Below are 72089 nucleotides of genomic sequence, written 5' to 3'. Positions count from 1 at the left end.
TGGCTCTGAAAGGTCACTTTTTTTTTTGACTGCACCTCTTAGCTTGTGGGATCTTAGTTCCCCGACCAGGGATCAAACCAGGGTCCATGGCTGTGAAAGCCGCGAGGTCTAATCACTGGACCGCCAGGCAATTCCCTGAAAGGTCACTTTTTTTAATTTTATTTTATTTATTTTTTTATACAGCATGTTCTTATTAGTTATCCATTTTATACATACTAGTGTATATATGTCAATCCCAATCCCCCAAAACATCCCACCACCACCACTTTCCCCCCTTGGTGTCCATACATTTGTTCTCTACATCTGTGTCTCTATTTCTGCCCTGCAAACCGGTTCATCTGTACCATTTTTCTAGGTTCCACATATATGGTTAATATATGACATTTATTTTTCTCTGAAAGGTCACTCTTAACCTCAGACTCTTGGTTTATTATCAGTTCCTCTTTGTTAAACAGGTGGGTTTAGATGAAAGCTTTGAGTATAACTTTTTTTTCTTTACCAAGCAGAATTGATCACTGTTGAATCTTTTCCACCCGTAGTGAGTCAAAAATTACTGCATGTGTATGATGTGCAAAATACCATGCTAAATACAGTGGAAAGAGGGAAGAGTGGTCAGCAGAGTGAAAAAATAGAATATAATCCCTCTCCTTAAGAAGATTATTAATTTGTTTTGTTCTTTTTGCTTGAATTCAGCCAGGCCTAAAATGTGCTTGGCATTGGAGATAAAGAGAAAAGAAAGGTATTAAATCAAGTTCTCTGGCTTTCAAGGATTCACACCTAACTCAACATCTGTCTATTGATCTGATTGGAATAGAATCTAAGCATATTAACATTGAAGGGCCCATAGATAGGCAGGATAACATAGTGGTTAAAATCTTTGGACCAAATGGAGTCAGGGTTCAATCCCAGACCTAAACACTCTTTACTCTAGTTTGCTCATTTATAAGATAGGCAATATCACATATATCACAAAAGGCTGTTGTGCCAATTAAATGAGAAAACCTATTTCAAAACATTTCAAAGTATGGTTCCTATCATATGACAGAAGATTTTTAAAAGTTAGTGATTACTATTCCTAAATAATAATAATAATAAAGCATCTAGTCTAAATCTCTCACTTATTAGATGAAAATGCTGAAACTCCAAAAGAATGTCTAAGGCAAGTGAGCAGACATGTCTAAAGGTAAAGCTAGTGATCAGACAAGTTAGGACTAAAATCTGGAATGATTTAACAGAGGGGACCAACCAGTCTTCACTCTGAGAACTAAGCATTTCCAGAAAGCCCGCTAAGGCTTATTTTATAATGGCCTAAGCATTCAAAAATTTTAATCAGACAATACTACTTTTACTAAACAATATGCCACAATTTTCTTTACTGCCTTTTCAAGACATGCACAAATATCAATTGCTTGCTTCAGTGCCAACAACTAACATAATCCTTTCCTATATTTTCACTAGAATATAGTTTTTTTTAAAGCTAAACTTAAAGGGAAATACAACTTTTTCAGTATACTTACAGTTGCCTTTGAGTTTACTTTCTCTTTTGCTCTTTTTTTCTCCTCTGCTATTCTTCACTACAATACAGGGACACAGTCTTTTGCCCTGCTTTTGAAGAATGTACTGCACTAACTTACGTTCACTCTTCTCCTTGGCTCTTCTCTATTTTTGGTATTGGTAGAACTGTAACTGAACTACAGGCCAGTCCGTGACTTTCAGAGTACCCAAAGGACACAGATGAGCTAGAGAGATTACTTGGGGGCCTGGGTCAAGCAGTGGAAGAGACATCTGAAGGGGCAGCCAAGAAGTCAAGATGCTTAGGCCTCACTGGAGTGATCAGTCTACTGGACTCTATCGTATTACAGCCTGTAAATCTTAACTATGCTGCTTTTCCATCCCTTCATTGCTGAAATCTGAAACAGTGGGTACTGTGGAAAGAGCTTAAGTTTTGGAGTCAGTTGAACTAAGTTCAAATCTGGGTTCTACCATTTATTAGCTTTGTGTCTTTGATTAAGCTACTTAGCTTTCCTAAACCTTAATATACTTGTCTATAAAATGGACCTTATACTTCTTTACCAGGATTATGGTAAAGGAAACTGAACTAATGAACGTAAAACACCTAACTTGTAGCAAGCTCTTAGCAAGGCTCATCCTGTGATCCTGATTTTGACTTGACAGTCTGATGCTGATCTCCTGTATTCTTTGTTTTTTGTAACTCATTTAAAGATAGGCTTTTAATTTACGATGAAGGTATAGACAAGTGGCTTTCTATTTAGAAAAGAAATGATTTTAGATCCTATCACACAATATAAAATAAAATGTCATTTTGAAAAATACTGTAGTATGTACAATGGTTTACAGAGGTACTAGTATCTAGTGTTAAGCAAGCACTTTGCTTTGGGTTAGCTTCAGGAATGTTTTCACTGCAAGTTTGTGTGCTGATTTTTTTTGTTTCTAGTAAAGTTACTTACAGTGAAATAATTGTAAAATTAGACAGGTTGTGACAAATGTATAAATTCATGTAACCAACAACCAGTTAAGATATCACCCCAGAAAGTTCTATAGAGCAACTTTCCAGGCAAGTGCCACTCCCCATAGACACCATAGATTAGTTTTGCTCAGTTTTTAGTTTCACATAAATGAGAGCAAGCAATATGTATCCATTTGTGTCTGGCTTCTTTTGATCAATATGTTTCTGATATTCACTCATCTTGCTATGTGAATCAGTAGTTCATTTTTTTTTGAATTATATTTTTTAAATTTTGTATACAGCAGGTTCTTATTAGTCGTCCATTTTATACACATCAGTGTATACATGTCAATCTCAATCTCCCAATTCATCACACCACCACCACCATCCGCCGCTGCTTTCCCCACCTTGGTGTCCATATGTTTGTTCTCTACATCTGTGTCTCAATTTCTGCCTGCAAACCGGTTCATCTGTACCATTTTTCTAGGTTCCATATATATGCGTTAATATGCAATATTTGTTTTTCTCTTTCTGACTTACTTCACTTTGTATGACAGTCTGTAGATTCATCCACGTCTCTACAAATGACCCACTTTCGTTCCTTTTTATGGCTGAGTAATATGCCATTATATATATGTACTACATCTTCTTTATCCATTTCTCTGTAGACGGGCATTTAAGTTGCTTCCATGGCCTGGCTATTGTAAATAGTGTTGCAATGAACATTGGGGTGCATGTTTCTTTTTGAATTATGGTTTTCTCTGGGTATATGCCCAGTAGTGGGATTGCTGGGTCACATGGTAATTCTAACTTTAGTTTTTTAAGGAACTTCCATGCAGCTCTCCATAGTGGCTGTATCAATTTACATTCCCAACAACAGTGCAAGAGGGTTCCCTTTTTTCCACACCCTCTCCAGCATTTATTGTTTGTAGATTTTGTGATGATGACTATTCTGACCGTTGTGAGGTGACACCTCATTGTAGTTTTGACTTCCATTTCTCTAATAATTAGTGATGTTGAGCAGTTTTTCATGTGCTTCTTGGCCATCTATATGTCTTCTTTGGAGAAATGTCTATTTAGGTCTTCTGCCCATTTTTTGATTGGGCTGTTTGCTTTTTTAATATTGAGCTGCATGAGCTGTTTATATAATTGGAGATTAATCCTTTGTCTGTTGATACGTTTGCAAATATTTTTTCCCATTCTAAAGGTTGTCTTTTCTTGTTGTTTCTAGTTTCCTTTGCTTTGCAGAAGCTTTTAAGTTTCATTAGGTCCCATTTGTTTATTTTTGTTTTTATTTCTATTACTCTAGGATGTGGATCAAAAAAGATCTTTCTGTGACTTATATCATAGAGTGTTCTTCCAATGTTTTTCTCTAAGAGTTTTACAGTGTCCGGTCTTACATTTAGGTCTCTAATCCACTTTGAGTTTATTTTTGTGTATGGTGTTAGGGAGTGTTCTAATTTCATTCTTTTACATGTAGATGTCCAGTTTTCCAACACCACTTATGGAAGAGATTGTCTTTTCTCTGTTGTATATCCTTGCCTCCTGTGTCATAGATTAGTTGACCATATGTGTGTGTGTTTATCTCTGGGCTTTCTATCCTGTTCCATTGATCTATATTTCTGTTTTTGTGCCAGTACCATATTGTCTTGATTACTGTAGCTTTGTAGTATAGTCTGAAGTCAGGGAGTCTGCTTCCTCCAGCTCTGTTTTTTTCCCTCAAGACTACTTTGGCTATTCGGGGTCTTTTGTATCTCCATTCAAATTTTAAGATTTTTTGTTCTAGTTCTGTAAAAAATGCCATTGGTAATTTGATAGGGATTGCATTGACTCTGTATATTGCTTTGGGTAGTTTAGTCATTTTCACAATATTGATTCTTCCAATCCAAGAACATGGTATATCTCTCCATCTGTTGGTATCATCTTTAATTTCTTTCAACAGTGTATTATACTTTTCTGCATACAGGTCTTTTGTCTTCCTAGGTAGGTTTATTCCTAGGTATTTTATTCTTTTTCTTGCAGTGGTAAATGGGAGTGTTTCCTTAATTTCTCTTTCAGATTTTTCATCATTAGTGTATAAGAATGCAAGAGATTTCTGTGCATTAATTTTGTATCCTGCAACTTTAGCAAATTCATTGATTAGCTCTAGTAGTTTTCTGGTGGCATCTTTAGGATTCTCTATGTATAGTATCATGTCATCTGCAAACAGTGACAGTTTTACCTCTTCTTTTCCAATCTGTATTCCTTTTATTTCTATTGCCGTGGCTAGGACTTCCAAAACTATGTTGAATAATAGTGGCTTGAGTGGGTATCCTTGTCTTGTTTCTGATCGTAGAGGAAATGCTTTCAGTTTTTCACCATTGAGAATGATGTTTGCTGTGGGTTTGTCATATATGGCCTTTATTATGTTGAGGTAGGTTCCCTTTATGCCCACTTTCTGGAAAGTTTTTATCATAACTGGTGTTGAATTTTGTCAAAAGCTTTTTCTGCGTCTATTGAGATGATCATATGTTTTTTATTCTTCAGTTTGTTACTATGGTGTATCACAATGATTGAGTTGCATATATTGAAGAATCCTTGAATCCCTGGGATAAATCCTACTTGATCATGGTGTATGATTCTTTTAATGTGTTGTTGGATTCTGTTTGCTAGTATTTTGTTGAGGATTTTTGCATCTATATCCATCGGTGATATTGGTCTGTAATTTTCTTTTTTTGTAGTATCTTTGTCTGGTTTTGGTATCAAGGTGATGGTGGCCTCATAGAATGAGTTTGGGAGTTTTCCTTCCTCCACAAGTTTTTGGAAGAGTTTGAGAAGGATGGGTGTTAGCTCTTCTCTAAATGTTTGATAGAATTCACCTGTGAAGCCATCTGGTCCTGGACTTTTGTTTGTTGGGAGATTTTTAATCACAGTTTCCATTTCATTACTTGTGATTGGTCTGTTCATATTTTCTATTTCTTCCTGGTTCAGTCTTGGGAGGCTATACCTTTCTAAGAATTTGTCCATTTTTTCCACATTGTCCATTTTATTGGCGTAGAGTTGCTTGTAGTAGTCTGTTAAGATGCTTTGTATTTCTGTGGTATCTGTTGTAACTTCTCCTTTTTCATTACTCATTTTATTGATTTGAGTCCTCCCCCTCTTTTTCTTGATGAGTCTGGCTAATGGTTTATCAATTTTGTTTATCTTCTCAAAGAACCAGCTTTTAGCTTTATTGATCTTTGCTATTGTTTTCTTTGTTTCTGTTTCATTTATTTCTGCTCTGATCTTTATGATGTCTTTCCTTCTACTAACTTTGGGCTTTGTCTCTTCTTCTTTCTCTAGTTCCTTTAGGTGTAAGGTTAGAGTGTTTATTTGAGATTTTTCTTGTTTCTTGAGGTGGGCTTGTATAGCTATAAACTTCCCTCTTAGAACTGCTTTTGCTGCATCCCATAGGTTTTGGATCATTGTGTTTTCATTTTCATTTGTCTCTAGGTATTTTTTGATTTCCTCTTTGATTTCTTCAGTGATCTCTTGGTTATTTAGTAACGTATTGTTTAGCCTCCATGTGTTTGTGTTTTTTACGTTTTTTTCCCTGTAATTCATTTCTAATCTCATAGTGTTGTGGTCAGAAAAGGTGCTTGATATGATTTCAGTTTTCTTAAATTTACTGAGGCTTGATTTGTGACCCAAGGTGTGATCTATCCTGGAGAATGTTCTGTGAGCACTTGAGAAGGAAGTGTAATCTGCTGGTTTTGGATGGAATGTCCTATATATATCAATTAAATCTATCTGGTCTATTGTGTCAATTAAAGCTTCTATATCCTTATTAATTTTATGTTTGGATGATCTGTCCATTGGTGTAAGTGAGGTTTTAATGTCCCCCACTATTATTTTGTTACTGTTGATTTCCTCTTTTATAGCTGTTAGCAGTTGCCTTATGTATTGAGATGCTCCTATGTTGGGTGCATATATATTTATAATTGTTATATCTTCTTCTTGGATTGATCCCTTGATCATTATGTAGGTCCTTCATTGTGTCTTATAACATTCTTTATTTTAAAGTCTATTTTATCTGATATGAGTATTGCTACTCCAGCTTTCTTTTGATTTCCATTCGCATGGAATATCTTTTTTCATCCCCTCACTTTCAGTCTGAATGTTTCCCTAGGTCTGAAGTGGGTCTCTTGCAGACAGCATATATATGGGTCTTGTTTCTGTATCCATTCAGCAAGCCTGTGTCTTTTGGTTGGAGCATTTAATCCATTCACGTTTAAGGTAATTATAGATATGTATGTTCCTATTACCGTTTTCTTAATTGTTTTGGGTTTGTTTTTGTAGGTCCTTTTCTTCTCTTGTTTTTCCCACTTAGAGGGGTTCCTTTAGCATTTGTTGTAGAGCTAGTTTGGTCGTGCTGAATTCTCTTAGCTTTTGCTTGTCTGTAAAGGTTTTAATTTCTCAATCGAATCTGAATGAGATCCTTGCTGGGTAGAGTAATCTTGATTGTAGGTTCTTCCCTTTCATCACTTTAAGTATGTCATGCCACTCCCTTCTGGCTTGTAGAGTTTCTGCTGAGAAATCAGCTGTTAACCTTATGGGAGTTCCCTTGTATGTTATTTGTCATTTTTACCTTGCTGCTTTCAATAATTTTTCCTTTTGTTTAATTTTTGCCAATTTGATTACTATGTGTCTCAGCATGTTTCTCCTTGGGTTTATCCTGTATGGGACTCTCTGCCCTTCCTGGACTTGGGTGGCTATTTCCTTTCCCATGTTAGGGAAGTTTTCGACTCTAATCTCTTCAAATATTTTCTCGGGTCCTTTCTCTCTGTCTTCTCCTTCTGGGACCCCTATTATGCAAATGTTGTTGCATTTAATGTTGTCTCAGAGGTCTCTTAGGCTGTCTTCATTTCTTTTCATTCTTCTTTCTTTATTCTGTTCTGCAGCAGTGAATTCCACCATTCTGTCTTCCAGGTCACTTATCCGTTCTTCTGCCTCAGTTATTCTGCTATTGATTCTTTCTAGTGTAGTTTTCATTTCAGTTATTGTATTGTTCATCTCTGTTTGTTCTTTAATTCTTCTAGATCTTTGTTAAACATTTCTTGCATCTTCTGGATCTTTGCCTCCATTCTTTTTCCAAGGTGCTGGATCACCTTCACTATCATTATTCTGAATTCTTTTTCTGGAAGTTTGCCTATCTCCACTTCATTTAGTTGTTATTCTGGGATTTTATCTTGTTCCTTCATCTGGCACATAGTCCTCTGCCTTTTCATCTTCTCTGTCTTTCTGTGAATGTGTTTTTTTCCCCACAGGCTGCAGGACTGTAGTTCTTCTTGCTTCTGCTCAGTAGTTCATTTTTAATTTGCTTATGGTATTGTATTCCAGTGTATGACTATCTCAATTTTTAAAAATCCACTTGCCTTTTTATGGACATTTGGGTTGTTTCCAATTTGTAGCTATTATGAATAAAATTGCTACAAAAACTCTTGTACAAGTCTTTTTGTGGGCATATGTAACCATTTCTCTTGGATAAATACTGGAAGTCAAGTGGGTTATGTCATAGAGTAGGTGCTTGTTTAACTGCCAAATAGGTGTCCAAAGTTCTTTTACCATTTTACATGCTACTAGCAATGTATGAGAATTCAGGTGCTCCACATCCTTGCCAACATTTGGTAGTGTTAGTTTTTAATGTTTTAGCCATTCTAATGGGTGTAAAGTTATATCTCATTGTTAATATTAATTTGTGTTTCTCTAATAACTAATTATTCTGAGTACTTTTTCCTGTGCTTACTAGCCATCAATAAATATTCTCTGGTGAAGTATTATTCAAGTCATTTTTTAAAATTAGATTGTCTTGTTTTTGAATGGTAGCATGAAATAATAAAATACATGTTATATACATATAATGTATATTTTGATCTCTGCCCCTAGTTCCTGACACAGAGCTCTTAAAACCCTTGTAAATAGGGGTACTAGAAGAATCTTTTTTTCTAATATTTAATCTCTGACCAGAGTTCCTGACAAAGAGATACTACGAAGTTGGTAATTTCCTGAGTGATAGGAGTATCTTGTTCTAATAAGGACCCTTGGTGGGCTTCTGGATGGGGACTGGTCACCAAAGATCAAGTCATAATCTTGGAACCATCAGCCCCACCCCACTCCCTTCTCTTGAATGTAATCATCAACCATGCCTATGTAATAGAGCCTCCATAAAGATCCGAAGGGAGGAGATTTGGAGAGGGTCTGGAAATGGAGTTAACAATCAATCATGCCTATGTGTTGAGTCTCCAAAGAAACCCCAATGGTATGAGCTTTGGAGAGCTTCTGAGTAGGTCAACACAGCTATGTGCCAGGAGGGTGGTACACACCAATTCCACAGGGATAGAAGCTCCTGTGCTTAGGACACTTCCAGACTATGCCCTATGTATCTCTTCATATGGCTGTTCATATGTATCCTTTAACGTATCTCTTATTATACAATAAGCTGGTAAACATAAGTGTTTCCCTGAGTCCTGTGAGTTGTTCTAGCAAATGATCAAATCCAAGAAGGGGGTCATGTGAACATTTGATTTGCAGCTAAGCCAGACAGACATTGTGGATAATGCTGTGATACTGTGCTTTACAATAAGAAATACATAATTGATCTTTGTCCATTGTTCCTGGCACATTGCTTGTAAAACCTTGCAATTCCCTGTATAAGATCTGTAGGGGCATCTTTTGCTATAATATTTGGCCTTTTGTCATCGGTTCCTGAAATAGCTCCAGAGCCATAAAGGTGAAAGGAGTGTCTTGTTATTCACAAGCCCCTTTCAACTTCATCTGAATTTGTGTTAATTAGGTGACTTTTGGAAATCCCCTAAGGATGGGGACTAGTTGTGAGGGGAACTAACCATGATTAGGCAGTTGGAAGTTTCAATCCTACTGCCTGAGCTCTGGAGAGGGCAGAGGGGCTGGAGGTTGGATCAATCACCAATGGCCAGTGATATAATCAATTGTGCCTGTTTAATGGAGCCTCTCAGAAACTCCGCAAGCCAAGAGCATGGAAGCTCAGTACCCTTCCCGCATACCTTGCCCTATGCCTCTCTTCTTTCTGGCTGTTCCTGGGCTATATCCTTTTGTAATAAACCAGTAATCTAGTAAGTTCTATGAGCTACTCTAGCAAATTAATCAAGCTCAAAGACAAGGTGGTGATACTCTCCAACCTACAGCCACTTGGTCAGCAGCACAGGTAACAACCTGGACTTATGATTGGCATCTGAAGTGGGGGCAGTCTTGTGGGACTGAGCCCTTAACCTGGGTTCTGACACTATCTCCAGGTAGATAATGTCAGAACTGAGTTAAATTTGTGGGACACCTGGTAAGTATCTGCTGAGAAATGGAGAATTGTTTGGTGTTGGAAAAAACACACCAAACAGTAACCTGGAGACCTACTACTTGTGATTGGCATCTGAAGTTGGGGGCAGTCTCATGAGACTGAGCCCTTAACCTGTGGAGTCTGTGCTAACTCTGGTTAGTTTCAGAATTGAATTGAATTGTACAACACTGAGCTGGTGTTGGAGAATTTGTTGCTGTGGGAAAACTCCACACGTCTAGTGACAGAAGTAGTGTGGTCGTATTGTAAGAGCAAAGTAGAAACAGGGAGTTTCACCTCTTCGCAGGATTTAATTTATTTATCCCGATGTATGTATTTTGAATGTCTTCTCTCAATCTGTGACATCACTTTTCATTTTCTTAATGATGTCTTTGGATGAGCAGAAGATTTTAATTTTGAAGTTTACATTTATTAATTGCTTTTAGGTTAGGGTTAGTGCTTTTGGGGACTTTTATAAGAAATTATTTTCCTGATTTGTTCTTTAGTTTAAAAAATTAACAGTTAATAAATGAGAATATATTTCAATTTTAAAGATATTAAAATTCAGTAAGATATTATTTCTCATAGTTTGCACAGTTTCATTAAGTTTCAAATATAAACCAAAGTGGTCACAGAAAATGGCAGAGCTGAAGTAATTTAAGTTCTATTTCTTTGCCTTCAAATCACTATTTCTTTTAATTCTGTTATTTAAAGGACTATGCAGTATCACATGGGTTATGAGTTGCACCTGAAGAAAGCTTGAATGATTTCTAATCATAAATCCTAAACCAAGGGTTGACAGACAAGCTTTTTCTGTAAAACTCCAGATAGTAAATACTTTGGGCTTTGCAGGCCATGCATAGTCTCTAATGCAATTGCTTAACTCAGCTGTCCCAGTGCAAAAGCAGCCACAGACAATATGTACATGAATGAGCATGGCTGTGTTCCAATAAAACTTTATAGACACTGGAATTTGAATTTCATGTATAATTTTCACATCATGAAATATGGTTCTCCTTTTGATTTTTTTCAACCATTTAAAAATGTAAAAATCATTCTTTGCTCACAGGTTATACAAAAACAGGCAGCAGGCAGATTTGTCTTGAGGTATACAGTTTGCTGATCCCTAACCAAGGGAATTAATATTCCTTGCTGTTCCCTTTTGTGGGACAGGTTTACATCTAGGCTCACCCTTACACTGAAGGTATAGCCCTTTGAGGACAGCTCTGTTTACAGCAGAGGTTTCTTATTGCTTTACTTTGGTAGGCTGCAGAGTTTGCCTCCTGCCCTCAATAGTCCAAGTTGTGCAGATGAAGCTCAGGGTCAAAATGCTTTTGCATAAATCCCTGGGACAAAAGGTAGCTTGAGCACTACTTTAGCTCTCTGGGCTTCTGTATTCATTTTGCTTTTGTCCTGTGAATTTTTAAAATTTGTCAACTCAGTTATACATTTACCAATCATTTATTGCTGTTATCAGTAGGAGGGCTAGTCAGAATATTTTGCCATTCTGCAGAAACAGAGATCCTCTTCCTAGGGGTTATACTTCACTCCAGGCTAACAGCTCTTAAGAAAGAGTGTCAATACTGGTAAAATAGATTTAATGTTGTTTGGTTACTTAAGGTACCTCTAATGTAGGCAGAAACCTTAATCAAGATTTAATTCCTGTTTATAAACAAAATTTTGATGTATTATATATGGTAAAAATATTAAATTCAATCAGTAAGAAATACCAAATGGAGGAAATAAATCTTTTTCAGGGAAGATTTCTTTGTCTATTCTATCTAGTTTGTTTGATGCAGAACCTAACAAGATTTCACAGACCATCAGCTTTATAAGAAGGATCATTCAAGTTTTATTCTCTGTATATGCTCTTAACGTACACATTAGCACAATTTCTGAAACATATTCTCTAAACAAGGTGTAATCTAATTACACTTTGTATAATCTAATTCAGAAGTAGTTCCTAATTCTGATAAATTTTTCTTGTATGGACAGCTTCTAACAGACTTTGCCAAATAGAAATTTATGCTATCACTTCAGTTTTTAAGTGACATTAAGACTTTTAACCTGTACATGAATGCCAAATTTCTTGCCCCACCCCCTTTTAAAGAACATTTAAGTTTACTCTCTTAGCAAATTTTAATTATACAATACAGTGTTATCAACTATAGTCACCATGTTATATATTAGATCCTCAGATGTTATTATCTTATAGCTGAAAGTTTGTAACCTTTTACAACCTCTCCCTATTTCCTGCCATCCCCAGACCCTGGAAACCACTTTTCTACTCTGTTTCTATGAGTATAACTTTTTAAAAGATTATATATAAATGATACCATGTAGTATCTGTCTGTCTCCATCTGACTTATTTCATGTAGCCTAATGCCCTCAAGGTCCATCAATGTTGTCACAAATGGCAGGATTTCCTTCTTTCTCATGCCTCAATAATATTCCATTGTGTGGAATATATTCATATACACACACACACATACACTGCATCTTCTTTATCCATTCATCTGTTGATGGACACTTAGGTTGTTTCCATATCTTGGCTATTATGAATAATGTTACAATAAACACAGGAGTGCAAATATCTGTTCAATATTCTGTTTTCATTTCCTTCAGACCATGGTCCTTTCCTGGTATGATTAAAAGGACAGATGAATACAAATTCTAGATTATCAATATAATTTAGGTTTTGCACAAGCTTCATTTCTGGTGGCCAGACTTGTTTTAATTTAAGGTGGTCTAAGACTATTGTTTAGAGAATGTGGCTGGCCTTTGTCCCCAGTTTCTGTGAGGTAGCCTCTAAATCCTTGGAATTTTGCCAGTGATTGGAGTGGCTTTGTTATTCATGGTGGCTTCTAGAGTTTATACTAATGAGATGACTCAGGATGGGAGAGAGACATGCTAGAAAGAGCAATCATGTGATTAGAAAACTGGGACTTTGAGCCATATAATATCAGCACAACCTCTGGGAAGGGGTGGGGGGGATGGAGACTGAGTTCAACCTTATAGCCAATGGTTTAGTCAATCATGCTCACATAATGAAACCCCAGTAAAAACTCTGGACACTGAGGCTCAGATGCACTTCCCTGGTTAGTGATACACTAAGCATTGTCACACATCAGTGTAAGGTGGGTAGCTAACTCCATGGGGAAAGGACACAGAAACTTCACACTTTGGGCCCTCCCAGACATCACGTTATGAGTCTCTTCTTTTGGCTGGTTCTGGTTTGAATCTTCTTTGCTATAATAAAACTATAATTTACATTTAGTGCCTTCCTGAATTCTGTAAATTGTTCTAGTGAATAATCAAACCTGAGCGGGTCATGTGAACCTTCCAAATTTGTAATCAGCTGGTCAGAAGTGAGGGTAGCTGTGGGAGTTCACAAGCTTGCAGCTGGTGAATGAAATGAGGGCAGTCTTGTGGAAGATTGTGCCCTTAACCTATGAAATTTGGCCTAACTATGAGTAGAGTCATAATTGCATTGCAAAGGCTCTACCATATTTATTGCCACTTGTATTCCTGAGCTACTTTCCCTTATCTCTAAGTTCTTTGGTTCAGAGAGGAACTGTGACCATTTTTAAAGAGTAAACTTGTTATGCATTACATAATTTTTAAAAAAAGAACTGTAATTGTAGATAGCAGTGATTATTTCTGAAGTAAATCAGACATCAGACAATTTTATCCAACAAGCTTTTATTAAGTATATTCCATAGGTACATTCTAGTTAGCAGGATACAAAGATAATACATAATTCCTGCTGCTAGGGAGTGTAGGTCTAGGAAAGACTCAGACAAACCATTACAGCAGAATTAATCAGTGTGATAAAAGAAACATGAATAGGAAACATGGCAATGCCAAATGAGTAGGTGAGAAAGAAAAGCAGAGGCCTGGAAGAAGTGCTGTTTGTTAGGATTGAAGTTTGAGAGCTGGGCAGGGAATGGCCAGAAGGAAGGGTAAAAAGGGGAAAGAGGACAGCGTGGAAGGTGGAGAGTGGAGTGACCTCTGGGACCGGACACAAAGTTGAACTGCACATAGCAGAGGTAAGAGTTGCAGCTAGAGAGAAACACTGGGCCCAGAACATAAAAATGCCTTATATGTACTACGCTAAGAAGTTTGGAGTTTATCTTAAATGTAATGGGGAAGCACTGAAGGATTTCAAGAAGGGGAATAAAATAATAAAAAATGTGTTTCAGAAAAAAAAATTGAAGCAGTGTTATAAATAGAATAAATATCAGATGAGGTTGGAATCAGTCTTAAGAAGTGATGAGGTAATTCTGGCCAAAAACAGTAGGCTTTGGAATTAGGATAGAAAGATGGAATTAGAATCAAGAGACAATAAGCAGGTAAACTTGGCTTAGCCTCATTTGATTTTGAGGGGGGAAGCACTTAGGGAGGCATCAGGGTTTGGTCTGGATGGTGCTTCTCTTCATTAAAGGGAATTCAGGAAGAAAAGCATCCATGGTGGGAAGAGTAGGATTCAGTTCTGTACATACTGAGATACTGTGAAACAAGTAAGTATAGCAGATATATGGCTGAATATATGAGATGGCAGCTCAGGAAGGTTACTGCAAGTGAAAATACAACGACTGTTAAACGTTATAACTTTAACAATGATTTTGGAACTACAGGAATGAATAAGATCATCAAATTGGAGTCTGTAGAGCAAGGAAAGAATAAGATCAAGAAAAGAATCCCAAGAACACCAACATTTGAGGAGTAGAGGGAATCAGAACATAGAAATTGAAGAGAAATGGTGTCACAAACCAAGGAAGGATCAACAAAGCTACAGAGATCCAGCAGCAGAAGGTAACGCAGGTCATTAAAGACCATGATTTCATTGTAGAAGGGATGAAAAATCAGATAAAATGGATTAAGAAAATAGCAGGAATGAGGAATTTGAGATGACCTCTGGCTATTTTTTCAAAACATGGTGTGTGACGGGAAGATGTATTGGATAATAGCTAGATGGGGCAACAATTAGAGGAAGGTTGTTCTGATTATTTTTAAGATGGGTACACTCTAATATGCTGAAGGGAAAAAGCAAGCAGTGAAATTAGCAAAGAGCATAATGGATGAAGCAAGGGCTCTGTGAATGTGGGAGAATAGATTAAGAGAAGGGGTAGAGGGATACATGTTCAACAAACAATATGAGGAATACTGTATTGAGTAGGAAAAAAAAAACAATGGTAGGGATGGCACTACAAAGAGAAAACTTAAGTTACAACTCAAACTACTTACAAGGACAGGAAATTCACTAACAATGGCTCCTATTGAGCCTGCTAATCTTTCAAAATGATACAAAATAGGCAACAATTTAAATACATTCTCTACAGAGGAATGGTATGCATAATATCAGGCTCAAAGAATAAGAAGTATGTTGTGCCATGTTTCATTTTCTTGAGGAAGCCAGGAATTAACTATTTTTTAATTAATTAATTAATTAGTTAATTTTTGGCTGTGTTGAGTCTTTGTTGCTGCGCACAGGCTTTCTCTAGCTGCAGTGAGTTGGGGCTACTCTTCGTTGCGGTGTGTGGGCTTCTCATTGTGGTGGCTTCTCTTGCTGCAGAGCACGGGCTCTAGGCGCATGGGCTTCAGTAGTTGTGGCTCACAGTCTCTAGAGCACAGGCTCAGTAGTTGTGGTGCATGGTCTTAGTTGCTCCGCAGCATGTGGGATCTTCCCGGACCAGGGCTCGAACCCATGTCCCCTGTATTGGCAGGCGGATTTTTAACCACTGTGCCACCGGGAAGCCCAGGAATTAACTATTGAAATAGATACATAAGTGGATATTCTGTTTCTGCTGAGTATGCAGAATGCATGGCCATATGGTTGAGGTGTATTTACAACACTTTAAACTAGTAATCACTAGTACTCATTTTTCTATGAAAAGATTCATAAAAATAGCCCACAAAAACTGACTGAACTCATCCTATAACTGAAATTTTTCAATAGGACTTTGGCAGTTTTCATGCAAACAACAACAACAAAACACTCTGAAATGATGGTGGTACTTAGCTGTTTAGAATCCTCACAAGGTGAGTCACTCATTTCTGCATACCAACCCCTCAGGGCAACTGATTCAAATTTATGTCCAGGAAACAGGCTTCAGACTGGGAACTTATAAAAATGGGACTCACAAGAATCCCATTATGCCTGTATACTGTGTGGAAGATTGATATTTCCTTACGTCTTCCCAGAATCTAGGTAATAATACTCACTTTCCTGTATGGATTGTATGGTCATCAAGTAACCTTCAAGATGGTATCCAAAAGAAGGAATGTCCAAATTAGGAATATACATCCCCTACCTCTCCCCAAACACTAACAAAGTTGACAAAATGACACCCATATTTTTGTATGTCCGAAACAGATAAATGTAGTTAGTTTTAGCCCACTGCTAAGAAACTGGTATTCTGGGTAACCTGGAAAATCCAGTTAATATGTTTGCAAGGCTGAAGTTCATCTGCAACTAGCTGGGCTCCCTGGACAACACCCACCAATACAGTCTTCCCGAAACTGTGACATAAATAAACTCTGCTTACCTGGAGACCAGTCAAGCATCCAGAAAGAGCTTCCTTGTGTTACCTAGATATTATAAAAAGAACAGAATTAGACCAAGCTATTAGAGCAGTATCCAGTTTAATTAATCCCTTCTTCCCTCTGTTCTCCCACTGTACACTGCCTGTGCCTTTATTATAGCATGTGTATCACTGCCTATTATCATGTTATCACTATGGAACATAGTTATTTATGCTGTTTTTCCCACCTGAATATAATTTCTAGAGAGCATAGATAGTAACTTATGCTCTTCTTTTTCCGTAAGAAAACAGGACACATAGCCTTACACACAACAGACACTCAATAAATATTTGCTATATTGAACCAGGCACAATTAAGGTCAATTAGGTATTATAGGGCTTCAAATTAGTTGTGAAAGGAATTAAGCTAAATCTCTGCATGTGATGGACACTCATGAATGTGCAAGAATCTGTCAAAAATGTGATCCTCCAGATATGAGTAAGTCTAGCTCTTGGGGGCTTTTGGGGAGAAAGGCATAAAAGTATTCCAAATAATTTGCCAAAATGAGTAATAATCTCAACTCTCACTATGCCTATTTATTCCTGTGTCCAGCTGGTTACAAGTGGGAAAAAAAATCCCACAGCACATTCTGGTTTTGTTGAATTTCACAAAAAACTGGATTTCATATTTTAAATAATCAAATGTTAAGACAGCCTTAGAAAGATCAAACAAAGGTTTTTTAAGGATACATTTCTCGGTGGTTTTAGCCATTACGAAAGTGAATGCAGAGTACGGTTAACTTAGATCTGAATTTATTTTTATTCTCCTGACATCTGACATAAACTTCTAAACATAAGAAACAGGTTCCAATTTGCATCAACAACAGATTTTAATCAATCCCTGTCCTCCCCTCCCCCATTTAATTATATTCATGGTCATCCACATTGATTTATATAATCAGTGCATCTCAACTTATTTTGCCATTGAGTAGACTCAAGATTGATTATCACCTCACATACAAATCACTACAAGAGTTTACCAAATCACTTCCCTGCTTCTAGCCTCTCCCCTCTCAGTTCCATTAAGCATATCTACTTGATGGCTCTTGTTAAGTGGCAGTCTCACCAAGACACTCTACAAATATTCATTGAGCACCTGTTATGAGCAAAGCATGATATAGGTGTTATAGAGAAGATAAAGACCAGTAAAACACTGTGCTTGCCCTTCAAATCTCCAGTCTAACTAGAGAAGTAACATGCAATCGTAATAAAACATTAAAGGAAATCAGAAGAGGAAGAAAGGAAAAATTGCAGCTCAGGTGAGATACTATAGATGAGCGGCTTCTTAACTACAATTTAAAGGATGAGATTCCTATGGGATAAAGTAGAGGAGTGTTCCAGGTGGATGCAACAGCACTGAGCAATGAGTGGCTGTGAAAGTTGAGGCAAGTTAACCAGAAGCAATATACAAAGCAGATGAGATCAAATAATTAAAGACTACAAACAGTGGGCAGGAAACTCAGCACATGCTATCTAATGAAGACCACTCTTTAAAAGTGCTATTCTATCTAGTACATAATGATATGGCATATAATATTACTTTAAAACAAAAACAAACAAAGAAATCAAATAATGCAAGATTCAGGGTACCTACCCAGGCAGGGGCATAGCAGGTTAACAATAGTTTAAGAAATAGAAAACTGGTCACTGGGCCACCATGTGCAGTTGTACAGTTGTATGTAGTCTATGTGAATGGCACTTTCTAAAGTTGTTCAGTGCACGACCTGTTCAAAAGTACTCAGTAACCCTGATGGTTTCAGACAGGTGAGTAATTAACTTTGCCGGGGTCTAGCTTTGCAAAAGGGAACTCATTAATGTAGAGATGGGTCAGAGGGCAAGAAATCAATTCTCTCAGAAGACTGAAATCAGTTGTACGGTTCAAAGTCTTGAAACAACAAGATAGAGATGCAGGTCCTTATACCTTAGGAACAAGATATAAGCAATGTATCAAGATAGTATGACTCTGAGTGTAATTTCTATGTAAGAATTCTTATAGCTTCTTTAAGAAAAGGATTGGTTCCAGAGTCTCGCACCACAATGCCCCCAAACACCCCCAACTTACTGATGGAGTTTAATTGGCCATAGAACAAAGTTATTAGGAAGGAAAATATGTCATCACATCATTATTTAAGAAAAAATGTTTAAGCCTTTATTTATTTTTATGGTTATTAATACCATGTTTGCTTCCTTTCATTACAAATAATATTTCAGCTATGTTATAATTTTTAAAAACTTGGAGCTTTAGTCTAGAAATCTGTATGTTTTCAGAGTACAAATATATTAATGGCACATTTACTTTTTGGGTGGGGGGAGGGGAGAGAACGGTCCTAAAGTGCAGTTTTACTTGTACACATAGAAACTGTGTAAAATTGGGCTTCCCTGGTGGCACAGTGGTTAAGAATCTGCCCGCCAGTGCAGAGGACACGGGTTCGAGCCCTGGTCCACGAAGATCCCACATGCCACGGAGCAACTAAACCCGTGCACCACAACTACTGAGCCTGCACTCTAGAGCTTGCGAGCCACAACTACTGGGCCTGCGTGCCACAACTACTAAAGCCCACGCGCCTAGAGGCTGTGCTCCCCAACAAGAGAAGCCACCACAATGAGAAGCCCGTGCACCGCAACGAAGAGTAACCCCCACTCACCGCAACTAGAGAAAGCCCACGCGCAGCAGTGAAGACCCAACGCAGCCAAAAATAAAATAAATTAATTTAAAAAAAAGAAATTGTGTAAAACCAACTGGCCAGAGAAAATCTTCGTTTAGTAATAATATCAGCTAATGTTAATTGTTTACAACATTGCAGGCCTTTCATATACACTTTACATACATGATCACATTTAATCCTCACAAAAAAACCTAAAGGTAGTAATATTTATAATGGCAGCTAAGAACTGAATGATTACTAAGTACAAGACACTGTTCAGAGCAATTTACATTTAGTATTACCTCATTTAACCCACAAGACAGTTCAATGAGATAAGTACCTTTCTTATCTTCACTTTACACATAATATATCTGAGGATTCAGGAACTTTCCTAAGGTCAAATTGCTAGTATGAAGAGCCAGAATTCAAGTCTAGTAGTCTCACTTCAAAGCCCAAGCTCTTTCTTACTCACAGTTTTCTACTGCTTCTACAACTGGTATTCAAGGAGTAAATAATATCTTTGATACTATTGTTAGAATTTCATCAAGTGCATATTATTTAATGAATGTCCAAAGAGGAGCAACAACCAGAAGCAAAGATAAGATTAAAATAGATCTTACTTGAGTCTGGATCCCAATAAGCCATTATTTTCAGAAAATTTAATGGGCTTTGATAGTGAGGTGATGAAAATTGCTGAAAAGAAACAATGATACTCAGCTACAGCAGAAAACTACTGTAAAACAAGCAAAAAAACAAATAAAATAAAGTAAAATGCAAGGAAATAAGGTTAGGGTGAATCATATCCTATGCCTGCCTAGGATCCAGAAAATGCAAACCAAATCTATTCCAAGAAAATTAATTTTGTGGAAATTCTGCAACTTGATATATACAGGGGCTTAATTTTGGTTTTTTTTCTTTTTGTTTATTTTGCGGTACGCGGGCCTCTCACTGCCGTGGCCTCTCCAGTTGCGGAGCACAGGGTCTGGACGCACAGGCTCAACGGCCATGGCTCACGGGCCCAGCCGCTCCGTGGCATGTGGGATCTTCCCAGACCGGGGCACGAACCCGTGTCCCCTGCCTCGGCAGGCGGACTCCCAACCACTGCGCCACCAGGGGAGCCCCAGGGGTTTAATTTTTGTTTAAAAAGTTTCTAGATTTATCATAGGAAAAAAAAAACACTCTAAGTATCATAAGTGACCGTATTACTGAATCTGAATAACTCAATGTCTACACAGTTTATTAGTGTACACATTTAATAACAACTTATACGGTTTTTAAAAAATTTATATTCTGGTTATGCTAATTTCCAGGCTTAAGGAATTACTGCATTGCTCACTGTTTTATATCAGAATCTGTTGAAGGAGGGAAGGTAGGAAAAGAGTACGATGACAAAGAAACTTACTGGGGTTTAGAACCATGAAATGAAGCAAAGGCCCACAGGTGCAGAGCCCAGGTTGATTCCTGGTCTAGTATTCTTTCCATTCTAACCTGCTTATTCTACAGAAGGAAGTTTCTGAATCCTGGAGTGTGTCTTAGAAATCATCTAGCTAAAAACATCAATTTCACTGAGAGCAAAACCAGTCCAGGGCTTCCCTGCTGGCGCAGTGGTTGAGAGTCCACCTGCTGATGCAGGGGACACGGGTTCGTGCCCCGGTCCGGGAGGATCCCACATGCCGCGGAGCGGCTGGGCCCGTGGGCCATGGCCGCTGAGTCTGCGCGTCCGGAGCCTGTGCTCCACAGCGGGAGAGGCCACAACAGTGAGAGGACCGTGTAGCGCAAAAAAAAAAAACAAAAAAACAAAACAGTCCAAACTCACATGGTGACTGGCAACAGAGCCAGAGTGAATGGGCATCCTGACCACAGGTATTCTCTCTGGGAATAATTACATTTAGGCACACACAGTGATTGGTGCACACATATTCCCACTGAAAAAAAGTATCTTAGTTTATAATTGGTTTACTTACTTACAAGTACAGATTCACCACTTAAATAACATTGTGATGGGGGAAATAAATACTTATGCTTTAAAACAACAAGTAAATTTATTGTACACAAATTTACACAATGTTATATGTCAACTATACCTCAATGAGCTAGAAAAAATATTGCTTGTTTATAGCAAGGAGATTAAAAAAATGACAGTGTTTATCTTTAAAAATAAATAAACTTGCTTAGAAATGTTTTCAATTAATACTGTCTTTAAAAATACTTTCATCCAAGGTGAATTCCACACTGAGTCTTCAAGGGTAGGTAGGAGTTAGCCAGGTGAGGGAGAGAGGAAGTGGGAGTCTTAGGGGAGGACAAGAGAGGAAGCTGTTCCAGGCAAGTGTTCAGTATAAGCCAATGACAGCAAAGAAAGAAACAATATAGTGTGCATGGAGGACTTCTTACCAAGTTTGGTATCACTAAAGACTAATGTTCAGCACAAGAGATGAGGCTGGAAAATTGACTATTTAAAAGCTGAAAGTGAAATATATAAACTATAAAGGGGATCTATTTTGATTTATAATAGAATGTTCCTCCTTTCTCTTTCAAGATCATATTTTCTATTTTTTCATGAGCAAACTATATTTACCTACTTCAGTTTTTAAATCAGCTTTTTACTGAAGTATAATTTACATACAATAAAACTGATCAATTTTCAGTATACAATTCAATGAGTTTTGACAAATATACAACCACCACCACAATCAAGATATACAGTATTTTCATCACTTCAAAAAGTTCCCTCATGCCTCTTGCAGTCAATGTTTTCTCCCATCTTTGGCCCCTGGCCACACCACTGATCTTTCTGCCACTAACCTTTTACCTCTTATAGAATGTTATATAAATGGAATCATATAGTAAACAAACAAAAAAACACTTTCATCCAATACAAAAATTGATATTGTTTTAATATTAAAGAATAAACAGGGAAACAGGGACTTGCCTGGTGGTACACCTGCCAATGCAGGGGACACAGGTTTGATTCCTGGTCTGGGAAGATCCTACATGCCATGGAGCAACTAAGCCCGTGTGCCACAACTACTGAGCCTGCACTCTAGAGCCCACAAGCCACAACTACTGAGCCCGTGTGCCACATCTACTGAAGCCTGCACATCTAGAGTCCGCGCTCCACAACAAGAGAAGCCACTGCAGTGAGAAGCCCACGCACCACAACGAAAAGTAGCCCCTGCTCACTGCAACTAGAGAAAGCCTGTGCTTAGCAATGAAGACCCAATGCAGCCAAAAATAAATAAATAAATACATTTATTTAAAACTATTAAAGAATAAAGAAATTAAAGAATGACTCAAGAAAAAAAATACATATGAGGTGATAAACGTCTTAATTATCAAGGAACTGCATACTAAAACCACAATGAGATAACAATACACACTCACCAAAATTCAAAGGACTCACCATACCAAGTATTGGCAAGGAAATGAGGGAACAGGAACTCTCATCTCTTGCTGGTGAGAATGTAAATTGTACAAACACTTTGGAAAACTGTTTGGCACCAACTAACTAAAGTAAAAACACATGCATCCTATAACCTAGCAATTCCAATTCCTGGATATATACCAAGAGAAATGAGTGCTTATGTCCAACAAAAGTCAGATACAATGTTCAGAGCAGACTTATCAAACTGTACACTTAAGATTTTGTGGACTTTGCTGTATGTAAGCTATATCCCATTTCCAAGGTACTCTTTTACTTATCTATGTTGAGATCCTGAGATTCATCCATGTTGTTTTATGTAACAGTAGTTCATTTTTTTTATTGCTGTATAGTATTGTATTGTATGAATGTACCACAATTACTTTTTTAATTGTTGTTGAGTATCTAAAATTTTTAAAAATTGTTTCAAACCCAAGTGAACATCTTCTCTGCTCATCAGTAGATTTTGTTTACTATAATACTAAGAAACAAAGTCCATCTGCATGCTAGCCATCTTCTATTTTAAGTATTAACATATTGCCAAGCAATATTTATTTGGTGCCAATCAAGTTTACAGTGCTGAACTCAATTAAATGATAGAAACAAAGTTTTTCTCAGAAAGTACCTCAGAGTATAATAATAATGTTTGCTTAAGATGACCCTTTGTGAATCAATAAAATAGCCCATCTAGAGGACTGGTCTATAATGAACTATGTAATGATTTCAGAGAACTATTGTGAATGAGGAAAAGAATGAGAACCAATCTAGGTGGGCGATAAGGGCTGATTCTCATAATCTGATGGACACTGTAGATTACTATAAAATTAATTTCAAACTCCATATCTGCCAGTGTTGATTGAATCTTTACTAATTGCCTGACACTATGCTAAGTCCTTAATATGTATTCTTTCAATTATCTTCACAATAATCCTATGAGGGATGGTATTATTATCACTATTTCCACAGATGAGAAAACTGAGGTTTAGAAAGGGAATGAACTACTGAAACCATATACAAGCCCCTGTGTCCCTGTCCTTTGAAGTAAAAGGCTTTTGCTTTAGTTTCCCAGGCCCCCCTTGAGTCTCAAAAGGCTGACTCAAGAGTTAATGATTAGTAAATGTGAAGATGTGGAGACAAATAGCCATGGGGCTGGGAAACTGGTAACAGTTTAGACTATAAATCTGCCACGTGGCAGAATCACTGAACTCCAAGTTCCGTAAAAGATATAAAGGCCTGACACATATTCCTAAGTTGTTTTTAGAGGAAGCAGACCCCCATCAGATGTAAAAACGCTGACCACATGCACATAGACCCTAGACCCATTGAAACCCAAAGGTTGATGATGCTTGAAACTTTACCTTGATGCCAACAAATCTGAGAACTATGCATGAGCTGATCATGTACCCTGCAGTCCCCTCCCTCACAGTGCCTTTAAACCCCTTCCTTGAAAGCCATTGGGGAGTTTGGGTCTTTTGAGCATGATCTGCCTGTTCTCCTTGCTTGGCACCCTGCAATAAATGCTGCACTTCCTGTCACCACAACTCATTGTCAGTAGATTGGCTTTATTGTGCACAGGTAAGCAGACCCAAGTTTGGTTCAGTAGCACTACTGAACAGAAAACACCTAAACTTAAACCAAGGTCTGAGTGACACGAAAACCTGAGTTCTTAATAATTATGCAAACTTCTCTCTCTGCACAGTTCTTCCCTTATGAATAAAAAATGTATTTATAATATATTACCATATGTAGATATACACTCATTCATTCAACATACATCTATTGAGCATATGTGCCAAACACTGTTCTAGGTATTTCCTTCACATTAGTAAATCAAATGGAACAACAAATCCCTGCCCTTGTGGTGCTTATATTCTAGGACAACATGGACAATAAACGTAATAAGTAAGTAAATTACACAGTTATGTTAGAAGATGAACATGTGCTCTGGGGGGAAAGAACAGATGAAGTGATTGGAAGTATCAGTTTTATACAGATTAGGCCTCACTGAGGAGGTAAATTTTGGGCAAAGACTTCAAGGAAGTGGAGCCAGAGCCACACAGATATCTGTGGAGGGGATGGTGGTGGTGGTAGGGAGAATAGCAGGAAGTGAGGTCAGAGAAATACAAGAGTAGTAGAGTGAGGGGGTGTGTGTGGGTTGATAGACTACTTTTAAGAACTTTGGCTTTTGAGTGAAGGGGAAACCACCCTCCTTCTCCCACCAAATCTTGGCTAATTGAGATATGTTTCCCTAAATAAATTTTAAAAGGGCAGGATTTAGTTTTTTAAGCGTAGAAAGAATGAAACTATGTATCCCTGATTCTACCTTTTTAGCAATATTCTTTGGAGGAAGGAATTGCCAAGTATAAAAATGGGTCAGAAACGAAGAAACAAAGTTTACACACACGAGGAAACATCTTGGGGAGTTACTTTACACAAAAATATACGGTTGTAAGTGATTTTCTTATAATCAGTCCACATGGTTACTCTTTCAAGCTATTAAGCTAGGGTTAAAAATAACAGTAAAAATTCCATATTTTTCACAGAAAATCACTATAGATATGGAGTTTTTTAAAAAATATATATTATTGTGTATTTTACATGATCACATCATGTAAAGTGTGTAGATGAGCAAGATCACTGAATAAACAATTACCTTTTTTCCCCCTGAGTAAGCAAATGCACAATAATGTAACTTCAGAATTTTCTTGATCTTAGTAAATATAACTCTGTCTTCTGAAGCAATGCTATCTTTAATTATAACTTATTTGTGAATTGTTAGAAAATAATGACAATCAATTCAGGGTTTCTAAGCTCTACGAATATTAATCAAAATTTCCTCTAACAAAGAGGCAATCTCTGGGAACAGCTTCAGAGTAAAATAATACTCTCTATTCACAATAAGGTCAGATGGAGTTTACTCAGTAGCCCTGATATCTTCTTTTCAAAAGACACACAATGAACTCAAATAGGAAAATTGATGGATGAGTCCTTTCAGATGTAAGGTAATTACAATTTGTTCATAATGTAATGCAGTGTCTCAACTATGTGTTATCACTTTAATATAAAACTACTATATGATGTGTTTATGACAATGGAATGGAAAACCCATCAGTATTAACTTCTTATGACTATCTGCATCTCTTTTTCACATTTTATGACTACTGCTTGAAGGTCTTAGATTAGCTATAAGAAGAATTTCTGACAGTGAAGGTACTAAAAATGAGTTACTAACAAAGGTTATGAAAGCATCTTAAAGATCTTTCAGGAAAGGCATGAATGTTTACCCTCAGGGATGATTTGCTATTGTCCTACATGAAAGCAGAAATAGAAAGCAGAAAACTCTTCAGGCCCCCCATGATCCTTGTTATTCTTTACACTAAAAAGGCTTTTACCCCCCCCTTTTTTTCCCCTAGAATAATGGTTCTCTATAACCATGCCCCTGTCTTCTGCTACATATGAAATTTCATATTTGCTATGACATTAGAAATAAATATGCTATTTGCTTTCATCATCATCAAAATAATGTTACAGTGTTGATTAAAAACTAATTTGAAACTGTTTTAAAGCAAAATTCTCAAGGCCCTGCTGAAATTAGATGAAGAAATGATATCATTTAATCAGCTATATGCTTAGATATGTATGCTTTGTTAATCTGTTACCTAGATGAGGGGTTTATCTTTCACGCAAAATGCAATCATATGTGTACTTATGTCTGTAACTCCCTTGGAAATGCAACAAAATAATAACATGGGTTGATGGCTGAGTGGGTGGATAAACATATGATTGAAAAAATACAGCAAAATGTTAAAACTGTAGAACTTAGGAGGTCACTGTATGGACACTTAGTGTAAAATACTTGAAACCTGTTTTACATGGCAAGGGAGAAACCAAATCACACAGAATAATTCTGCAAAAAAAGATGAGACCAGTTTTTGCCGCTTATATTGAGTTGAGGAGGAAAATGACTGCCATAACACCTTTATCAATCTACCTCCAGAAAAGTCATCCAAATTCACACTGCTATTGAGAAATGAAGGCAGGCAGAAAGGTTGGTTTGTTCAAGAATTCTATAGTGAAAGTAAGTTCCTTTAACTGGATTTTGAAAAGTAAGACTTGAAATTACTTCTGTATCTAAAAATACAATATTTCTTTACCTACTCAGAATAACTTCATTTTCAATATAGATTTCCTGAAAGGAGATAAAGTATACCTTCCTTTGGATTACTAATTATTCTTTTTGGCAATGCCCTTTCCCTATGAAGCTGTTTGAAATCACTCAAAGAAAACAAAAACATGTTAAAAAATGACCAGTACATTGGAAAATTTACATACTAAATATGATATCATTTAATCAGCTATATGCTTAGGTATGTATGTTTTGGGCATATAAAGTATATATGATATGTGTCATAAGCCTTTCAACATAAATGACTTTCTAAAGTGTCATAAGCAAGGCATCTTTATGTTTGATAATTCTATCAATGACTTTTTGATAGTCATCAAAAGCATATCACTCCCTGCATTTCGTAAAGACAGAAAAAGACATCATCTCAAAGAAATTGCTCAGCTAGTAGTGGATAATGACCTATTTAATAAAGATTATTGAATACCTACCATGTGCCAGACACTGGGCTAAGGCTTAGGGATGAGAATATAAATAAAATACAGTCCCTGACTTCATGAAATTTACAATTTGGTAAAGAAGATACACAATCACAAAACACTTAAATTGACCAATAAGTATATGTGTGGAGTGTTACTGTAAGAAAAAGGAGATACCTAACCTAGCTGGGGGATCTCTGGGACAGCTTGCTGAGTTTAGTCTTAAAGAATGGGTAGCAGTGATTTAGGCAGGAGAAAATGGGAGAGGGTATTCTATGCTGAGGTGGCCGCCTGACTAAAGGCACAGAGCAGCATGTTTGTGGGCACAGAACTGTACTGCTAGAGAAAAAGCTCATGGTATGTAATGGAGACAGATGAAGCTATGGAGGTAGGCAGTTGTCATATCATGGATGATCTTGTGGGATATATAAAGGAGCGTGGACTTTCTCTTGGCCTGATAAGGATTTAGAAGTGGAGTGACATTTTCAGATTGTATCTTAGCTAGATCTCCCTGGCTCCTGAGAGAAGGATGAATGTGAGGGAGACATGGTGACCAGCTGCAGGAGTGACATAATGAGGACCTGAATCAAGATTGTGATGGTAGGTATGGTTTCTACTGAGAAAGACCAGCAGATTGTCGGATTAAAATGTGAGGTGATTTCCAGGTGTCTGGATTGGATAAGAGTCAATAGATAACAAAGTCTTCCCATCAAAGTAGATAACACAGAAGGAAAAGCCAAGTTGAAAGCTGATGGATTCAGCTTTGGATGTGTTGGATTTGACATGCCTCTGGGTTATCTAGGTGATTTCCAGAAGGAAGTTAAATACAGGATGCTGAGGAGGAGGTCTGAATGGGAGGTTGAAATTTGAGTCAGCAAAACATAGAGATATTTGAAATCATGATACTGAATATTCAGGATTTTGTTTTTGTTTTTGATTTTAGCCATTCTAATGGGTGTGTAGTAGTAGCTCATGGTGGTTTTATTTTTTATTTCCCTAATGATGTTTTGCATCTTTTCAAATGTTTATTTGCTATTCATATAACTTCTCTGGGGATGTGTCTGCTCATATTTCCCCATTTAAAAAATTAATTTGTTTTATTATTGTGTTTTGAGAGTTCTTTGTATGTTCTCAATATAAGTCTTCTACCAGATATATGCTTTGCAAATATTTTCTCCCTGTGTGTGGTTTCAGTGTTTTCTGAAGACCATAGTTTTTATTTTGTTTAAGTATAATTTTTTCATTTTATCTTCTCTGCATCATGCTTTTGGTGTTGCACCTAAGAAATCTTTGCCTAAGTAAGGTCACAAATATTTTCTCCTGTTTTCCTTTGGAAGTTTCAAGTTTTTCACTTACATCTATGAGACATTTTGAGTTTATTTTTGTTTATTGAGGAATGGATTGATATGTGAGTGGATAGAACCAACCACTAAGAGTGTACACAATGAGAAGGCCAAAAGGTGGATGAAATTCGGGGAGAAAAGATAAACCTAGGCTAAAGGAAGTGGAGTTGAGCAAAAAAGACACAAGGCATTGTCAGAGAAGCACAAGGAAAACTCTGAATAATCAACACTGTCTACTAAGATAAGCAATGGAACTTGTCTTCTGAACTTGGATGAGGTCATTAGTGACCTTAGGAAGAGCATATTCAGTCAAAACAAATCATTTCGACACTGGAACTTCATTTAACCAACCACTTTAAGAATTCCCCCTGTGGAAGCATTGGGACGAGGTCTGAAATGCCTGAGCATTCTTAAAGGTCACTTCTCGGGGCACGGGAGGGTCCTGGCCTTCCCGACACTGACAATGACTGAGACAGATTCCCGTCAGGCCCCTTGGGGCACTCCAGAATGAGGTCTTGGGGACAAGCCCAAGGAATCACCGCCCCGCTGGGAAATCTGAACAAACACTCACCAAAGGGTTCGCCAAGCTGGCAGCTCACGAGGGAGGCAGCTGGTGAAACTACGGCCGAATGAAAAGGCGAGGATGGGAACGTGCGCACTTGGGCAATCCCGGGGCAGACTAGGGAAACCCCTTCCACCCGCCACCCCCTAGTGCGTCCGGAGGAGGAGAGGGGGAGGGCGTGGGGCTCCTCGGGCCAACTTCGCGGCCGGCTCTCCTAGCGGGCGAAGAGCTCCGGCACTTAGCCGGTCCCAGGCTGGGGGCTTAAACATAGGGGATCGCGGGCAAGCCTCGTCCGTTCCCAAAGGTCATGCCGTGGGCACTGGTCAGACTCCCTCCGACCGGCTGACCTTTCGCCTCTCCGCCCCAGCAGCCTGGGTATCATTCTTAACCGCGGTGGGACAAGGTCGCCCAGCCAGCTGACGGAACGACCCCTCACGTCCAGCTAGTCGTAAAGTGCCGCAAAGCGCAGCAGCGGCGCTTTGCGGCACCGTAGGTGAGGCTGCAGCGTGGATCCTCGCTCCGCGCAAATCCTTCGGGTGGGCAACTTCTTCTGGGAAACCGCGGCAGATAGGAGTTTGGGGAGGACGGTGACCCAGCTACGATTCTCTCAAAGGGTAATTGATCCTAGGTTTGTGTAACAAGAGAGCAAGTGGGTAGGGTTGTTTATAAACAGTACAGTCCTTATTTAAAAGCCTTGAAGTAAGGTTCTTAAACCTCCTCCTTGTGACATGCCGTCCCTCCTCGTGCTATTTTGGTTTTCGTCTAAGTGTTCATCACTAGATTTTAGGCATCCTCCATGTAGCTGACACTTGATTTTCTTATTCATTTCGTCCTGCAGTCGCCCTCCCCCTGGACTTTGAAATGCTTTACATGATCGGTTTGGGCCTGGGAGATGCCAAGGACATCACAGTCAAGGGGCTGGAAGTTCTAAGACGCTGCAGTCGAGTGTATCTGGAAGCCTATACCTCAGTCCTGACTGTAGGGAAGGAAGTTCTGGTAGGTGCTTAAGGCTTTCCAGCCTCCTGGGAAGAACGATATTTAACAGCTGATTTTTATTACACCAAGCTGAACCGAATTTTTCAGGTCTGTTGGTTCAAATCCTTTAAAACACATGCCCTGCTTATTATTAAGAATCTGAGGAGTACAAGAATGGAAATAACACACTAACCAAGTGACTTGGAAAATGAAAGGGTGCTTTTTCTTACTTTACAAGTCTAATTGTGTAGCTTTCTCCATTAAATAGGAAAGTTGTTTTACACTCCTGGGGATAATGATCAGAATCTCGTATTTCATGAGATAGACAAGAAATCCTTTCCGAGTTGAGTGCTAATGAGGTGCTGACACAGCCTTAATGAGTTGGTAATGTATTCAGGAACCAAGCTGAAAACCTCCCCCCTTTGAAGTATTTCCATAGGGAACGGTAATCACCTTTCTGTCTGTATCATATCCAGAGAGATCTAACCTTTGAATAGACATCTCCCAGTAAGGCTTATACCTATACACTTGGATGTATTGAGTGAGCCTGGAACTTAGTAACCATAGAATTTGCTAGTATATCATACATTTACCTGGCTTTGGTTAAGGGCTCAGTAAGTTTTGGAGGAGGGGTCAAATTCAGGTTCATTGTCAAATTTCAAATACAGTGTAAATTAAGATGAAAAGATTGATGGACATGTTATAGGAGGAGGGAGAACAATTTAGGATTGTCTGGTCTATCAAGTCTTCCAGAGAAAACGGTGACCTAGAGAATTTCAGGTCTTCTGGCCTCTCAGATTCACAGCCCAGAGAATTCTGAAGGTCTCAGAGTTTCTTTAAAATCTTAAAGGACTGCTACTTGATTGGCCATGCATTGAAACAAAAGTTGTGTCTAATGAACAGCTTTTATTTGTTGGCTCCAGTTTATTAAGATGGAGCCAGAATATCCAAGCTCAAGATGATAGAAATGTTCCTCACTAATTAGTGATAAAGGACAATTAGAATGAACTTAAAATCTTTTTAGAGAATATAGACAAATCAGTAGTTTTATAGAATTGGACGTGATTTTATGTCTTTGCTCTGTCACATGTTAACATGTGACCTTGGACAAGCCCTTTAACTATAGTTTCTTACTTTGTAAAAAGAGGACAGAAATGCCTACCTTATAGGATTTTAGCATAGCGTCTGGCACAAAAGTGTTCAGAAAACATGAGTTGTTAACAGATACATTTCCAAACGTGTCTAAACCTCAGTTTCTTCATTTGTCAAATGGAGATAATAATCAGTTGGAAGGCTATTAAGATTATATCATTTATTAAGATGATGTATTTGAAAGTGCTTTGCAAATTTAAGTGCTAGCTAAATGTTAATTTTGGTTGCTATGATTTTTTTTAGATATTATTTTTTTTTACCAAAAACATATTTGTAGAGTTACTACATACAGGGTCAAGATCTGGGGCTGAGCTCAAGCTCACAGGTAAATTATATGTACTTTGTTAAGGTACTAGAATTCTATTTCTCAACAATAAAAAGTGCTAATATTTTTAGGACACTTATTATGCACTGTTTTAAACACTTAACATGTAGAACAGGATTATTACTCTTTAATTACTGTTCGCAGTTTTAGAAGCACAGAGAAACTTGTCCAGGGTCATACAGATAGTGAATGATAGAGCCAGAATATGGGCCAAAGCAGTCCTCAGTTGAGATCCACCACTTTTGACCATACTGTGTCTCTGTACTCTTAGGGATAGATAATAGCTTCACAAAATATAACGTCACAGAACACCTACAGAGAAGTTAGAATTCAAGTAAAGTGGTCAATCCTGGATCCCCCCCGTCACAAAATTCCACTGATCCGTGAGCCCCTCTGGGTCTTCAATTCATGTTCTTCCCTGAACAACTTTCCATACATCAATCACCTTAAATGAATCCTTTCTGGAATAAAGTAAGGTATAAATAAATACAATCATGCCTTATATTGCCCAGTAAAATTTTAGAACCACTTTATCTTCAGCCACTTTCTTCCTTTAATTTCTACCTTTTCTTTCTTTTTTAAACAAATTACTTAAATAGTTGTTAAGATGTGCTCGTACAATCTGGTCTCAATAACTCTAGATAGTTATTATACAGTGAAAAAAAGATGGGAAAATTCTGCAATGAATATATGCTTCCTTTTATCACTAATTACACAAAATAATTTTTTTTAAAAAAGGGCCACATGGATGTTGCTAAAGAAATCTAGAATTTATCTGTTCTTACATTGAAAGCTATTATTTTCAAATTGCCAGATGGGTAGTATCGTTTATATATTCCCTATTATTCAGAAGTTAATTAAACTAGAGACAGTGAATCCAGGAAAGACTTTTAGTTTTGGTATATACAGTTTGGATTTCTTTAGGCACTTTCTGTGGCTAAATTATTATCTTATGTGCCGATTTGATATAACGCACCTATATACGTTATACAACGAGATATAAGCTATGATCTTCATTCTCAAGTGGGTCATGATTCATCTGTGTTTACCCAGGAAAACTTAAATAATACTGGAAGATGTAAATAACAATTCATGACAGTAGTGGAAGAGAGAAACTATAAAATTATATTGCTGACAAGAACTTGATTATTTTATTTAAGCCAACACTTTTTCACCAATTAAGTAGTAGAAGCTATCTCAAATAGCTACTAGGTATTAATTACAATTGAGGTACATGTAAGAGAGAAGGTCACTTCAGACTGTGCTGGTCAGGGAATACTATGGAACAGATGGAATTTGAGCTATGTTTTCAAACGACACATCTCAATTGTTTTATTTTTGTTTTGTTTCTTTTGTTTAAATCATGGTCCAAATACAAAATGATAATATTTGTATAGCTCTTCAGGATAAATGGAGGAAGCTGCTCATGGCCTGCGAGGACTAACTTTGGGGCCCTAGCTACCCTGCATAAAGCAGAGATCATTCATCTCTGCTTGTCTATGCCCCATTTGCAGTTCTGTGAAGTCCTGCAGTCAACTAATGTTCTGTGTCCTTGGGCAGCCATTTAAATTCTTTGCTCTCTTTCATATCTGTAAAACAGGAATAAAGATAGTGCCTATGTCATAAATTGTGGTAAAGATTAAATGAATTCATATGCACAAGTTCTTAGAAGAGTGCCTGACCACAGAGTAAGCCCATTGTAAGTGTATTATTACAGAAATTGTTATAGATGATATTTGATAAGGGGAAGAGCAAGAGACAGTTATTACTATAGATAAGATTTGGTAAGGGGAAGAGAAAGAACATTCCTTGCTGAAGAAAAAATAATAGTGAGCAAAAGCAGGGAGGAGAAAAACAAATATTTGCTATAACTTGTTCTTGGGCAACACCAAAATAACTTTCATTTTCCTCTGGTGTATCTTTTCCCTCTTTTTTTCCTTCCAGTTTTATTGAGATATAATTGATATACAGCACTGTAAAAGTTTAAAGTGTATAACTGACATAATGATTTGACTTTCTCACATCATGAAATGATTACAATAACTTTAGTGAACATTCATCATGTCACATAGGTACAAAGTAAAAGAAAAAGAATTGTTTTCCTTGTGATGAGAACTCTTCGGATTTACTCTCTTAACAACTTTCATACGTAGAGTACGGCAGTGTTAATTATATTTATCATTGTTCCTTCTCCTTTCTTCCTAACATACTTCACCTCGGTATACCAGCCAACTCTGTTTCCTTGTCCTCCTATCTAACCGCTGTGGATTGAGATTGGAGGGATAGGAGAGAACAGTAAAGAACTTTGCATTGAGAAAAATGAGGCCATCAGCTATGACCTTTATTAGCTTCCTATTTATCCTTACCCTAAATCTGAATCTGTCCTCCCTCCAGTCTTAGAAAATGACTTGTAAGATGAGGTCTCTTCCTGTTCAAGTCTAATGCCATCTAGATGGGTTTTCTTTCAAACTTCTTCTCTCTGTTCCTTTGGAACCTTACTCCTGTCAATTATTCTTTCTTCTTTATGTTCGATCTATATTAATATCCTTTTGTCCTCTCAAGGGTCAAATACAGTTGACCCTTGAACAACTTGAGTTTGAACTGCACAGATCCACTTATATTTGGTTTTTTTTTTCCATAGTAAATACTACTGTACTACTTGATTCGAGGTTGGTTGAATCCACGGTTATGGAGGAATCACAGATATGGAGGGCTGACTATAGGTTATACTCAGATTTTTGACTTTGTGAAGGGCCGGCACCCCTAACCCCTGCATTCTTCAAGGATCAAGTGTATTGTCCATTCCGAAAACTCTCCTTTTTTAAACCTCTTTTCCCCTAGTTATTATTCTGTTTCTCTCTCCTTTTTCCAAAGCTTTTTGAAAAAGCAGTATACTTCTCTTGTCCCCCCACGTCCCCCTATGTCTCAAGACTCCTACAAGCTGAATTCCATTTCTCTGAAATACTTCTCTGTTTATTGAACAATTATTTAGTACCTGAGAACTCCAGAGGATAGTTTTGAATTTTTGTCTGTTTTACTTCTTTTGACATAGTTGACTATTCCTTGAAACCGACTTTCAAGACATGGCTCTCTATTGGTTTTATTCCTGCTTTTGCATTTTTCTCGGTCCCCTTTGTAAGCTCCTTATTTTTCCATTCCTACTTTAAATGTTAGTGTTTTTGTTTTCTTTTTAAGATTTTGTTCTTGCATTTGTTTCCATATGCTACTTTGAGCCTTTACTCTTCTACTTTTTGATTAGGTAATATGTTAAATAGTTTGAAACTCAAAGATACTAAAAGGTATATATACATCAAAAGATTTCTATCCCAGTTCTTCCTTCTGGAGGCAATCATTACTAATTTCTTGTGTATCCTTCCAGAAATACCCAAAAGTAATTTTAGCTGTTAGTTTTTACTTTCTTCCCTATATACAAAACCCACCAATGGAAAACTAAGAACTAATTTTGAGTTTTACCTTCATTTTCACGAATGGAGAAGATTAGGGCTGAGATACGAAAACTGTCTAATCAATCATTGGATAATATATAGTATAAATTTAAAATCATTTGTTAAATGGTGCTGCTTGGTTTTTAATTTTCCTTTCCTGACCCTGACTAGCTTTGATGTTCCTATAGCACATATAATGTGGTAGTTAATTCCCCGCTAGACATTATGCTCCATAGGGCAGAAGTCATGTGTGTCTCATTCACACTGTTTCCCAACATCATGCATAGAGCTTGGCATGGAGGTCGTACACAGAAATATTTTTCAAATGAGTGGTTGAACGAATACATAAATAAGTGGTTAAGATAAAAATAGTGTAGTACCAGTCTATTTCTGCTTTAGCAATCTCTTCCTTTTTTTAAACATTCTTTTTAAAGAGGATCAACCTTTGATTGTATTGAGGTGTTAATGTGTGTTTCTCTTTAAGGAGGATGTTTTAAAAAAATAAATCTGTTGTTTCAATTAGATAATGAAATATTTCTTGGTTAGGGTGAGTGATAAATATGAAGTGATCATGATAAAAGACTTGAGGAGAGAGTGGATTTTCTGTTGTTAAGTCATTTATAAAATATTGGATAGGATTACTGCCAGCATTAACCTAGTAACATGTGACTCCTTGATTTTTAAGAAATGTTAGAAGTTCAGAAAAGAACATTGTTTCCTTCAGTTTTCAATAATCATATGTGTGTTCTCTTACATATGTGAATATAAATGTTCCGCAGCTGTTTTTTGTTTGTTTTGTTTTGTTTTTTGGCTGCATTGGGTCTTTGTTGCTGCACACGGGCTTTCTCTACTTGCGGTGAGCGGGGGCTACTCTTGGTTGCATTGTGCGGGCTTCTCATTGCGGTGGCTTCTCGTTGCAGAGCACAGTCTCTAGGTGCGCAGGCTTCAGTAGTTGTGGCACGTGGACTCAGTAGTTGTGGCGCATGGGCTTAGTTGCTCCACAGCATGTGGGATCTTCCCTGACCAGGGATCGAACCCGTGTCCCCTGCATTGGCAGGGGGATTCTTAACCACTGCACCACCAGGGAAGTCCCCTCTACAACTGTTAAGTTTATTGGGCTTACAAAATAAAAGTAAGATGTATAAAAATGAAGGATTAAGAAAAAATATGTGGTACAAGTGAAAATAAAACATTTTCATCTCTGAAAACATCATTGTCATTGGGAACTTCTGGAACGTTATCTCTAAGAAGATATTCAGAGAAAAGGAAAGAATCTTTTTTCACATTTGAGGAACAGATTCTACTTAAGTATTAGGAAGTAATTATCGCAGTTGGAACTGTAGCCTTTATCTTCAGATGCTTAATCATTTGTTCATTTACTCATTTGCTTGACAAATATTACTGAGTAGCAGATACTCTTCCATTACAGCAATCCTTATAACTTTTGACATGATATAATCCTTATGACAAAAATAAACTTCTCAGCATGTAAGAAATAGTATTATTTATCTGTGCATCCACTTTTACTATATTTGAGTCATATTCGATATATTACTCCACAGGAAATCTGTTATAAGATTCATGATCTTGCATAATAGGTTGTAACCACTACCCCATGACAACTAGCACACTCTTACTTCCATGCTGCCATTCCAGTTAAGGTCACCCTCCTGGGTTTGTGCTTTAGAGTTGAACTTCTGTGGATTCGTTCACAAAGCAGTTTGTTTGGAGAATTCTTATATATTTAGAATTCTTTTCTTGCTCCTGCAACTCTGCCTTTTTTAGCAGGAACTAGGAAATACAGTTTTAAATTAGTCTTCAACTAAATCTTAATTTTCTACTGTTTCTCATTGAAATTATCTTCTTTTTTAGTCAAGGTCTCATAGATTTCCCAAGGAAAATTTAATCAAACCCAGCTACCATGTATGTGTATAATTATTGTTTAATATATTTATTCTGCAGTACTGTGTTTCTGAAGTCAGGCTCATGCATACATGTTCTCTATTCATCCTACAATGTTTGGCCTGGTCTATTAGACCCAAATTTAGAGGTTAATTTAAAATGCAAAGAGCCTGAGGTGTTAAGAGGTCTACCTCCTCTTGGGATATTAAGATAGCCCCAAAGACAGAGTTTAATTGCAACATGATACAGAGGGCTAGCTCATTGAAGAGTTGTAGTCAATGATCTGTTTGGATGGTTGCCAAGATTTGCACAGGCCCCAGACAAAGACTGTTTTGTGTGTGTGAGAGAGGGGTGTGTGTGTGTGTGTGTGTGTGTGTGTGTGTGTGTGTGTTGAAATGGTCACCTGTGTCTCATTTTTATATTGGACTTAAATCTATAGGAAGAGTTTTATGGAAGAAAATTGATTCTCGCTGATAGAGAAGAAGTGGAACAGGAAGCAAATAATATTTTAAAGGATGCTGATATCAGTGATGTCGCATTCCTTGTAGTTGGTGATCCATTTGGGTAAGTCAAAGGAGATATTTTGAGTTTTAATTTATTTACTTTTTTAATCATTAAGAATTATTTTATTACATTTAAAACTTTATCTTCCAGGTCCTGATAGGGGACTGTTTAAATAGGCTCTGTCTAAAATTTTGTAGTTTAAACTTTCATTATCTTTGAGATTAATGAAGAAAATTTATTTGGGAAGGATGTCATCATGTATCACTTACATTGATTATCAAGTGTCAACTCTAAAGTTTATATCGTTGCTTCAGCTATTTTTTTAGAAAGTCACTTGGGGCATCAAATAACCTAAACTAGTATATCATTATTAAATAAGTATATTACATTATCAAGAGTTGTACCTGCCATTTATTTTGCAGGTAAGTGCAAGTATCTTCTGCTTGCTTTGTCCTCGGCTTTTTTTTTTCCTTTTTAATCATCTACTATTTAGCAATACTGTTGTCACTTTACTTGCCTTGAATTGATCGTTTATCAAGCCTCAGATTTCAATTTCTTATATCCACTGGGAGCTCTGTTCTTCCCCATTACTAAGAAGATGGACTTATACTTGTCTAGTCAAGCATCATCAATCTCTAATGTCAAGCCAAACAGAACAGTTCTTTTTCTCCAGCTGGTGACCCAGGATTTATGTCACAGGTTTAAGGAACATAAGGACAATTAAATCACTGTGAACCCACCACCAAGGATATTTTTCAAAACAATTACATGTGCATGTAATTGTTTTGTGCATGTTAGTTACATGTGCATGTGTCTGTCAAAAAGAAAGTAATTTATATCAATATGAGGTGCCAGAGATTATGTATCATTATGATACTTAGTTGCAAATGGTATCCAGTCACTGATGAAGTCCAGTAAACCTATGCTACTTGAAGTGAGATTTGCAGGCTATTGCCAGCCCACAAACTTACCAGTCCATGATGAGATAACTACAGAAATTGAAAGTAGGCATTTAGAAACTTTTATAGCAATTTTACAAAATAATTTTATCTCTGCTGAAGCTAATAGTAAAACTTTGGAGCTTGTATTTTGTATTATTTTATATTTTATTTTTCTAATAGTTATTTTTTTTTGCATTTTACAAAACTAATGTTCCATGACAATTTAGAACTTAAAAAATATTGGCCTTTCACACAGTTTGAGAAGCACTGCTGTTGACTTTTGTTTTACCATGTTTTTCATATCCTTTCATTCCTTTCCTCTGTGGCAGCCACTATTCTACCTAATCCAAGCTCTCATTATACTAATTTAATATAGTAGCCGTTTACCTGGTCCAGGTGTAAATTCTTAACTCATTACCTATGCTGTGATCAAATTCATGTTTGTAGATCCACAATTTTAAAATCTCACCCGGGCTCAAAATTAGACTATTATTAGCTCCATCATTGGCCAGACATGAAAAATACTGTCTAGCCTGCTCTTCTACTGGTGTCCTGCCAGTGTTGTACTGAAACCCACACTCACGCCAACCAGTTTGCCCTTCCCTGATCGTCATGCTTTCTCACCATCATGCATTTGTTCAAACTGTTTTCCTCATCTGTAACACCCTTTGCCCTGTTTCTGACTGTCAGAAACCTACTCATTTTTCAAAGCCCAGCTCAAACATCACATTCTCTGTGATATAGTTCCTAATTCACCCAACCAGAAGTTATATCTCTTCTTAACTGCTGATGTTAGTTTTCATATATTACCTCACAAAGTATTTTTTTATTTGTATATTTACTCTTTAGATTTGTAGGCTCCCCTTCACATTTTTATCTCCCTAGCTTCCTTCACAATACTGAGCTTATAGTAGACATCAATTAAATATTAATTGAAAGAATTGTTAATATTTTGCCTGAGGTCATGACGAAGGAGGACCAGGTGTATTTGGACTGACATCCATTCAGCAAATATCTTTTGAGCACCTATCTCATGACAGGCATTCCTATGTGCTGGATATATATTAGATGATAACTCATGGGGTTTACAGTTTAGTAAGGGAGATTGACATTAGTTGAAGAAAAAATAATAAATTAAAAAAATCAATAAATCTGTAAAGGAAAAAATGTAGAGACTAACAGGAACAGACTTATTTATGCAGGGTCATATGGAAAATCCTTCATGTGGAGGTGATATTCAAGCAGGTATCTAAAACGGAAAAGGAAAAGCAGAAGGGAAGAACATTCTAAGCAGAGGGAACAGCAAGAATGTATTCAAGTAACTGAAAGGCCAGAGTGGTTGGAGCTCAATGAGTGAAGGAAAAAGGGACCTGAGAAGGAGTTAAATACATAGGTGGGATCCAGACATGTAAGGCTTTGGAGGGAGTAGGGATTTTGTTTGAAGTACAGTGGTAAACTTTTAGAGGATTATAAGCAGCAAATAATCACAATCTCATTGACATTCTTAAAAGATCACTCTAAATGCTTGGGTGAATGGGTTTTAGGGAGGCAAGGGTGGCTCTGGTAGAAGAGAGAAAAAGACAAACTGGGAAAAATTTAGAAGGAAAAATGCTCGGATGTATATAGTAGATGAGGAAAAGGAAAGAAGTCTTCAATGATTCTGGCTTTAGTAACTCAGTAGTTGATTATGCCATTTTTTTAAATGATGAAAGCCAGCAGGAAAAAGGGCTGGGAGAAACAAGAATTGGTTCTGGAAATATTTTAAGTTTTGGATGTCATATAGACAGTTTGATATCTGCTACTGGAGCTCAAGGGAGGATTTATCCTGGTTATATGACTTTTGAAGTCATCAGTATCTAGACGGTATTTAAAACCTGAGTAGTGGATGGAATCACATTAGGAAGGAACAAGAGCAAGAACAGAAGACCTAGGATGATCAATCCCTAGGAAACTGGCATTTCATGGTCTCTCAAGAGCAGAGGATGAGGAAAACCGATAGAGTGTGCTGTCACAGAAGCCAAGAAAAGAGAATGTTTTAGAAAAGAAAGAGTGGTCAGCTTTGATGTACTGCTGAAAGGTTAAGTAGAAGATGAGGATAGAAAAGTGTGTGTAAACTTAAAGGCTTTATTTTATGGAGGAGTTGGTGCTTGAGCAAGGTCTGGTTTAATAGTTGAATATTGTGAGGTAAGATTGTGGGGTAGGATTGGGGGGCGGTTGGGGTGGAAGGAGGGGTGGAAGGGAAACTTCAATGTAAATGAAAAAACTGAGGCCCAGAGAAAGTGCTGTGACGCTGCTCAGAATCCTTCAGTGACTTCGTGGCCTTAAATCTTTTAACAGTTTATCTACTTCTTCCTTTGGCTACTCTTCTTTTTGACTGTGGTAGAGCCAAATTGTATAACTTTGCCATTTTGTAAATGTTTTGCAGTATTCGTTCTCCATGTCTTTGCTCGTGCTTTTTCCTTAAACAGACTGTTCTTCCTAGTTTTTATTTAGTGAAATAGTAGATTCTTTAAGACCCAGCTTAGATGCCACCTCTTCCATGAATCTTCCCTTATTTTATTCAGGAGTAAGTGCTTTTTTTTTTTTTTTTTAAACTTCTAGCCAGTTAATTTTCCCTATGTCAGTGACTAATCATATATAACCTTGTATTTGGATTTATGTAATATTTACTGTAACTGTAGTTATTTTTCATTTATCCACTGGATTACTGTTGGGTTATAGTAGCTGGAGACAGGGTGGTAAGGAAGGTGTAAATTTTAATTGGGCCTTGAAGAATTAGAATTTGAATTAATTAAATGGATAAACCAGGAAGGGAATACAGAATGCAACAAGGCACTGAAATTCTTCCATGTATATATATGACCAAAAAAATGTACTTTGTTTAATTTTAAGCCCCTTTCTACTTATTTGAATAAAAATTTCAAAAAGAAGGGAAAACTGTTTACTCAATCTTAAATTCTTTTTTCTAATTTTTAAAGATTTTCTAATATTTTTTAAATATTTAAAAATTTATTATTTTAGCCATTTTTGAGTGTACAGTTCAGTGGCATTAAGAACATTCACATTGTTGTGCATCCATCAGCACCGTCTATCTCCAGCAATCTTAAATTCATGGAGAAGGTAATTGAAAGTAAGTTCAGTCAGTTGGTGTAGTTCTCATCTTTGCCCTTTTAATCTAGGTTATTAAAAGGAATGTGGAAGTTAATCACATAAATAATGTAAATGACTCTAAAAATGTTCTGCATCCGTAGATCTGACTCAGTCATGTGAGAGATGACAGTCTTAAGCTTTCTGTCCCCATAAAGAGCAGTTGAACAGGGTCATCATTAAACAGATTCCTTCTGGACTTCCCTGGTGGCACAGTGGTTAAGAATCTGCCTGCCAATGCAGGGATCACAGGTTCGATCCCTGGTCCAGGAGGATCCCACATGCTGCGGAGCAACTAAGCCCATGTACCACAACTGTTGAGCCCGCATGCTGCAACTACTGAAACCCATGTGCCTAGAGCCCGTGCTCCGCAACAAGAGAAGCCACCGCAGTGAGAGCCCATGCACTGCAGCAAAGAGTAGCCCTGACTCACTGCAACTAGAGAAAGCCCATGCAACAACGAAGACCCAACACAGCCAAAAATAAATAAATTAAAAAACAAATTCTTTCTAAAGATGGTTCTGTTTTTATTCCATTTGCTATTTTAATATGCTCTGTAATATGTTCATGGTACATGCACACACATACACACACACAAATATTCCTTTATTCACCTGTCTCCTATGTGCCTTAACTTGGATCATTTAATTGCTTCCATTCTGCAAATTAATGTTATTATAAAATAAAATTTAAAATAGACATACTAAGCCTTATACATTCAAATTGTCACCTTTATGAATTTCATTTTATTCCATTGATCACAACATTTTTTTTAATAATATGATCTTTTCTCACTACAGAGCTACAACACATAGTGATCTTATTCTGAGAGCAACAAAACTGGGAATCCCTTACCGAGTTATTCACAATGCTTCCATAATGAATGCTGTAGGCTGCTGCGGTTTACAGGTAATACTACAAAAGAACGGGTTTTTTCTTATGGTATTTAGCAAAAATGTCTTAGTTTTCTACAAATTTCCATAGATTTTATTGTATTTCATGAATTATGAGACATTATTATTTTACATAAGACTGTGTATTAAGTTTTTTAATACTAGATTTTTTTATAATAATTTTCCCATAGCTTAGACTTCTTTTCCCCTCACTGGAATAGATCACTGAAATTTAGCTAGAGAAAGATTTTAATTTTATATCCAAATTGTAATATACAAAAAAGGGAATATAACCAAATTAAATTGGTTAAGTATTCCTAAAACCTTTTAAAATTATTCCAAATGACTTACTCTGCATTGCTGAGACCCATGTTTTTCCACCCAGTATTGTTTTCTGTGCTATTAAGAGCACAGTGATGCAGCATTTCTTAAAATAATCCATGAAAGAGCTAAAAGCCAGTGATATTAGGCTTTTAAGCCAGCTTTGCAATTATTGATAGTAAAGTTAGTTGTTTTTGACCCAGAAATCTTGGTTCTGAGGAGTTAAAGGAGCACTCCATAACTGTGTTTAATATTTTCTTCCAGGCTGCTGACATTCATTTTACAAGTTTGATATCTGTGTTCTGATGTTCACACATATATAATCCATGACAATTGTGACTGCTTGTGGCCAACAGTAGTTTTAAGACTTTATTGATTGTTAAGACGCATTCCTATTTCAGATGTATTATAACAGGAAAAAATTTGCATCTTAGAATCTATGAAATAGGTATTTCCCAGTATATCTTCCTGGAATGCATAATTTAAAATAGCTGTTTACAAAGTAAGGGACAGCATGAACAGAACTATTGGCCTGTATCGGTTGGTTTCCTCTCTGGGAATATGAAACAGGCATTTTATTCTAATGAAATCTTAAATATTTTGATCATATATATGGAGAGTCCATTAGAAAAGTAGTCAAGAGTCTCTCAAATATTCTCAAAATCAAATAAAAGAAAAAATAGTAAAGATTTTTTGGGGAATCATTTATGTATTTCTAATCTCTTGGGAAATATAAAGATAGCTTGATCCTTTCTACACAGGTATTTTGAAGGAAATATAATCCCATAAAATTTAATTAATATTTCTATGCTTTAGTGAAGCCCATGGATAAAAGCTACTATCAGTTATGAAGTACTGGCATGATTATTCTGATCAATGCAGTTTCTAATTTTCTACACACTAATTAGATGTCCCAAATTAAAGGTGTGATACCACACAGAATAAGAGCTGCTGATTATTAGGCACAAAGAGACAACTCACAGCCAATGGATCACCTAGACTCTGAATTCAATTGCTAGTTGTATATATAGGAAATCTCAAAAAACACTTTTTCTTTTCTTTTGTTCTGAGGGTCAATAAAATGCTATTTAATTCATCCATTAAAAAAAAAAAGTAGCTGTTTACAGCAAGAAGCTACATTAGCCTTGGTACCCAATGCTGTGTCTGTGGCTTTAGAGGGACCTGTATTTTCTGTATTACCTATGAAGAGTAGCTCACTTTAATTGACTAATCCAGGCATCCCAGAAATACTGCCTTTGGTTCTGAAGAACCAGAGAAAAAGTATAAATGATTCACCTTTCAGTATTCATTACTTCCTCTTAGTTATGACTACGTCTAAATTGGCAAAGAACTTTGCTGTCTGTTTTGTCTTCTAATAAAATGCATACTTTAAAAAAACCTCGCCAATTCAAGTCTTTTTTACACTTAAAATTTTTTCCCAACATTTCTGTGTTGGAATAAATTGAATTCTTGACTCTCAGATTCATGAGTGATTCTCAGTCCAATATTCTTTCCTCTAGACATGCTATCTTTTAATCATTTAAGAATGATTGCCATGAGAAAGGAAAAAAAGAGGAATAAATTATGTGATAGACAAAAATGTGTAAATCTTAAGCTAATGGACTATATATAAGGGACTATATATATTTTTTCATATTGGTTTTAATTTTATTTCTGGTGAAGAAGGTTAGTTAGCCCCTTTCCATCATATTTTGCTCTAAATTATCTTCTAATAATCTATTATTCAGAGTTTTTTGCTTTTTAAGCGTACTTTTTTTTTAACATCTTTATTGGAGTATAATTGCTTTACAGTGTTATGTTAGTTTCTACTGTATAACAAAGTGAATCAGCTATATGCATATGTATATCCCCATATCCCCTCCCTCTTGCGTCTCCCTCCCACCCCTCTAGGTGGTCACAGAGCACCGAGCTGATCTCTCTGTGCTATGCAGCTGCTTCCCACTAGCTTTCTAGTTTACATCCATCCCAGCTTACCCTTCCCCCTCCCCGTGTCCTCAAGTCCATTCTCTGTGTCTGTGTCTTTGTCTTTATTCCTGTCCTGCCCCTAGGTTCTTCAGAACCATTTTTTTTTTAGATTCCATATATATGTGTTAGCGTACGATATTTGTTTTTCTCTTTCTGACTTTCTTCACTCTATATGACAGACTCTAGGTCCATCCACCTCACTACAGATAACTCCATTTCATTTTTTTTATGGCTAAGTAATATTCCATTTTATAAATGTGCCACATCTTCTGTATCCACTCATCTGTTTATGGACACTTAGGTTGCTTCCATGTCCTGGCTATTGTAAGTAGTGCTGCAATGAACATTGTGGCACATGACTCTTTTTGAATTATGGTTTTCTTAGGGTATAAGGCATAAATATTTTAAAAGATCTTTGTCTTTATTATGTAAACCTATTATCCAGACTGGGTAAAGGTAGACTAGGGTGACCCTTTCCCTCTGATCCCCACAGTGATAAAGAAGTACAGTATTATTGTTCTCATATTTAAAATGGGTGAAGGTATTTGAGAGGGAATTTACTATGAGAATTGACAGTCTCCATACATATAAGCCCCCAAGATCATATCCACATTTACATATATTATTATTATTTTAAATTTAGCTTTCTCTCGGTTTTATATGGGATTTCTCTAAGCAGCCACAAAGTACTGTTTCCCCATCTTGGTTCTGTTCCCTAATCTGGATATGAAATGACTTACTACTAGTGTGAAAAACAGGAAGTACCTTTCTATTTTCTGTCTTTTGTATTTATGAAATCTCTATGGAAGTATAATTCTTGTACCACCCAAGGTATTCCTATCCCAGGAGAAGGAGGTAATTATTGATTCCTTTGTATAGTTTTCTAAGATAAAAGACAAAAAAAAATAATCATATGCATAGCACACTTAAATTTTAAAATAAATGTATATGGATATCCTGCATAATGCAAAAATTTTGGCAAAGTCCCCTTCCTTATAATAGCTCGTCTTTTTCTCTTTACTCTTTGGACTAGCATTTATGGAAAAACAATAACCTATACCAGTGGTTCTCAGACTTTAGTATTCATCAGAATCACCTAAAGGGATTATTAAAGAGTTTCCTGGGCCTTCCCTTCAGATTTTCTGATACGGTATATCTGGAGTAGGGGTATGAGAGTTTGCACTTCTAACAAGTTCTCAGCTGATGCTGAAGCTGCTGGTACAGGCACCACACTTTGAGATTCATCAACCTGGACAGGTAAAAAATTTCTTAGAAAGTTAAAAACTGCACTCTCATTCTTTGAATATGGCAGAATTGGAAAAGTAGATTTTAGTTCCCAGAAATACGCTTGCTAAATGTAGAGTGTTAACAGGTTGCCTTGCCATGCTCTCTTGCTCAATTTTCTAAAAGGGAAGTGGGCACCACTTTCGAAAGGCATTCTGTCATCTATGTGAAAGAGCTTTCCTATGAATTGGAAAACAGCCATCGAGTTGTTAAACAGAAGTTCTACTTGGGTAAGGTTACAGACCTGAACGGTATATACTTTTCCAACATCTTTACCTTAGGTTAAAGAGGAGTAGTGTGAAATTCCTAACCTGAGAATGGGTACAATTTTTTTAGCTATCATTTATCAGCTCCTTTTGAACTATCTTTTTTGTTTTTGTTGTTTTCTAAAGCAGCATAGTTCAGAATCGACCATTGAGTATTTTTTATTAACTTTGTAGTTTATTAACCAACAGAGGATTCTTGATTATCAGTATCTATGAAGGTAAGTAGTTGCATAGACTAACACTTCTACACACACACACACACACACACACACACACACACACACACGCACACATACTTAGCCAGTTGATATGCATTCTATTCTAGGCAAGCCATAAATACACTTCCTTACCACAAACCTCATATACCTAATGAAATTGTTGTTGTTATACGGAAAATATATTAGAGGTTGCCAAGTTAGACATCATTAAGAGGAATAGTGATCCATTTATTCAACAAATACTGTTTGTCTTCTTATTGTTTGCCTACTGAGTTTCTTTGAATATGGTGGTAAAGCTGACCAAGAAGGTCTCTGCTCTCAAAGAGCTTACATTCTAGTAGGAAAGAGAGGCAATAACAAATTTAAAAAATAAAGTCAGATAGTGGTAAGTATAAGAAATTCAAGTAGACTGCTACTTTAGAGAGTGACTAGGTCACTACTGTAGTTGGGTAGTCAGGGGAGGTCTCTCAGGGTGGTAACATTTAAGATTAGATATTAATCAAGAAGGAACAACCATATCCCAGTCAGAAGGAACAGTTTGGACAAAGACCCTAAAGCGGAGATGAGCTTGGCTTGTTAAAGAACCAAAGGAAGGCTTGCTGGAGAGTAGTAGGCAAGGAGAAGAGTGATCTGAGGCTGGATAGGTGGGTAGGGTTGGATCACTAGGCTAATACACTGTCAGGAATTTGGATTTTATTCTAAGTGATATAGACTAACTGCCTTTAGAGGGATTTAAACAGAGCAAATACTTGATCTGGTAAGTGTTTTAAAAAGATATCTCTGGTTGGTATGTGGGGATTGGATTTCTGCCAGGGAAGACTAGAAGTGAGGAAATCAATTAGTAGGGTTATTGCAGTCTTTTAGAGAAGAGGTGATGGGGGCTTGGACTTCATGGAGAGGGTAGGGTGCAATAGACGATTAAAAGAAGTAGATACATAGGAGCGGTGTCTATTAAGAGAATTGAGATTTAGGGAGATGTAGAGAGCCATTTGTGCCTTACTGATAATCCTAGGAAAGGAAACGGACTCTGTATGCTAATGGATCCTACCATCTCACTACCACAGTTATCATGGTCCTTACCCCCATAGACTTGTGCATGGGGCTGGACCCTTCTAACACCATTGCCCAGGTGTTTTCTCTTTTTGGTTGGTTGTATTAACTTGTCATTTCTAGAGAAGTTACCTCCTGTCCTAAGAACCCTGTGCCAGTCTTCCTATGCTTTCAGGACCATTATCAATCTTAGAACTGATTATGTAGAAGAATAGGATTGGGTTTGTCTTACTCCCAGACTCTCGAAGGCATGATGTTTCCCTGAAGTATCTCCTTTTTTCTTATGAACAATTGGTAGTCCCAGCATAGATAATAAGTGTATGTATGTTAAGTGAAAGAAGTGAGACATAGAAGACCACATAATTTATGATTCCATTTACATAAAGTGTCCAGAAAAAGCAAATCTATAGAGACAGAAAGCAATTAGTGGTTGGCCGAGGCTGGGGATGAGAACAGGATTAAGTATAAATGGACATAAGGGATCTGGAGTGATAAAAATTCTCTAAAACTGGATATAGTGATGGTTGCACAACTTAGATTTACTAAAAATCATTTCATGTACACTTGGAATGGGTGAATGTTATGGTATGATAATTATACCTCAATAAAATGGTTTAGAAAAGGAATTATAAGGGGTTTTCTAGATGGACAAGAAGTTAAAAGACATTCCCAAAAGAGAGAAAGGTAGAGTTAGAGAGTCATGGAGACACTTTGGGGCATCTGCAGGGTATTACAGAAACACAAATGAATACATACCACAGAAACCTTGGCTATCTAGAGATTAGTTAACACAAGACTTACAGTACGTATGTTGGGTAAAAACTGACTACATATTGGGAAGAATTAGTAAAGGAAAGGTATATAATGGAAAAGGCTTAGAGTTTAACTGTAAATTAAAAGGTTTTGGTTTTACTTTTCACTCAGGTGGTAACTAAGGAGTCATCTAACTGCTCTGGATCTTGTTTCTTAACTACAAGGGGATGAGGTGGGAACAGGGAGGAATGTTGGACAAAACTAGTGGTTTTCAGAGTGTACCATGATTTATGAAGATGCTTTTGGGTTGTGAAGATAATGAAGTAATTGACCCCAAAACAGAAAGAATAAATCCCTGAGGAGCCAGGACATTATCTTTAACTCAATTTTTAGCATCAGTGATGTTCTGTATAAGAATTCATTTGGAAAAAAGATTTGTCACTAAAAAGTATGAAGAATACTAAACTAGCTAAGTTCTAATATCCTGTAGTTTTGGAAGCTAAAAAGCTGGACTGTTGGGACCTCCCTGGTGGCGCAGTGGTTAAGAATCCACCTGCCACTGCAGGGGACACAGGTTTGAGCCGTGGTCTGGGAAGAGCCCACATGTTGTGGAGCAACTAAGCCACAACTACTGAGCCTGTGCTCTAGAGCCCGCGAGCCACAACTACTGACCCCACGTGCCACAACTACTGAGCCTGCGCGTCTAAAGCCCGTGCTCTGCAACAAGAGAAGCCACCACAATGAGAAGCCCACGCACCGCAGCAAAGAGCAGCCCCCGCTCTCAGCAACTGGAGAGAAAGCCCGCATGCAACAGCAAAGACCCAATGCAGCCAAAAATAAATACTTTTTTAAAAAAAAGATTTATTAAAAGAAAAAAGCGGGCCTGTTTTCCAGTTTTAGGCAAAGGATACATAGACCAAGATATGTTAGATACTCAAATTTTCATTGAGTTAATTTTAAGATTTTTTTGCAATTAAAATATTAGTTATAAACATGTATACTTTAAAATCATGTTACTTGAAATTCCTAAGTAACAGATATTTCTAACACTTATTTGTATTTTGAGGATTTTCCTAGTCAAAGAAAAATCCATTTATTTGTCGAGAGCCAGGCAAGGTGGTTGTATTTAGACATTCCTGATAATGAAAAATCAGGGATTTTTCTCAGTACACAAAAGACAAGAGGAACAAGTCCTTCTTCTCTTGAAATCTTCAAGTTAGGCATTTAGCAGCTTAATCATGCAGAATCAGAATTGCTTTTATTATTGTTGCTGCTTGTGAAGAGCCACTTACAAAATAACAGTTTTTCTTGATAACAAATGCCATATGTATGCATAGAATATCAGGAAAATACAGTAAGTATAAAGAAGAAAATAAAAGCATCCATAGTCTCACCACCTGAAGGTAACCATAGTTACCATTTTGGTATGTTTTCTTTCAGTCTTTTTACTTAGCACTTACTGTGTGTACATTCTCCTGAATCTGACAGGCTAAAAAAGAGTTACAGATCCTAAAATAATTTTTTTGCATGGTACTTCATTTATTGTTAGCCATTTGTGTGATAGAATATGTTAATTATTTTGTAAAAGTTTGGTGACTGAAATGATTTTGAGACATTTTTAAAGGAAAGATAAGTAAGACAGTTTGAAACGAGGTAGCAATGAGTTCTGCACTAAAAACTGCATTATCAGTTGTGGCTGACTTCAGAGAAAAAGGTTGTATAATTTTCTCATCATTATGAAATGCTTCCACTTTCGCTGACTGTTGCATGAGTGACCTTGACTATTGCCATATGTTCCTCTGTTTATATAATACATATCTACTTTGGGAAAAATGTATATTACTTTCAAAAAATAAGAACTCATTTCCTTCCTTTTTTTTAAATAACACAACACTCATTGTGATAGTCAGCATTTTTGACCTTGTAGTAGTTCTTACTGTTAGTTTTCAGAAGCGTTAAATTGCTTTCATTGTTGTCCAGGCACTATTGTAGAAATGATAAAACCTAATGAGTACAAAGAACACTTAACTAGGTAATAAAGGTATTAGAGCTCTACATTACTATGTAACCTTAGAAGAATTCATCTAATAAGTTCTCTGTTCTTTTAGTCACTGGAATTATTTTTGACCACCTGTTAAATCATGAGCATGTTAAAATTTTTTTCCTTCCTTTCCATTTCCTTTTTTTAGTCACTATTTTAATAGCCATCTTCCCATCATTCTCTTCCACTTTATAGTTTTCTGCTTAAATCGTAGATCTGATTGTGCCATTCTTCTACTCAAACAATCCTGGTAAATCTCTATCCTATAAGAGTATTCAGTTGCTTGCATATGTTTATGTGCTTACCATATTATAAACTCCTTAATTTACTTATCTTCACATCTTCCATGGTACTTTATTGCAGTGCCATGCACATATAATCAATGTGTAACAAATATTTGCTGAGTTGAATTGCTTATTTATTCCCCCCTCCCCACCCCCTACCCCAAGTTGGATCTTGTCTTTGGAATTGTATGCTTTAAGTTGTAATCCTTTCACTTAATTTGTATGTGGTTCTCTCATTTATATGTGAAAATATAAATCTAGCTGCTCTTCTGTCTACATAGTCATTCAGCTTTATCTGTGTACCTAGTGTATAGCCATGTGTATAATCTTTCTTACTGTTAGCAAAAGTCAGTGTTTTATCAATGTTAAGCAAAATGTATGTGAAGATTAAAAACAACAAGTATTCTATATAAAAAAACTAGTAACTCTTGATTATATGGTTTTGTAGTATATTTTTTGACAACTGCTGGCTCAGCTTTCTTTTACCTCACAGATTTAAGTGATCTGATTAGGATATACATATATAAAAGATACATGTGGGACTTGATAGAGTTCTTAGCAAGTTAAATTTTCTAATTTTTCCATATCCAGAAAAGATACTTTTTAATCTAAAAATCACAAAATATTTTCATTTCAATGTAAAATACCACAGCATTAAAATCTAATTATAAAATGGAGTTTTCATAGCACCTGTGCTTCTGAAAGAAAGGAAATACTGGCAGCAAGATGAATTAAGACTATTAAGGTCATTCAGGCAGGTGGTACTGAGAACTCAAACTAAGGTAGAAGAAAAAGAAATTAATAGTTTCTAGATAAACTGTAGAGCTAGAATTGACAGGAATTGGTACCTGGTAAGGTGTCAGGAATTAGAGATACTTGTTAGAGGCAAAGTCAGGCAATACTTATTTCTAGATACTTGGTTAATGCCATTGTAAATACTGCCCAGGATTTCCCACCTCTGTTACTTTGTTCACATCATCTCATTCTTCTGCATGTTCAACTTCCCCAGGCTAAATCTTACCCATCCTTTAAGGTCCAGTTTATATCCTATTCAGAAGTTACCTTCAGGTGCGCTCTCGGTGGGGGAAATGCTGAACTCTTACACAATTTATATCTAATTTTTTATTAGTATTTATTACCTCATATTTGTCTTTCTTGTGCATCTTTTCACTCTTAATTAGTGCCTTATATATAATTAAGTAAATCATTTTGAGTTGAGTTTTTGTCTTCAATTGATAAAAAACATGATCCAGTATCAAGTTAGATAAACTGCTTTCCTTATAACTTACTCTAGGTTAAAACACACACAAAAAGCCTGTATTTACCTACTGTTTTTGAAAACAGTTCTTTTTGTAATCTTTAAATGTAGATCTGCATCGATAATGGTTTGGGGGAAAATGATCACAAGCACAAAGGCTTACATTTTTAGGATGGTAGGTGCTTAGGCTTCTGTAACCTCAGTTCTCGTCACTGTATGATTTTGTTCCAGTTTCTTTTTGTAATTTACTGGTAAGTCCTTGAATTGTGAAACACAAAGGAATTGGCCCGTCTGTTCTTTGAGGTACTGACATCTAAATGGCGAAACTGTTTGCATAATGTTCCAGAATTCATTGAAGAAGTTTGTACCACAGCCATGGAAATGGTTACAGTCTATAAATCAGGGTCCTAGAAAGCAGTGCTTATGTGAGGTTTTCTTTAATCCCCCAAATTAGACAATTGAAAGACGCTTTTACATAAAGTGTTTCAACTAATGTTTATATGTGACTAGCATCTCAATTCTCTTTTAAATCATCTATCCCCTTCTTTCTGAATGAAGAATTTACCTCCATGACTATATTTTCATGACTCTTAAAATATTGAAAAGCTATTTAAAGTATTTATATATGGTTGCATATGAAATTTTCTTTAACTTTAATGGTTTTCCTTTAAAGTTTTTTTTAATAGAGTAATGTTAATATTTTAAAATCTGATCAGAGATGCCAAAAATCCTTTTAAGAATGTAAACGATTGAACTTGTCAGAATTAAATCATAAACATAGTTTCAAATGTTTGGTAATATTTTTGAGCTCACTCCAGTAAGGAGAGCAGTTGGATTATAACACAACACAGCATTTTAGAACATCTTCATATCATCATTATAAACATTATCGTTGTTATATTATCAAATTCCTAACATTTATTGAGTCTTTACTATGGCACTAGGCACTACATACAGTATGTCATTTAATCCTTAACAAAACACATTATTAGGTTTATAATTATTATATCCATTTTGCAAGGGAGTTCCTCCTGAAAGTCACCGAACTAGTCACCATGATCATCCAACTAGTAGGAACCAGAGCCATGACTCCAGAGCTTTTGCCTGCTATGTAAGGTATAAGTGAGACTGCATACTTCATGAGGACCGGAGCTCTGCTTTGCTTCTCACTTTATGCCTGTGCATAGCATAATGCCTGCCACATAGTGGATAACTTATAATAAATTTATTATAAAATATTTGTTGGACAGATTTGCCTCTTATAGAACAACAGTAACAGAAGCCCTCAACAGAGCTAGGCTTAGTCCTTGTAGCTTGGGTGCATGTATTCCAGGGATCTTACATTGGAACTCTAAATACATTTATTACAGAGAAACCATGTTAGGTGTGGCTGGAAGGTTTATGACTGAGTTCTGAGAGTTACATGCGTCTTTGTACACTATGAATTCGACTGCCACTGGATAGCATGGCTTCTATGGGGAAATACCTTTTCAGACAATTTTCAAATGGACTTTGGGAATAAAGCCTATTGGTAGGTAGGTTGGAGGTTGTGGCCATATGAGGAATACGATGAACCTTCCCTTGGGATCTCAAAGTCACCATTATGAATATCAGTGATAGTTTTTAAGACCTCAACATATAAAAATTGAGAAAAGTTGAGGTTCTTCAGTGATGGGGGGATGGAGGACTTTGAATGTCCTAGCTTCTCTCTTTCCTCCCTATATGCGTCTTGCAGCAGCTTCTGAAAACTGAGAAGCCTGGGGACAATAATCCCTTCTCCAGACCAGTTTCTTCATTTTTCAAATGAAAAACTTTAGGCTTAGAAAAGTTAGATGATTTCCTGAAGTCACACAGCTGTTTCAATCACACAGCTAATTTACAGCAGAGGACTAGATGTAATTTCCAGCATTTAGTGCTTTCCAGCTCTACTAAAAATTCTTTCAGGCACTCTTTAAATTGAATAATTAAATCTTTATATAACAACTTCAGTGTTATGTTTTACCATGTATTAAGTCTTTGAAAATAAAATCCTTTGTGCAGTACCTAGATAAGAACTAATATAAGCATATTATTCACAGTTTGAATAACTTTTTACATGTTATTTGATTCATACAACCGTGTGGGTTGGAAGGGCATATGTTATCACTGTTCCTATTTTAAGGATTAAGACTTAGAAAGAATAATGTCACACAGCTAACAAGTTGAGGAACCAAAATTCAAAACTAGGTTTTCTCAGCATAAGATTTGGAGTTGGACTCACTTAAGTGAGATGTGCAGCCAGCCTGGAAGCAAGTTGGAACAAAGCAAGCTTCTTGGTTGTATAATGGTCAGGTGGAGTGGGTGGGCCTCTTGGGGGGAAAGGAGGAGGTTTGGGAAAAGGCCTATCACTGAACTCTATAGTGAGGGAATAAACAGTGGGTAAAGTAAGGGAGTAGGTTTTGGGATATGGCTGCAGTGAGTATACAGTGCATGAATTTTACTGAGATGTCATGGTAGAAAGGAGCTTTTCCTCAGACCTAGGTTTTGAGTTTCTTTTTCACTACTAACTAGCTGTGTGACCTTAGGCAAGTCAGTTGATCTTGACAGTGGACTCCTCTGTAAAGTGAGGATAATATTAACTTTGTGAACTGTGCTCTGACTGCTCAAAAGTCTTTTTTTTTTTTTTTTTGGCTTCCTTCTGGTTTCTTTGTATTTCAGTATTTTTAGCAGCTACCTAGCTAAATCATGAAGTAGTTACATATGTTCCCATACTGAATGCAAAAATACTAGAAATCTCCAACTGAAAGGGCATCAGAATGACACCAGCTGCTGTGGATCAAAGAGAATTTTTATTACCTTTTTTTGTGTGTGTGTGACAGACTTGATACCCAGTCCATCTCAAGTTTGGTTCTCGCTTTTTATTTTTATTGTCTATGAAATAGTAGTGAATTGTTCCATCATTAATTAATTTTAGTTTTTATTTTTTCTAGTTGTATAGGTTTGGAGAGACAGTATCTGTTGTTTTTTGGACAGACACTTGGAGACCAGAAAGCTTTTTTGACAAAGTGAAGAAGAACAGACAAAACGGCATGCACACATTATGCTTACTAGGTAAGGGCTGTGGAGTTTCTTTAGGGTGACAATGTGGAGTTGTCATATTGTTCTCATTTTGATTTTGTGTGAAGGTGAAACTGTTCTGTGGGATACAGGCTAGCTACTCTATGCATGGCATGCTCTTCCCCGTACTCTGTGGAGAAATGAATTTTCTGTTCCAAATACGACATGGCTACTCCTACATACGTGCCGTAGTTCGTGCTGCTGCCTACTTACGCCCTAATAGATCCTCGCCAGCATTCCATCTTTTACCCATTGGTCCATTAAGACCCTGTTCTGGTCAATTTACAGCAATTCAGTAGACGTATTGAGCATTTATTCTTACCACGTTCCATCCTGTCTTCCTTACGGTGTCCTTTGAATACTGCAGTATTAATGCTATCAGAATCACAGAATTATAGATCTGAAAGAGACTCTTGACATCATCTTACTGAAGCCCTATTTTACAGATGAAGTTGAGGCCCAGAGATATTGAATCATTTTCCCACTGTCACCCAGATTATTAGTTGCAGAATTCGTAGAATCTAAATAGCCTGTTATTCACAGCTCTTTTCACTGTATTATGCGGCCAAATTCTGTTTCCTACCTAGTGTGGAAATGGCTGGGAACACTGTCTTTGTACACTAAGCTGGTGGTACTGATAGAGCTTCAGAAGGGATGGGCTGCGTTTGTCAGCAGAGGTACTGGAATTGTACTGATTCACATTTGCTATCAGTTCCTATTCTACAGTGTGTATTGTAAAAATGCTATACCAGAGCTATAATCTGTGGCTAGTCAACAGAAAAGAAATAACTGGCATCTTTGATAACTTTGAAATGACACTTATACTTGGGATCAGAAGACAAAATCTGAGTGCTACTATATGCTAGCTAGAGAATATTGTCAACAGTCCTTACCTTTGCCTTCATTTTTATCAAATAGGAGTAATCTTTTCTTGCCTCATGGAAGTGTTTAGAGCAGTACTTCTCAATTTGTGGTGAAGGACCAAGTTTTCGTTCTTTTATTTATATATGTGTGTGTGTGTAGATATGTGTGTATATACACACATACATAAAATAGATATATGTAAAAATATATTTATTTACTTTTAAGTTTCTAATCTTTTGTGTCAAAGTCAAATTACTGTAGGTGTTTGTAAACACTTATTCTTACTCCTGTAGTTTTTTTTTTATCGTTTATTGGGAACAGAATTCTCACATAGTGGCATCAGTCCTCGGGTCATACATTGAATTGCACTGTTTTAGTGATACTGTGTGTGAAGTCACAGCAGAAGAATGTCTGCCACAGCACAGAATCAGGGCAAAGAATGAACCCATGGTTTTGGCCTCTGTAGTAAGTACAGATATTCAGAACATTAGAAAAGACTCCTATTTGCCAAAGGCATTTAAGTTATTTGTATAATATAGACAGTTCTCTATTATTCAATGATATATAATTTGTACATTATCAGAACCTCAATCAATATGTCTCTTTTAAAAGAGAAGACTGTAGAAAAGTTTTACTAATGGTTAGCATTTCTTATAGGGTAGAAATCAGAAATTATCCAGCCGGGGTTAGCAAACTAGCACCCGTGGATCAAATCTAGCCTACTGCCTGTTTTATAAATAAAGTCTAATTAGAACACAGCCATGCTACTTTATTTATGTATTATCTGTGGCTGCTTTCATGCTCCACTGGCAGTGATAAGTAATTTTGACAGAGACATTGTGGCCCTCAGAACCTAAAATATTTACTACCTACTTCTTTACAGAACAAGTTTACTGACTTCTGATCTAAAGTGAAATTCTACCTAATCGGATGTGGTACACCCTGTATCCCCCAGTGATTCTCTTTCCCATTACCTTGTATTTTTTTTTTTAAGTCTTACCATCCATCTGAATTATTTTATTAACTTGTTGGTTTTCTTCCCTACTTCATAAGAGCAGGGACTTAAGTCTTGCTAGCTCATTCAGTTCCAGCTAGAATACATTCCTTTTACTCCATTAACATTGACATCTAATTAATTCTAGATCTAGATCAGGCCATGCATGCTTCTCTAACATTTTTTTGGCTTATGGCTATATCCCACAATTAACTGGTATAATAATGTTTTCTTATTTTAGTTTATTATCAGGGCAGTTTAGCAATTCATTATTAATTAGCTTTATAGTTTCGTGTTTAGATTTTCCATGTGGAAAGATACTAGTTTTCCTTTTTTTGTAGTGCCTACTGGCGGGCCGACTGTAACACACTTGTTAATTCATGTGGAATATGCCATTAGATATATCCATCATGTTATCTTAAACTTAGATCCAATTAAGGCCAGCAGTATGGTAGAAAGTCAAACTAGAAGGATGTGAGAAGGACAGCTGTTAAATGGACTTTTATTAAAGGCAGAAGTAGAAGTATATGCAACTGAGGGATAAAAAACAAGGATTCATTGGAACTCAGGTGCTAAAAAGCATGTGTGTGTGCGTGTGTGTGTGTGTGTGTGTGTGTGTGTGTGTGTGTGTGTGTTTTACAACAGAACTGAGGTTTTAAAACAGAATGGGGAGAAAAGTAGTCTTAAGAGGCAAGCTACCTGATAACATCTTCATGTATCATAAACAATGGGGGAAAGGAGGAAAAATAGGATTTATCTTTTGGAAGCTTTGGAAGGACAGAAAATCAGTTTACAGTATTTATTAAGTATTTACTGTATGCCCAATGTGGAGTTAGGTTCTTCTGGAATACTAAGGAAGTATTAGACATGGGTCCTGCCCTCAGGGTTTTGAAATCTAGTTGGAACTAATGTGCTGTGTACATGAAAGTTTATAGAACAGTTAAGTTCTATTGTATGGAGAGGCAGGAAGGACAGACCAGAACTTTGGCTCTTGAACTCTCTCTAAGAGCTGCCTCTTTTCTTGGCTTTCCTGGGAAAAGACAAACAAGGTTAAACAATATATCTTCCTTGCTCCATTAACAAAAACAGGAACAAGGTGTGAAGTATAAGATATCATGATTCCAAATTCTAAAACCATAGATCTCATCATTTAATCACCTGGAATTCTCATTATTCAAATTAGTACCTATTTATTGAATGCCTGCTATGGGCCATGCCCTTGTAGGGATTATGTCATGGTATGAAACCATAGAGAATTTAAAATTTACTTGGAAGGATAAGACTGCTGTATATAATGTAATTAGAGATTAATAAAATACAGCATTAATTGTATGGATATTTCAGAGGACAAAGAGCATTTAAGAGGAAGTCAGTAAACGCTTTCTGAAGGAGCTGGGACTTTTACTCTACTTAAAGGGTAGATAGTTTAAGATGGGCTGGTGGTAGTAGAGCCATGTGAACAAATTTATTCAGTAGAATTTATGGAGTATCTACTAGGTACTTTACATTATGCTAGGTGCTGGTACTAAGATGAATAGGAGAGGCTTACATTCTAGCAAGTAGAAGTAGAAAGGAATAATTATGGCCTGTGTGAAGACAAGGGAAAAGTATCAAGATAGGTCTGGCTTGAGATTAATTCACTAATGCAGTCTTATGTTCAATTAAAAAGCATTTGCCTGTAAAAATTCTCCCCAACCCTCTTAATTTTTAAAATCAAATTCTGTAGAGCATATCAGTAAAAAAGTAAATATATTGAAGATATTAAATTAAAAACTTAAGTATGACAACATTTCAGAAGCTCAAGGTGAATACATTAATAAATGTGTTTAATTTTTAAAAAACATTACAACTACTGTGTAAAGGAGCTCAAAGTCGACTTATATATCATTAATTGTATTGCAGGCCATATTTCAATAATAGATATACATTTTTTCCTATATGTGCCAGACAACTGGAAATATTAAATAATTAATGATATTTCGAACCTGAAAAATATATTCACTGCTGGTTCCAAGAACATTTAGCAATACATGTAAGGGTTTATCTCTGGAGTATTTTCCAAGCAAATACTTAGTATCCTTTATGAGAAAAACTTTTATAATCACTTGGGAAAGCTGTAGAAGTCTATCAGAAAGACCCCTCAGTTGCACTATATTTATTTTTGCAAAAACAAACTTTGACTGAACCATTTGTTTTCAGCATGTAGAACAGGAAGCAGCTGTCGCTCTTGCTGTTGTGTGCTGAGTTCCTGTGAGGATGTAGAGTGATTCTGCTTTTTTACCTTCTACCGAATTGTTTAGCTGAGCATCAGTGATTAAAAAGCGTAAAGGATCAAATCTTTGTGATGCTTGCATTGTCAAGCTTTATTAGAGCAAAGACTACGTGGGTTTTGGCCGCTGTGGTAGCCCTGTACCTGGCTACCAGTCAGTGCTCAGGAAATCCCAATTAAAGTATGAATACTTGGTATTAAAGTATTCATAAGTTATTAGGCATGTCTTACCATTCATAAGAAAGCAAAAGTCTCTTTTCAAAATGTGGTAAGAATTTTCTTTTATTTATGTTACATGCATTGAAGCTTATATTCTAGTGCCTGAAAAATAGGTAAGAAGAGGAACATAACAAGACTTTTCAGTTGGTTCTATGCAGTTACCACCTAATAGAAATGAACACAAAAATTTTGATTAGCTGTTTGGTAGTGTATATGCCAATATTTATCTGACTCTTTCCTGTGTCTTCTTTTCCAAGAGGAAATTCGATCCTTTCAGGATGGTCTCAGGGCCAACTTCATGTTTGTTTTCTAACTAATGACATTTACACAACCACAAGCTTCCCTTCTTCCTCATATTTCCTTTAAAAAGTGGCCAGATACAAGTGTGAGGAACCATTGTCATAGACTCAATCAAATTAGCATTTTGGAGACTTGAGAATAATGTCTACCACAAACTTAGGTGACTCAGTTGAAGTTTACACGTAGGATTTTGGATAAAGTAGTTAATTAAAAGAGAACTATTTTTTACTTCCTACAGACATCAAAGTAAAGGAGCAGTCTTTGGAAAATCTAATCAAGTAAGTTCTTATTCTGAGAATGCTTACATCTACTTTAATTCCGTGAACAATAAGTTCTACTTAAATAACATGAGTTCTAAAGATTGTTGAAAATCAGTTTTCAGTAACAGTGCAAAATTAAATACTTTCAATCTTATGAAATGATAAGCAGTGTGATAGATAGAGTGGAAATAGCAATAGATTTCTTGGGTCAGTACTGAGAACAGTGGTTGGCACCGGATAGGCACTCAGTAAATATTTGTGGAATGAGTTAATTGGGAGTCAGAAGACACGGGTTTGAGTCTTGAGTTGGCCTCTGGTTATGTGCTCTTGGGCAAGTTACTTCCATTTCTGAGCTGTATTTTCTTCATTTGTATAATGCGAGTACTAACCCCTTTTGCCTGTAAATGCAGTGTCCCATACAGTAGCTGCTACCCACGTGTAACTAATGGGCACTTTAAATATGTATGGCTAATGTAACTGAGGAACTGAATTTATAATTTAATTTTAATTAAATTAAAACATACTCAACTTAGTTAATAGAAAACATTTAAGTATATTTAGAACAATTCAGTATGTAAATCTACTTTTACAACCATGAATTTTATGAAATCTAAATACAGACCAAGTATTTCCAATGAAAATTTAACATTTGAATTAAGAGGTGCTAATATATAAAATACATTCCAGATTTCAAAGACTTAGTACAAAAACAATCTTTAATAATTTTTATAGGAATAAATGTTGAAATATAACATTCTGGATCTATTGGGTTAACTAAACATACTAAAGTTAATTTTTTCTTTTTTTTACTTTTATTAATGTAGAGTCTATAGAAAATTTAAATTTATGTTTACTGCTTGCATTATATTCCTCTTGGAGAGTGCTGACTTATAGAATTGTTCTGAGAGTCAGTAAAATAATCTATATGAACTGTTTTGTAAACTGCAAAAGCAGTGTTTTTATTTTGATCATTGGGCAAATGTGGTAGGCTTTTGAGGCATATGGAAGTAAACATCTTATCCTCCAAGATTTTGAGATATTTATCTCTTTAGTTTACTTTTTTTAGAGGAAGATGTGAAAAGAGGGATATGTGGTTTAAACATGGTAATAAAAATGAACACTATAGAACCTGATTAAACTGAGGTATAGAACAAATTGCCACTTATTTTGAATTATTTTTGCCTGAAGTATCACTTTGAATAAAAGTAACTTTGATTTAAACATTTATCTTTTAAGTTGTTGGACTTTTATTTCTGCCAGCATTTCAGTGAGATGAGAGGGCATTTGAAGTAGAACAATGAAAAAAGCTTACGAAACTTAAGATAAATGATCACTGTATCCGTGCTTTAATGTATACTTAAAGTGGGTAACAAGCGACCGCTTCAAACGTAAGGTAGACTATGGTAATTGAGTATACCTTGGGGAGTAACTGTGTTAAAAACGTATTGTGTAATTTCATGGCTAAGAACAGTGGCATCTAGTTTTACACTTACAGGGGAAGAAAGATCTATGAACCTCCTCGTTATATGAGTGTAAACCAAGCAGCCCAGCAACTTCTGGAGATTGTTCAGAATCAGCGAATACGAGGAGAAGAACCAGGTACTGAAGAACCTTAAAAGGGCTCTCGTATTCCCCTACTGTTACACTGAGATGTGTATGTAACGTCTGACATACACACACATATATATATACCAACACCACTGAAGTGAGAGTCAGTGTGTTTGCATTGTATTTTTCCATGTCACTTTTTTTCAACATTACCTTAAATCTCATAAGCTGAATGTTCTACTGAAAGAAAAATAATGGAGTTCCTTCTAGTAAAATTAATATCATTCTAGAAAGTAAGGATTTTTTACAAATTAACTATAAATCAGCTTTTATGTAAATATGTTAACGTAAATATTTTGGTAAAATACAGAACTTCCATTTTAGCCCAAATCTATGGTAAACTCTGTCCTGTAAAAGTATACTTATTCTACTTTTTCTCATTCTCAACAATGAGACCAGGTATAGTTTTCTTCAGGATAAAGACAAGAGAATTTATCCTTATATTCCTAATATCTAGACATAGTATTAATAGATGTGGTATATCATGAAATGTTCACTGTCAGTAGGTTTTTATTGAGACGTTCTTAAATGAATCTGTCATTATATTCTGTTGTAAGGTGCTGACTGGCTTTGAGCACCTATTTCTTGATAGAAAAGATACATGAAGAGATTCTTGAATAACATTGGCCTCAGTAGGCCTTGTTAAAGTCATGAAACAAATAATCTGCAAGGGTGCTCTATATCCATACCTATGCACAGAGTTCCTTACATGCCAGCTTGTCCTTGTAGAAATCATTTGCCCCATTTTGACCATTTTTCAATCAGGACAGCTTTCCCAACTAAACAAAACCACAAGAGCGTCAGCCCTTCAGCTGTCAGGCCAGAGTGAATAATACTAAAGTTCACTAATGTTGGTTATTTTGAACTTAAAAGCATAAGGGGGCTTCCCTGGTGGCGCAGTGGTTGAGAGTCCGCCTGCCGATGCAGGGGACACGGGTTCGTGCCCCGGTCCGGGAAGATCCCACATGCCGCGGAGCGGCTGGGCCCGTGAGCCATGGCCGCTGAGCCTGTGCGTCCGTCCGGAGCCTGTGCTCCACAACGGGAGAGGCCACAACAGTGAGAGGCCCACATACCGCAAAAAAAAAAAAGCATAAGGAATGTCATAATGCCTATTATTTGTTAAGGGCTATGTAGTTTACTAAGTACTTTCATATCTATTATCTTAGCCCTTAAACCACCATTTATGACAGATAGTATTCCACTAAAAAAAAAGAAAAAGAAAAAACTGAAGTTTGTTACATAGCTAGGTGGCCAAGCACAGACTCAGATTCAAAAAAAAAAAAAAAAAAAAAAAAAATATATATATATATATATATATATAAACATGTAATAAATATTGTTCACTCGGAACTTGAAGACAAACACTATGCAATAGAGTATGGATACAGGAATTATTCAAGTCCTAAAAATTTAAACTAAGGTAAGTCTTTGGAATTCTGAAAGGGTAAAGTTAGGCAGTACTACTTTACTTTATATGTCAGGTAGTACAAATAATTTAGAAAAGCCTTAGATAAATCAGTAGATAGTGTGTCCATAATGAGTGATTAAGGAGATGTAATATATTTGGGTCTTCTTTAAATGTACTTTGGTACTAGTGTAAGTTTGAATGGATTCAGGATAATGCATTTGCTGAATTGAATGGTGGTATCTCTTTTTTTTTTTTAATAGCAGTCACCGAGGAGACACTCTGTGTTGGCTTAGCCAGGGTTGGAGCTGAAGACCAGAAAATTGCAGCAGGCACTTTGCAGCAAATGTGTACTGTGGACTTGGGAGGACCATTACATTCCTTGATTATCACAGGAGGCAGCTTGCATCCACTGGAGATGGAGATGCTAAGTCTGTTTTCCATCCCAGAAAAGAGCTCAGAATCCCAAAGCATTGATGGACTCTGAACTTAGGCATTTTATTGTTAGATGTTAATTTCAGTTATATATGCGCATACACATATTTGTATAACAAATCAAACAGGTCTTTTGGTTTACCTAGTATGTATAAAACGAGTGACCAAGAAGAAAGATGCTGACTCAACAGTGCTTGGTTTCCTTTGGCAATGAGTTTTTTCCCTATGATGTCATCGTTTTTGCTGCTATTTTGGCAGTTTTTCAGGATGTACATACATGGAGCAGACCATGCTGGAAAACTTAGAGATAGACATCCATCGACAGAATCATTTAAAAGCAATTTTTGTTTATGAAATCTGTTGATAAAAGGTGGAACTTTCTTCTTTCTTAAAAAGTCAGATGTCCTGACTGCAAGATAAGTTGTCCTGACAGCATTTGGTATTAATGCATATAAACAAGAGGTGGGAAGAATAAGTCCCCACCCAACAGTCCTACTTACTTAAAGCTCAGCTGAGCACATGCCACAACATGACATCATTTTGAATTGCCTTGTCTTGTTTAGCTGATGTCCTAATTATGTGCCTCATATTCTGCTGTATTTTGGAGGTTATATAATTGTTGAATTATAAATGTTCAGCCAGCCATGTACAGTTGCTGTCTGGTTTTAAGTAGCATCTTTCACATCCAAGCTGACAAATGGAAAACTTGCTGACTACAAAATAAAATCTTTAAAAATTTACGTTTGAAAACAACAGTGGATTGGTCAAGATTTATCATCTCTCTTAACAGTTTATATGCCTCTGTATGTATGCGAGTAGCCACATTCTTCTTCCTAGCTGTAAATCACACTCCATTTATTATGTTTCATGACTATGAAGTCTCATACTTTTGTCAGTTTATAACAGAAATAGCTTTGCTACATGTTAGTTTAGTTGGTCTATCTCTGAGTACAGTTGACCCTTGAACAACACAGGTTTGAACTGTGTAGGTCTGCATATACGCAGATTTTTTTTCACTAAATACATACTGCAGTACTACACAATCCATGGTTGGTTGAATCCTCAGATGGTTGAATCCATGGATGTGGAACCAGGGATGTTTTCAACTGCATGGAGGGTCAGTATCCCTAACCCCAACATTGTTCAAGGTCAATCAATTGTGTTTTCATGGCCTAATCAGCTTATCTGAACTCTTTGTTCAGTAGATTCATAGGAAATTGAGCAACTACTTCCCTACTTTCTGAAAGCATCAATTAAGAAGAGATTATTTTGAGTTGTTTCATTTCATTTGAGATAAAAGATATTTTAATATATGTGAAGCATTCTGTTTTCACTATGTTGGACGAAAAAGAGGAGAGAAACAAGGGCATTTAAGTACCAGTTCTGTATTGTTTTTTTTCTAAAGTGTTAAACAATGAAGAATTATAAAGTGAAGGCCTTCTGGTTTTGGTAGTGGTGGAATAGCTTGTAATGTACAAACCCTCCCAATTATAAACTCTGGAAAAATATAATAAATAACTGTCTAAAGGCACTGGGGAGTGACCAGAAGCAGCCTGAGAACTATGCTTATTTGACTTTTCCCTCAGGGCATTCACCAGTCTGTCTGGTGAGGGGGTGGCTAGAACTGAAGAGAAAGTTGCAGTCTTAATGACTTGAGGTATTGGAGGAATTGGGGGCTGCTTGAGGAGCTGTAAATTGAAGGAGGAAATTCTAGAAATGAAGGTGGCACTGATGGAGGAGACTTCCAATCTGCATATGATTTCCTCTTAAGTCTTTTTTTTTGTGTGTGTGGTACGCGCGGCTTTCACTATTGTGGCCTCTCCCGTTGCGGAGCACAGGCCCCGGACGTGCAGGCTCAGCGGCCACGGCTCACAGGCCCAGCCGCTCCGTGGCATGTGGAATCTTCCCGGACCGGGGCACGAACCCATGTCCCCTGCATTGGCAGGCAGACTCTCAACCACTGTGCCACCAGGGAAGCCCTCCTCTTAAGTCTTTGACTAACTCCTGCATTGTGCATGTGCAGGGAAGATTCTAGTGAACCAGGTGGAAAGCCATAGCTGGAAGGCTGAAAAGGCTGAGCAGAGATTGTTGCTCTCAGTTGCAAGAGAAAACAGAATTTGAATCCCAACAAGCTAGAAGGCTTGGTAAGTACCTTAGGCTTTCCCTCAAATCCCTAGAATGGTTGTGTATTATCAGAAAAGGCTGTGCCCAGCACTAAGGATTTGTGCTAAAACTAAAGACAAAATCTTTAACATAATGTAAAATCAAGCTTCCATAAAATCAAGGTGATTAGCCAATAATTTAACTGCCTGCTAGAACAAAGCTTATTACTTCCGGAGCATAACAAAATGAATCAATCTATCAACAATGCCTAGAATACTATAAAATATTATGAGGCATGCAATGAAACAGGAAAATATGACTTATGGTCAAAAAGAGAAAAGCACACAGTAAAACGAGATCCCAACATAATCCAGATATTAGAATTCTCAGACAAGGATTTCAAAGCAGCTATTAGAACTATGTTTGAGGATGAAAAGGAAAAGTGGTTGTAATGAATTAATATAAATTGTATGCTCAGCAGAGAATTGGAAACAAACAGAAATCCCCGAATGGTTGGACTTAACAATAGAGTGCAGATGATAGATGAATAGAAATTATTGATATCTATCTGAGGAATAAAGAAAAAAGGTTAGAGGGAAGAAAAAAAAGCACAGAACCTCAGTGCCATGTGGGGCAATATCAAGCAGTCCAACAAAGATGTAACTGGATCCCCAGAAGAACAGAAAGGAAATAGGGTAGAAAAAGTACGAGTAGGTAAAGGCCAAATTTTACCCAAGTTTGGTGAAACTATGAATATACAGATCCAATAAATTTAGTGAACTCCAAGCAGAATAAATGTAGAGAAAACCACACCTAACACATCATAGTTAAAACTGATGAAAACCAAAGATAAGAGAGAATCTTAAAAGCCACCAAAAGTGGTATTGGGGAACCCACCAGGGAATAACAAAAACTGACTACTTCTCATCAGAAATAGTGGAGGTCATAAGACAATAGAAAGACAAAATCTTTACACAAATTCAAAAGCAAAACAAAACGCTTATCAATCCAGTGTTCTATATCCAGTAAAAATTTCCTTCAAAAATAAAGGCAAAATAAAGCAATCTTCATGAAAACAGAATTTGTCACTAGCAGACCTGCACTGCGAGGAAAGCCGAGGGAGAATTTTTGGGCTGAAGGTAAATGACGTCGGCTAGAAGGAAGGAAATAATAAGTGTGTAAGTATAAATGACTATCAGGTTTTGTTTGCTTCATGTTTTTAAAAGACAACTGACAATTTAACATAGCATTGTGGCATATATGTAGCTGTAAAATATATGCAAACAATAACACAAGTTGCAGGGGGTAAAGGGAATTGTACAGTTGCATCATTATAATTATGCAGGTTGTTACATTTTATTTGAAGTAGACTGATATGGTAAGGGTATGTATTATAATCCCTTGTCAACTACTATCAAAAAACACACATGGCAGAAGTAAAAAAAAACATTAAGGAATTAAAATTGAATACTGAAAGATGCATGGTTAGCTAAAAGAGGGCAGGAAAGGAGGAAATAAAGGTCAAAAAACAGGACAAAGAGAAAACAAATAGTAGAATGGTAGAGTTAAATTCAAACAAACCAATAATTGCTTAAATGTAAATTAGGTAGTCTGATGAAAAGGACTAGATTTTTTTTTTAAAGGCTCAACGAAATGTCTCTAAGCATTAAACTTGAAATATAAAGACAGGATGAAAGTAGAAGAATGGGGAAAAATAGACCATACAAACAGTAAGCATAAGAAAACAAGGGACTCTATTAACATAAAGCAAAATGGACTTCAAAAGAAGGAGTATACTGGAGATAAAGAAAGACTTTTCATAAAGAGGAAAGGGGCAGTTCATGAAGAAGACATATCCTAAACGTGTATGCATTGAATACCAGCTTGAAAATACATGAGGCAAAAATAGACAAAACTGAAGGACGATATAGACAAATCTACAAAGTTGGGGATTTTAACAATCTTCTCTCAGCAACTGATAGAAGTAAACAAAACCAGTAAAAATATTGATTGGACAGCACCAACAATTTGGGTCAAACTGATCACTACAGCTAACAGTGGTAGACTAGACATTATTTTCAAGCACATATGAAACATTCACCAAAGTAGACCATATGCTTGGCCATTGACCACAATGGAATTAAATTTTAAGTCGCTGACAAAAAGATGTCTACAAAAGTCCCAAATATTTGGAGATAAAACAGTATTTATTTTTAACTGAATAAAAACAGAAACATAAAATGTGAAAATTTGTGGGATGCAGACCTTCGAAATTTATGCAGATGCAGTGCTTAGAAATTTATGGCTTTAGAATAGAAAAGAAAGTTTTAAAATCAATAATGTTTTCATTTTAGAAAGCTAGAAAAAGAGAAGCGTATTAAGCACTAACTAGAAGGAAGCAAATACTGAACATAAGAGCAGAAATTGGTGAAATAGGAAATGGACAAACAGTAAAGAAAATTAAAGCCAATAGAATGTCAGAATTTTTAAAGGCTAATAGCAGTGAAAGCTACCAGGATATGGAGTAACTGAAAATCTCAGTATTGGTAGGAATATAAATCGGCACAATTACTTTGGAAAATAACTGGCAGTTTCTTATAAATTAAACATACACTTGCCCCCTGAACTAGCAAAACCAGTCCTACGTATTGACTCAAAAGAAATGAAGGGCTTCCCTGGTGGCGCAGTGGTTGGGAGTCCGCCTGCCGATGCAGGGGACGCGGGTTCGTGCCCCGGTCCGGGAGGATCCCGCATGCCGCGGAGTGGCTGGGCCCGTGGGCCACGGCCAGTGGGCCTTGCGCGTCCGGAGCCTGTGCTCCGCAACGGGAGAGGACAAAAGAGTGAGAGGCCCCCGTACCACAAAAAAAAAAAAAAAAAGGAAAACACACTGACAAAAAATAGTCTGTGAATGTTTATAACTTTGTATATTTATTCATTTATAGCCCCAAACTGGAACCAAGCCACGTGTCCATTACAAGAGAATGCATTTAAAAAGTGTGTGTTTTACGATGGAATATTACTTGGCCATAAAACAGAATGAGCTATTGACTCACACACAGACATGAGTGAATTTCAAAAACATGTTAGGTGAAAGAAACCAGACACAAAATTGTACTGTACACTTCCATCTATATGAAGTACAGCAACAGACAAAACTAATTAAAAGAAAACAGTGGTTACTTATGGAGAGAGTGAAGAGTGACTGGAAGGGGACAGAAAGGAACCAGGGTCATGAAAAGTTTCTGTATCTTGATGGGGTTTTGGTTGTATGGGTATAAACATTTATCAAAATTCACTCAGTTATATAGATTTAGGATCTGTGCATTTTTCTGTGTTAGGATTACCAGATAACACAGGGTATGCATTTAAATTGAATTTCAGATAAACAATGAATAATTTTTTTAAATACAAATATGTCTCATTCAATATTTGGGACACATTTATACTAAAAAAAAAAAAGATTATTTGTTTGAAATTGAATTGAGTGCCTATGTTTTTATTTGCTAAATCTGGTAACTCTAATCTGTATGTAATTTAACCTCAATTTAAATGAAATTGTAAAATGAAAAATGTACACTATTCATCAGCAGAAAAAGGATGAATGTTATTGGTTTTGGTCTACTATTGTGGAATCCCAGTGTTTTGGCCATTAAAGTTGAAACACCTAAACATTACAATCATTTGTTTGTTTAATAGTTGTTAGCCTTTTAATACTATTAATACTATTATTTTTAATGCTATTTTAAACAATCATACAGTGAAATCACTCTCATAATCCAGATACAGAATAGTTCTATCACCCAGAAAATCTCCCTCACCCTATCCCTTCATATTCACCCCTCTACCCACCTATAATCCCTTGTAACCATTGAGCTGATCTTTCTCTATAGTTTTGTCTTTTTGAGCATGTCATATAAATGAAACCGGCTTCTTTCAAAACAAAATGCTTTTAAAATTCATCCAAGTTATTGCATGTATAAAAAGTTCATTCTTTTTTATTTTTTATTGCTAAGTAGTAGTCTCATGTATAGATACACTGTAGTTTATCCATTCACTATTTGAACGAGATTTGGGTTTTTCCAATTTTTAGCAATTACATATAGAGTTGTTAAAATATTCACATACAGGCTTTTGTGTGTACGTTAAGTTTTTATTTCTCTAGAGAAATAGGCAGGAGTGCAATTGCTGGGTCATATGGTAAATGTACATTTAAGTTTATAAGAAACCGCCAAAATGATTTCCAGAGTGGCTGTGTCATTTTGCATTGCTGCAAGCAGTGTAAGATGCCCATTGCTCTGTATTTTTGTCAGCACTTCATATTGGCAATATTTTTATTTTAGCTATTCTGATAGGTGTGTTGTGGTATGTCATCTTAGTTTTAATTTGCATTTTCCTAATGGCTAATGATGTTGAACATCTTTTCATGTGCTTATTTACCATTTTATAACCTATTTAATGAAGCATCTGTTCATGCCTTCTGCCCACTTTTAATTTGAATTGTTTTCTTATGGTTAAAGTTTGAGTGTTCTTTCTTGCTTTAGGCTGCGTTGCGTCTTCGTTGCAGCACATGGGCTCTTCGATGCACGTGGGCCCTTCATTGTGGTGCATGGGCTCTCAAGTTGCAGCGTGCGGGCTTTCTCTAGTTGCAGCATGGGCTCTAGAGCACGTGGACTCAGTAGTTGAGATGTGCCGGCTTAGTTGCAGTATGTGGGATCCTAGTTCCCCGACTGGGGATAGAACCTAGGCCCCCTCCATTGGGAGCGTGGAGTCTTAGCCACTGGGCAACCAGAGAAGTCCCAAGTTTTCAGTACTTTATAAATTCTGGATACAAGTTCTTTGTCAGATTGTGATTTGCAAATATTTCCTCCCAATCTCTGGCTTCTCCTTTCATTCCCTTAACCATGTCTTTGGCAAAGCGAAAGTTTTTCATTTTGATGAAATCCGGTTTATTACTTTTTTTTGTATAGATCATGTTGCTGTTACCATGTATAAGAACCTATCACCAAACTCTAGGACATGTAGATTTTATCCTATGCTTTCTTCTAAAATTTTTACAGTTTTGCAGCTTACATTTAGATCTGTAATACATTTTGTTAATTTTCTTATGAAGTGTGAGTTTTAGATGAAGGTTCATCTTTTGTTTCTTTTTGTTTTTGTTTTGCATATAGATATTCAATTGCTCCAACACCATTTGTTTAAAAAGACCGTCTCTATTGAATTATTTCTGCCCTGTTGTCAAAAATCAGTTGGCCATATTTGTTTTGACCATATTTGTGTGAATCTATTTCTGAACTCTTTGCTATTCTGTCAGTCTATGTCTCTTTCCCTTCTATAATACTACACTGTCTTGATTTCTTAGTTTTATGGTAAACCTTAAAAAACAGCTAGTGTAATTCCTCTAGTTTCTTTCTTTTTTCAAAATTGCATCTGTTTCAGTTCTTTTGCCTTTCTATATAAATGTTAGAATTAGCTTCTTGATATCTATATAAAGCTTGCGAATTTTGATTGTAATTATTTGATTATGTTGCGTTTCATGTGGATATTTTAGGGTTTATCCTTTGAGGGTTTGCTCAGCTTCTTGAATCTGTAGGTTTATGTCACCAAATTCAGGAAGTTACCAGCCATTATTTCTTCAAATATTTTTTCAGCAGTGTATGTATGCTTCATCACTGTATGCAGAGTGATGCATACAGTGGACTTGTATGGACTTGATGGACTTACCTATTGAAGAGGCTGTCTTTTCTCCATTGTATATTCTTGCCTCCTTTATCAAAGATAAGGTGACCATATGTGTGGGTTTATCTCTGGGCTTTCTATCCTGTTCCATTGATCTATATTTCTGGTTTTGTGCCAGTACCATTCACTCACTCTTGCCTCTGTCTTCTCCATTCTGCTGTTGAGTTCATTTTGTACGTTTTTATTTTGGTTACTATTCTAAAATTTCCATTTGGTTCTTTTTTATACCTTCAATTTTCTATTTTAACATTTGTTGCAAGGTAAGTGACTGTTCAAGCATTTTTGTAATAGCTGCTTTAACGTCTTTGTTGGATAATTCCAACATTGATGTCATTTCAGACTTGGTATCTGTTGATTGTTTTTCATCTGGAAGTTGAAATTTTTGTGTCACTTTACCAAGTAATTTGGATTGTAGCTTGGACATTTTGAATATTATATCATGAGATTCTGGGTCTTGTTTAGATTCTATGGTGAATGGCATTCTTTTTGTTTTAGCAGGCAATGAACCTGATGAGATGCAGAATGCAGTCACCAGTCCACCTTCTATGGACTGTGGTTCCAGTGTCAGTTCAGTTTTCAAGAACTGCAGTGCTTGTGATCTAAGATTTATGTGACCTGGTCTGGAACCTAGGCAATCTGGGACCTAGTCAATTGGATAGTTCAGTTCTGAAGTTCTTTTGGTATGCTAAATAGGATCAGATCCAAGCATTAGTGACTTGAGAGTGAACTTTGGGGTTCATAATCAACTTTACAACGTTGCTTTCCTCCCTCTCTATGATCTCCTCACTACTTCCTGCTTCCCTAGGCTCCCTTTCTTTAGTCCTCTGGCCAGAAACTTGGAGTTCTGTTTACTCTGTTGTTCTGTGTCTCATACCTTCATGATTGGGCCTACATCCTGACCTATATGGAGTGGGGATAGAGGAAAAAAGCAAGAGAGGTTTTCGCTACCCTCTTGAAATCATAACTCTGTCAAACAGAAAAATTCTCATCTCTCAGTTGTAGTTCTTGTGGGTTTCCATAGTTGCTGGCCACTACTACAGGATTGTCTAGGGGAAGTCTTTGGAAGCCAATGGGAAGCCTTTGCTCCAAATGATATAACTACAAATGTA

The 72089-nt window shown here is 36.6% G+C and overlaps 1 protein-coding gene across 2 annotated transcripts; it reads left to right on the top strand.

The window, feature by feature from the left end:
- Positions 1-29438: 29438 nt before the first annotated feature.
- On the top strand, positions 29439-63894 carry DPH5 (diphthamide biosynthesis 5). Of its 2 annotated transcripts, none has more exons than XM_024751201.1 (8): positions 29439-29559; positions 29784-29941; positions 37185-37309; positions 42138-42246; positions 54661-54781; positions 59672-59711; positions 61189-61292; positions 62970-63894. In XM_024751201.1, exons 2-8 carry the CDS (start codon positions 29807-29809, stop codon positions 63191-63193), a joined length of 858 nt encoding a protein of 285 aa, XP_024606969.1. In that variant the 5' UTR covers positions 29439-29559; positions 29784-29806; the 3' UTR covers positions 63194-63894. The 2 variants fall into 2 exon arrangements, with proteins under 2 accessions (XP_024606969.1, XP_024606970.1); XM_024751202.1 differs by having other exon boundaries at positions 29443-29481.
- Positions 63895-72089: the final 8195 nt, after the last annotated feature.

This window comes from Neophocaena asiaeorientalis, unplaced genomic scaffold (assembly GCF_003031525.2).
Source record: "Neophocaena asiaeorientalis asiaeorientalis breed wild unplaced genomic scaffold, Neophocaena_asiaeorientalis_V1.1 scaffold147, whole genome shotgun sequence".
In the NCBI taxonomy this organism is placed as follows: Eukaryota; Metazoa; Chordata; class Mammalia; order Artiodactyla; family Phocoenidae; genus Neophocaena; species Neophocaena asiaeorientalis.
The sequence above is the reverse complement of the archived record's forward strand: the minus strand, read 5'-3'. Positions and strand labels throughout refer to the sequence as shown.

Coding starts and splice junctions, on each gene's coding strand:
- DPH5 (XM_024751201.1), top strand. CDS start 29,807: ATGCTTTACATGATCGGTTTGGGCCTGGGAGATGCCAAGGACATCACA. Junction 42,247..54,660: donor TAGGCTGCTGCGGTTTACAG/GTAATACTACAA, acceptor TATTTTTTCTAG/TTGTATAGGTTTGGAGAGAC. Junction 61,293..62,969: donor AATACGAGGAGAAGAACCAG/GTACTGAAGAAC, acceptor TTTTTTTAATAG/CAGTCACCGAGGAGACACTC.